The following is a 72089-nucleotide window of genomic DNA, read 5'->3' on the forward strand; positions in this document are numbered from 1 at the left end:
AGCATTACACCGATCAGCCACAACATTAAAACCACTGGACAGGAGAAGTAAATAACATCTTGCGACAATTCAATGTTCTGCTGGGATGTTACTTAGACATGTACCGCTCACCTAGACCAGACCAGGCACCCCCACCTCATAGCAATGACACTCCTTGAGCAACCCCCAGCAGGATGCAGCCTGACACAGACACACACAAAAACGGTTTAGGAACAACTAAAAAAAACACGAAGAACAGCACAGACCTGGCCTCCAAATTCACTAGATCCCAAATTGATCAAGTATCTGTGGGATGATCCACAGAGGACCCTCCCCTCAACCCATGGGACCCAAAGGCCACACTAACAACATCCTGTTACCAGACACCACAGGACACCCTCAGAGGGCCCATGTCCATTCTCTGATGAGTCACAACTGTTTTGGAGGGACAAGAGAGACCTAGACAATGGTAGGAAGATGGTCATAATGTTAATTTAAAATACAGAGAGAGATGTTGAATAAACTTCATTTCGGAGGCCGTGGTTTGTTCTACTATTGAATTGTATTGTGTTGTATTGTTATTGCACGTGTTTCTATTATTTTGACAACCCCATTTTAATCAGGGGGCTAGGCCAAATAAAATAAACACTTTAGTGTTCATTTAAATAGCCTACAGTTTAACAGCAGCATAAACTAGATCCTCTAAAATGACAATACAGTAAAATTACCACCTTTCTGACGCTGTTTCAACATAAACTGAACATTTAAACTGCAATGAAAGGTGGATTTATTGCGGGACTCTTACATTAAAATGCATTTACAATTTACATACAATCTGTTTGCACAGTACTATGTACCGAATATTGCACTAGTCTAGTAACTTAGATAGCCACTGCTATTATTTATTTTTGCACTGTAAGTTGCTCACGTCATCTGTTTTTGTATCGCCTAATTTATCATCTGCCATCTCCTCTATTGTAAATTATGTTATGCTAGTTCCTGTCTAGTCTACTCACACTTAACGAACAAATCCATCTGTATAATATGTTCATAGTACCTCACTCAATCGTTATGTATATCTTGCTCATTAACCTGTATATATGGTCTCACCTGTACATAGGTTCTGATCTGTAAATATTGTCCATATGCTGTAAAAAACAACCTGTACCATACTTATTTACCATAATATTTATGCCACGTGCACTTACTGCCTATTGCACTTCTGGTTAGATGCTAAACTGCATTTCGTTGCTCTGTACATGTACATGTGTAATGACAATAAAGTTGAATCTAATCTAATCTAATCTAATTTGTTCTCACTAGTGTACCTAATGAACTGGCAAGGGAGTGTAAATAAAACGTTGCAGAAAAATCCCTCTAGAATTAAAAAAAGAAAAGAAAAGTAGTAGAATAAATCAAGTGATTTGTTAGTGGAGCTAACTTTAAGTCTCCTACTGTAAGAGAGAGGACTGAGTGAACCTGCTGATATTTTTAAAGATGACACAAAGATGAACAAGAATAAGCGGACGGAAATCCGCCCACGGCTTTCGGATATTTTAAGTCTTTTGACTTAGTCGAGATTTATAAAACTGCTATAGGCTATCTTGTTGTAACTTTCTACTGTAGTTTTGTGATTAATGAGGCGAGTGTCGGTGTCGGTGGGAGCACTGCGCCTTTAAAAACAAACGGCTCCCTGTTCTCAGTCCCGACTGTCGACCGACCGGTGGCCACGTACGGCACCAACCCACGACGACTCTCCCACGGTCCGGTCAACAGCTCACGACTTTTATCAGGCAAACGTCGAGACGCTATCGACATAATTTCCACTTCGAAATACTCCCTTTTTTTTTTTTTCTTTCTTTGTCTCTCGTCAGAGGAGCCGAAGGACGAAGTTTTGAATGAAGGTTTCCCGCTGGGACTGTAAAGCGGGAGGAGGGGGCAGTTTGTGGGGTCGTCCAGTCCAGGGTGTCGGATCCGCTCACATTTATAACCAGACAGACGGAGGCTTGTCCGGACCAGAGCTGAGCTGAAGCGGACGACGGGCGGAGAGCGTCACCGACGAGGACTTTTTTTTTTTTTTTTTTAAAGTTTTGAATTCGCCACCGAAGAGGATTAAAGGGACGGAAAAGTTGGAGATAAAAGAGGAAAGTTGAATGCAGTGTTTGAAGAAATTGTTTTCTGTCCGGAGCTGCTGGACTTGAAGCTAAAACACTTCACCCTGGAAGTCTCACTCTTCTTGCTGACATTTGTCATTGAGCTGCTTTAGCCTTCAAACTTGACTTAAAACTTTTTTTTTTTTTTTTTTTTTTTATTCCACTGAAGCCACGTTTCAAAATGGATAAATACGAGGATTTGGGACTGGAGGCGAGTAAGTTCATCGAGGACCTGAACATGTATGAAGCATCCAGGGATGGTTTATTTCGCATGCGGAGGGACGCAGGAAATAACCCCGACTTTGAAGAGACCAGGAGGGTTTTTGCCTCTAAAATGTCTAAAATACACATGCAGAAACAGCAAGAGGAGATGGCCAAGAGCAGCCAGGCCATCAAAATGAATGGAGGTCACAACAGCGCGCATTACACCAAAGACAGACCGCCCATCAATAGTTACAGACAGTCGGGTGAAGCGGCAGCGAAGCCCCCGATACTCTCTGGCCCACTGCCGAGCACCGCGGCGGGGAACCAGTACGCTCAGTTTGACGGCCAAAAGCACCACATCCCGTCTGAACCTCCAGCAGCAGGCAGGGCATATGGCTACGGAAACAATTACGATAATAAGGAGCCACATCCATACCAGCACGCCACCCCTTCTCCGCCCAGCCCTGGAAACGCGTCTCTCAGCGCGCCCACACATGCTCGTCACCCAGTCAGCCCGCCTGGTGCTTGGGCCCCATCCAGAGAGAGCCAGCTTTCCCCATCTCTGTCTGGGTCAGGGGGCAGCAGTGCATCTCAGCAGCAACCCCAGCGCCTGCCGTCGCTTTCCTCAATCAGCAGTCTTCCATCTCAGCAGAATCAGACTGTCGCTTCTTCTGCCTGCCTGCCTTCCTCTGCTGGGCCAGCCAGGGCATGGGCTGGGGAGCACTGTGTCTCGGCAAACCCAGACTTGATCCCTGCACTGCCTCTGAGCGCCTTCACGGGGGGAGCTGACTTTCATGTGCAGCCGCCTTCCACCCAGCCTGCGACCCACTATGTGCCACAATCTCCAACTTCAAAATCACCTGCCAGCCATAATGGTCCCGTGGCAGCCTCGTCTGTCCTACCCGCTGCTTCTGAAACGCCTCAACCCAAAGCCCAGGTGACATCTGCTGCCTTGAGCCCCGGCAGTGTCTCCAAAAGCGTCAGCCACGGCCAAGGTCAGAGCCAAATACCTGTCTTCGGAAAGGCCGTCAGTGCCGAAGATGAAGGCCCGTGCTCCCCTAAGCCTGTTCAGCTACCCTCTCAGTGCGTCCTCATGCAGTCCCCTGAACAGGAGCCTTCACCAGCTGAAATAAAGCTTGAAGCTCTCACTAATCGGCTGGAAAAAGAGATGGATGCCCAACCAAAGACTGACTACTTTGGTAAGACTTCAGTTCATCAGCACAGAAGTTTCTGTCAGTTACACGGCTTGAGTGAAGCTTTTTAAACGACAGAACCACCCACAGTTCAGAACATAAATCCACTTCCTTATTTACACATGCACACATTGTCACCCTTTGTCATCCCGTTTCCCCCCACAACACAGACACATTGTGTTTGTGTTGTGTGCTCTGTGGCTTAAACAGGAGTGTGTCTTAGCTATCTTCCCTCCTTGATTGGCGTTCCTAATCTTTACTGATAAAATAGTTGAACTTATTGGGCAGACATTGCAGGAGGTCTCTCAACGTTTGCAGGCAGAATCATTTTCTAATTTGTGTTTTTTTTAAAAATGATTCAGTGTTTACCCACAACATTGCCAGAGGCCAAAAAGGAAGAATGTCGTCCTCTTATCTCCTCGCAGAGATTTAATTGTTAACTGTTGAGACAGCATTGATAGTTCATTAGTAAGAGCTTGATGTCTTGAGTCAGACCTACTGTGTGCAGCGTTAAGGTCATACTTGTTCATTTCTGTGTTTGAATGACAGCATCACTATTTCCGAATGATGTAATTACTACAGCGCCGGTCTTTCTAATTAAGCAATTTGCGAGTGATGATAAAAAGCACGAGACAAAGACATAAAAAAAAAAATAGACAACTCCTGTGACTGTCAGTGCTGGCATTTTTTTTCGCAACATGAGGAAAAAGCAACGACCGGTCTGTGTCCACAGAGGTGAGCAGCGGTGGAAGAAGAATTTCCATCATCAGCAGAATATTCTGGTTTCTATTCCCCATGTCATCGCTCGTGGCGCTTTGGCCGCCACTGCAGAAATGCTATCAGGAAATGAATGCAACTCTGAAACAGATGCTGGGCTTTGAGATCAGCTGACAGGCCGTTGCCATAGATGTAGTTAAAGTAAACACACGGCGTGAAAAGACAGTGGGACCGGAAAGAGTATGAGATAAGTGACGTTTTATTATATCTCTTCCCCCCAACACGTACACATGGCCTACCCTCGCTGAAGGACTTTCCTGCTGGTATGTCATGATTGTAATCTGTGCTTATATTGGTGTGTAAGGCAAGATGATCTGCCATACGTCACAGTCACGACAAGGCTCATAAATATAGCCTTGGCGACGGGAATATTACTACGCATGTGTAGGAGCAGTGTGCAGTCGGCGTGTAGATTTTAAAATAATGCAGTAGATGTCTTTTTAGCCCACACATAGTTCCTAAAAGGAGTTCCCCACCAGACCATGGCTCATCTTCTGAGTCATGCTTTCACACAAGGAAAAAGAACATGTGTAGGCCAGTTTCCTGCAGCTCAGTGTCTTCACAAAGCATCCTACTTTTTAGCCTTGGAGTACTGTCACATTTGTAGATCTGTTACTATTGTTATATTATTGAAAGATGATACTTCTTTGTGTGCATTAAGACTATATTAAGGCTGTAGTATTTACCCAATCCGCTGAGCTGAGTCCATATGCAGGGCTGGGCTAGGTCCATCAGTTTTGTGCTCTGCGCTGATTGGCATAAGTGCAATTCGGAGGTTCTGGGAAAACGAGTCCGGTGCCAAATGGCTGCACCAGGGGAACACTGAGGAATGTCTGAAGGAAGAGAGCGAGGAATTTTAGAAATTAGGGCTGAAGATACAGAGGGGAGGGGGTGTCCCAGACGAGTTTAGGGGTGCCTGCGGTGCAGCTGAATGCATGAGCAGACAAAACGCAGAGATTTAGGAACTAGTTCGTGGATGCTCCTTTGTCCTTGGCCTCGAGTGCCTGAGAGGATGTGAGATTTACAGACAAGTTCATCCAAGAAGGGAGAAGTGGCAGGACATCCCAGCGTCCTGCCTGCCCTCTTCCTCCGACTTTCACACACACAAATCCAGTGGAGCGTTTAGTGTTGTGTTAAGATGGAGGATTAATTTATCCCATCTGGCTGTTGAGTGGAAAGCTTCACATTAACTCTTCCCGGGGATTTTTGGCTTCTGGTCTGGCGGGCTTTTGGAGGCAGTTTTTTTTTTTTTGGATTTTTTTTTAATGTGTGTGAATGTGACTTCATCGCATGTCTCCGTTGTTTCGTCTATGAATATACAGCCTGTGGTGCCGGACGGGATTTAATAGGCTGTGGCATTTCTGGGTGTGGTGGCTGTCTGTGCACGCTGGTATTAAGTTTGAAAATTGTGCCATAATTGATACAGCTTACAGTAAAGTCTCAATGAATGAGAGTGTGCACATACTTTTGCTTCTTTTAAAGATGTATCATGTGGTGAATATGTTTATTGATGGATTTTTTTTTGTCAGATTTAAAGTTCTCCTTTATTGCTTTGCGCTTTAAAGTGATACTCGAACGTGAATACTTGGGGATTATGGCAAAGTGAGAACAATACGCCACTATTTCCACAATATGCAAGCTACAGTATAATTGACTATCTATTGTACAACTCCTACCAGCCTGAGCCACTTATAAGACTTTAAAGTCATTTTCCAATAGAGAATCGTTAGCAATCACGCATCTCTGTAATGGATAAGCACTTGAAATAACAAGGCTCAAGTAGTGGAAAAAGTGGAACCATTTCCTTAAAACTAATGGATAAACAGAAAAATCGTTAAAATAACGCTTAAAATAATAAAAATGTTAAGAACCATTGCGTTTAGGTGACAATTTCCCTATGCTTTACCTAGATTTCAGCACATTAGATACCTTTATAAGCTTTTACGTTTGATTATATGATAGATGAGTCTGTAATCTGAGTTACAACATGAGTCTGTGACACAAGTTTAGTTTTTCATCAGTAGCGTATCGGCCAGCTAGCAGCCGAATGCATAGAGTTTTGACAGCTGGGAAAGGTGAGGGTGGGCGACAGGAGGGGAGAAGTTGGGCTGCATGTTTTGCTTCCCCTTCCCCCACTTGAAGCCAGTCAGTCCCTGAATAATTGCACTGTTTTGGAATATGGGACTGTGGCCAATAGCAGGTTTGCAAGAGGCCCAACCGGCGAGGAGTAAACTACAAAAATACAGGTTATTTTTTTGGCCCCGTTCAGGAAAGTAAATTGATTTTATTTTTGCTAGCGCACCGTTTTCCTGAGAATCTCATCCTTTCTATGTTGTTTGGTATAAAACATTGCGAGGATGTGATTTGAAAGACCATAACTCATTAATTTTTAGTAGTTTGAGGGCATGGCTACATTATTATGTTTTCATGTAAACGAAACAGCTTACATAAGAACGGCATTCTTTAGCTTTCTAATAATATCCCCTTTATTATCTCTAAATCTTCTTTCCAGCCGTTGGGGGGGGGGCCCTCATGATGTGTTCTCTGCTGTGGCATTAGGAGAGGCGTAGCTGAATTATATATATACGGTCTGAATGTATATTGAAATACTAAAAGTCTGTGAGGAGAAACATTTGAAGAAGGTTATTAAATGGTAACGGTGTGTTTTTGGAGGAGGCAGCTGTGTGATGTGTGTGTTGGATACGGTGGAAACAGAAGTTTCTTTGTCAGTGTTGGAGGAGAAGCAGGGCTGGGCTGCTCTCTTCTGTTGAGCTCCAGTTCTTAGTCTCCGGGGAGTTTGTCTATAAAAACACACACAAATAACATCGTGCACACACAAACTCAGGGTTTCGCTTCCACCCTCCATCAGCGCCCTCCACCCCCTCTGTTTTTACCCCGTACTCCATGATTGTATCAAGCGTATCTGATTGATTTAGCAGCGAGCTGACTGCCCATTAGGATTAGCAGCGATGGGCAGTCTGCATGTCGGCTGTCATATCACACCATGTCATACTCAGAGGCAGAAATGGAGAATGACAGGGAAGTGATATGATGACAGATAAAACATTCATGTCAGGTCTCTGAAAGGTCGCTCAAGCTGCTTCAGATACGTAACAGTTACTCACCGGTCACACAGGAACCTTGTGTTGCTCAGGAGCCGTGTACAGTCAAAGGAGAGATTATGTAATTGGCCTGGCGTGCTCTCATGTGATTTGCTTTTTTAAAGGTCTAAACTAATAGTGTTCAGCCAACGCGCATGCGAGAGAAAGCTGTTGTGTTTTTTTCTGCTTTGTCCTCTTGACATTTTTCATTTCTCCGCACATTTCATCAAATCTTCCTTGGCTCGGATGAGTGGGCGGATTAATATTAAGTAGGCTCCAGTGATAACAAGACGCACTCACTGTGCGTGTGTTGTGAGCGCAGGAACACTTTGATTTTTATCTGCTTCTTTATTAACAGAACTCCCAGTCTGTGGGCCAAGTCAAATAAGCAAGTAGGGATATATTTCCCCCTTCAGTGATACAGCTTGCTAAAGAAGCTTCCTGACTTTTGTAAATATTTTTCTCTGTCTCTATAAACTAATTGTGTAAGATAGGGTGGGTATTGTGTTAAACCTGTTTGATTTGTTTTTATAAAATTAATTTTATGTGTGTCCGTGTGGTGATCAGATTACTTAAATTTATGTCTTTCTGATAAGCCTGACGTACTGTGTTGTGTTTCAGGAGCCTGCGTCAAGTGCAACAAGGCAGTTTATGGAGCCAACCAGGCCTGCCAAGCGATGGGTAGCCTCTACCACGACAGCTGCTTTACCTGTAGCGCCTGTAGTAAGTACACACACACACACAGCGTACCTACACCTGAAAGACTTTTGCTCCCGTTTGAAGCTAATGGGCTGCTTGCACTCTTGAATGAAAGTGGCACCGTCTCCTTCAGTCATTCGCGGCCACAAGCAAAAGCACACAATTATTTAGGGATTACTGTCCTGTACTGCTGGTGTTTGGTTTCTGGGTGTGCCAGTCATTCCTCTAGCCCACACAAAGGCACACAAAGCAAGCTTAATTTAGTCAATAAAATTACTTTTAGGTTAAAACTCAGTGTGTCCAAAAAGTCTTGAGCTGAACTTGAGAGAGAAGGATCACAAAATATTTCGACCGCCCTTGGGAAGGATGTTTCATTTCTTTCACTTGTGAAGTAGCTGGATTTGTTGGCTACATTTGTTAGAAAATACTTACCCTTACATGAACTTTGAAGACAATAGCTATTATTTCTTTGTTTTTATTATTTCTTTTTTGGTTTTAAACCTGCCTGCTGCAGACGCATTTGTAACATTTAAGACGGAATGAGTTCAAATAAATCACAAATGTGTTTGCATTAAAATGATATACAGTAAGTTACATAAAGTTTTCCCTTAGAAAGTTAACCCTCCTGATTTACGTATGTGTCTCAAATCTGTAGCCTGTGGGTCATTTTACAGGGACTCATTCATTCAAGGCTGCACCTTCTTTTAGATTCACGCCAGATAGCGCTTGCGGTTCACGGCCCTGACTGCAGTGTCCGATGTATGTATGACCTGCAGCTTCATTCCTGGACTACAGTTATTTTTCCTAGCTGAAGTACAGTCTGGGGTCTCCGCTCCAACCAATTAAAATCTCTGTCCCAATTATCAGATATGTGGAGTATTTGTGGCACTGTGTGGTGACCCCTACTACGGCTCATTATACTGAAGCACCTTTGACCTCGCTAGTTTCGCACTCAAATATGTGATTAGCATCTCTGTTTTCTTTTACCCTCCGTCCTGTGTGTGTGTGTGTGTGTGTGTGTGTGTGAGAACGGAGACAAAAAAAGAGGAGACATGTTGTTCCTCAGAGTGATGTCGCACCGCATACCTCTCATAGCTTGCCCCATGTGAGGGCATTGAGGGGTTGTGTTCGCTGTGAGCAGTCCCAGGGAGAAGCATCTCATCTGGGGAGGAATGCAGGCACAGGGGCCCTCTGTAGGTCGAGGTCCAGGAGGACAGTAGGTGCTGTTATGTCAGCTGGGCGTAAAGAAATGGGAGTACAGTGCCGGACAGGGAGACTATTCAGTGGGTTCCCAGCACCCACTGCACACGGCCAGATCCGTGCACATGCATATGTATGATAAATGTACCCACACAGTAAACAGCACAATGCACTCAATATTCCTCCATTCTCATGTTCATCCAACACGCGTTTGTCAAGGCAACTGTTGCGCATGTTGAGTTGAATAAAAAATCTTTACGACCACAAACTTCCTCCTCAGTCGAGCCAGCACCCCGCTCCCCAAGGTGCTGAGGCAGGATAACATTCCTGATGGATAAGAGAGCTCAGGCTGCATGTCTGGGATTCAGCACTTCACCTCAGGAGGGCTTCCCTCCTAGTTGATCATTTACTGTTCACAAACACTTAAAGGTACAACAAAGGTCCTGTTAGAAAGTGTTAGCACCGGCAACTCTGATAATCCGATGCAGAAGATACTAAAAACAGTCAAACACAGCAGCGATTAAAGAGAGCAGCGATACAGATTCTGCTTTCTTAACATTAGCCCGGTCCGTGTGTAGGGTTTGGAGACAACAAGTGATCATCTGAATGGTACTGAATCCACTGGAATGTTAACATCTGGTGGGTAGATTGTCGGGGCCTTGACCAAACATCCCAGGTGCTGTTAACAGTCCAGGAAATGCAGACTACCAGGGAGGAAGAAAAACTATTTTTGCCACTTAAATGTGCATCGCTTTAGCTCACACTAAACAATCTACAAAAATAAAATCAGCAGGTACTCTTTCGCCTTATTTGAGTAATTTACTCAAAGAAAATAACAGGGTTAACGCGTCATTAGGAAGTCATGGCAGGGTCACTGTGAATTGCTTATTTTTCCTGAATGGGATCACATAAAGGAATTCTTCAAATGGTTTAATTAGAAAATAGCCTTGTGTTTTGTTCTGTCCCTCAGGTATTTTACATTTTTATGAAATTGCAGTAGTTCTTTCTGGTGCTTTTCAAACCGTCACTCCTGACTTTAATTAAGCTCTTATCTTTTCGCAAAGCTTCCAGCCTTCCCTTTCTGACTCACTGGAAAAAAAGACAAGAATGTGAAGAAGAGGAATGGACCATAACTCACTTTTCATTCCCTTCATCCTTCCCTCCTTCCTTTAGGGACACAGTGCCAAGACGGTCTGTCGGTAATTACCCTGGGCCAGTTCCACACCACGGCCTGATCAGAATGACTGTCTAGTCTTTAAGGTAGCTTTTGTGAGAGCCTTGGTTCGACCTTCGCTTCAGCATAATCGTTATTATTCCATTAAAGTAAGATAATGTAATTGCGAAAAACTGGTTCAGACAATTTAGTGTGCCACGGTTACAGTTCTTCTTTGGTTAAATTAAAGTTAATGACTCTCAACAAACTGTGTGTATCTGTGATTTGAAAGATCGCAATAAAGATTACAGTAGAGAAAGGATGGATATGCATGGATATGTTGGTAACTTAAATTAAATATGATATTTGATGTTTCTCTCGCTCTCTCTTAAGATCTGCTAAAGTAGTAGCCTGGATGCAAATAATCTGATAAACAGAGTATGAGTTAGAGCCTGGGAGATAAACAAAGCTGCTGCTCGCTAAGGTTAACCCCTCCTCTCCCCTGCTGTCCCCTCCCTCACCTCCCCACTTAGAAAATGTGAGGAATGTTCCCTCTTCCTGTGGGACCTGGGTAAGAATAGCTATGTGAAGTGAGCACGAGGGGTTTTGGTGTGTGTTTGTGCTGCCATAAGAAGCCAGATCCAGACACACAGGAAGCATACCCAGCATGTGGAAAGACACTAGAAAGGAGCAAAGAAGAAGAATAGTAGGTCGTTGCAGGTCTTGGCTCATGGTTACCATAAAATCCAACAGAGAGGACTCTTTAATCTGTTGCACCTGTCTAGTAATTGGATTCAATCAGCATTTTCCCCACATGCCTTTGATCCAGATGTGTTCCCGTTTCTACTGCAGCCTGCTCTGCGCCTCGGCGATATTATATTAACACACCAGCGCACCACACATCCGTTTATTTGATTAATCTGCTTAGGATTCAGCAGGATATAATGAATATTGCAAGAGAGCCCATTACCTTGAAATGGCTGTAATGAATCACTACACGGTCTTCATGCATTAGCGCTGTAACTATTTTCTGAGATCAGGCTCATGGCTCATTTGAGAGTTTCCACTGTGACATTTCACCATTCTGTCATTGACTTACCTTTTCTAGGCTGCTTTCATCTGCTTGTACTCACGTTTCAGGGTTTTTCTTTCTGACCAAGATGTGAAATGATACTAACAGACTTTTCTGTGTGTGCCTGTGCAGGTCGACGGCTGAGAGGGAAGGCTTTCTACTATGTTGGAGGGAAGGTTTTCTGTGAGGAGGACTTTCTGGTGCGTGGTCAATATACAGTCAGTATTTAGTGATCCTCAGCTACGCTATATATATCGTCTTGTCACTTTTATTGCGACTAAAAAAAACATATATTGGATTGAGTCTACAGATACCGGACACTACGTTTATCACTCCTAGCTGCATTCACTTTCATCTGGTCATGTCTTCCGGGGTATTCCTTACACCAGCCTAGAGTATATAAGCAGCCGCATGTATACTCTTTCAACTGAAATACATAATATCAGTGGGAGACTTTGACCTTGTGACCCAGTTTCTAGCCTCTAAGGCAGCTGATTCTTGTCATTTTACTCCCTTAGGTGGGACCAGAAGGAGGTCAGTAACTCTAGAAGCTGCTTTGCTGTAGTTTATAGGGTGGAGGGCATATAGGCCATTTGCACTACTGGAGTATGGACTATGCAAAAAAAAAATGGGAAACTTTCAGTATGAACAATCATAGATGTGTATTAAACACAGCTGAAACCCTTGGGTAAAAACTGTCATTAATACCAAGCCTCCATTTTATAGCTACTGTTCATGATGTGTTTTATATGAAAATATTTTCACAGCTCATTCTTGTATTCGCACTCTCAGAAGCTCTGTGCGTGTTTACCCCACGGGCCATCTCTGTATGGAACCTCATGTAATTGCCCTTCCACCAAAAACTCTTAGCTGCTCAATTAAAACCAAAATTTATACTGAATTAAATTTGTTCTGGCTTTGCTCCCCGTATGTACTTCTGTTAATTACATGTGCTGCTCTGCCAGGCCTGTCACTGTGCCCTCCCCTTAGTGATTCAAATACTCGATATGTATTTAAACCCAAATCTCAGGAACCACACTGGATTGACTTTTAATGACTTTCTAAAAATGAGTTCACTGCCTTTTGTGGCGAACGCCACACATATAACATGCAAACTGTTTTTGTTGCTTTGTTATAAAGTAAATTTAGTTCGGATATACATCGTAAACCACACAAAAGACTTAAAGATCGTCTATGGCAGACTCTGTGGAGCTGCTGAGTGCCCAAACCAAAAGAGAGACAGAGATTTCAGTCATCCATTAAAGCACCGAATTCCAGTGACATCATCGGTTTTTCTCTGTTTTAGTACTCTGGTTTCCAGCAGTCTGCTGACAAGTGCAACGCATGTGGACATCTGATCATGGACATGGTGAGTGTCTGCTAGCTGACTGGTGCTGGCTGGCCCTTTTGTGTGATTTGTCTGTGCGTGTGTGTTTATGCGTGTTGGTCGGAGCCAGGTGATATCAGCACAAACTGTGGAGTTACTTCATCCTAAAGGAGCGTTCTGCGTGCACATCTGGATAAAGACTCAGGAGGAAGTGTTGGTCCTGCCTCTCTGGCTGTCTTCTGTCTCGCTCTCTCTATCGCTCTCTTTCACACACACACACACACATTTGTATGGCTGTCTGTGTAAGAACATACCTTGACATAATGCATTCCCTAGCCCATGACCCTAAACTTAACACTCACAACTAAGTGCCTAAGCCCAATTCTTACACTAATCTAAACCTAATTATGTCGTAACCCTTAAACAGCCCTTTGAAGGCGTTTGGGGATGAAATGTCCTCCCTTTGATGGTCTGAAAGTTAAAGTGGTACTCACAAAGATAGCTATACAAGTACAAACTCAGACTGGTGGGCAAAAACAAAGACAGACACCCATGATGTCATTGCGAGTCAGGAAGTGAAGGATTTCTCCTGACAATGAGGCTACATATATACTCTGTCCAGATGTCTCTGATTTCAGTCTTGCTCTTCATTCTCACATCATCACAGTGTTCTTGTCCTTAGCTTTGTTCTCATCTGCGCTGTGATTACAACTTAGTAAACCCACAGGGATCATGAAACAGTCATCAAATAGTCCTAAAATAGTAGGGTGTGTGAGAAAAAAATACTGTTTGTAATTCGTTTACATACAAACTGCGTAGGAATATATAATAATAGTGGCATGTGTAGACAGAAGAGTATTAATGTTTTGGTACTTTTGAATCATTTGTCTCTGTAGATCCTGCAGGCCCTTGGGAAGTCGTACCATCCTGGATGTTTCCGCTGCGTCATCTGTAATGAGAGCCTTGATGGAGTGCCCTTCACTGTGGACACTGAAAATAAGATCTACTGTGTCAAAGACTACCACAGGTGAGCGTCACTTGTTAAACAGCATGTTTTAAAGGAACACAAGTGCGTGACCTGGATTTATGTGTGATGAATTAGTTTAGGATGACAGCGGAAAACATATCTAGGTTTCATATTCTGAGTTAAATCGCAGCACAGTGTCCTGACTTCCCTCTGCTACTGTGGGATCAGGTTGTGAAGGCCTGTGCAGGTTGACTGACTTTCTCTCTGCCACGTGTGGCAGACACATGAGAAGTTTAATCTGGCATGAAAGAAGAGGGAGGGGGGAGGGTGAAAAGATCACTGTCCAGAGAGAGGTGTGAAGAGGGGCATGCAGCCATGGCTCCTCACGTCCAAATATGACAGCAGCTAACACTGTAAGGACAAATAAAGGACATTTCTGTTAAAAATCAAGGTTGTCTCTGAGCAGTGAAAATAGATTTTGTGTCACTTAAAGAAACCCCTCCAATGTTTGATTCATCAACAGTAGTACCTGTTGAACCTCAGCGGTAACTCTGAATACAGCTGTTCTTCGCTCTGCTGGGACAGCATGTACAGAACAACCCAGCACGTGGCCCATCACCGCCTGGCAGCCCCCACATGTTCTCCACACTGATTAGATCACACAAACCTTATTGTGTATACAGTATGTGTTTGACTTTAAGCCACAGTCATGCCCATCCACACTGAGAGGGCCTTTGTTATTTCCTGAGACATCCAGGTGCCAGCCATGTGTGGAAATGATCCAATTCAGTTTGTTTTTTAGTTTTATACTCATTCTTGAGTTTGGGGAAACACGTGTTTGAAGGAAAGAATTCACATCTGGAGTATCCTCAATTGAATCAGGTTATATGAACGTAGACCGGGAGAGGAGAGACGGGCAGGAGAGGGACACCACATATGGACCACAATCATTACAGTTTTTGGTTCATTAATAAATTGCTTCATTCAGTGTAGTTCAAACAAGCCTGTGAAAAAGTCTTTCCATCTCGCTCTTCTAGGGTCCTGGCACCGAAATGTGCGGCCTGTAACCAGCCCATCCTGCCCTCAGAGGTAAGATCACATGAGCCTATACATCAGCCTTTGTATCAACCTTGTTATTTAAGTTGTAAGGGGTTATAGCACAGTGTACCTGTATCCTAAGGTTATAAAGACAATCTGTAATATTTATCCATAGTATATTGGCACATTTCTGAGTGGATTAGGCTTTTTGCTCAAAGAAAACACTAAAACTTTTTTCAAACGTGAAGTTTTAATCATACGATTCTGAATAAATATGATTTATCCAGATGGTCTGTTCATACCTGACAGTCCAGGCCTGATTATCCATTGTCTGAACAGACAGATCAGCAGTGACATGCAGCACAGGATACTAGCAAGACTTGAGCCCATTCTGCTCCCAGTGCTTAGTGCGTGATATGTGTGTTTGTGCGGGCAAATGTGACATTGTGCCTGTAAAAGTACTATAAGTACCAACAGCATAGCAATAACAAATATAATTAAACATAATAGCAATCGAATACCACTGTATTAAGGTTTATATTCTCTAACAGCCTCAAATAATTTGCTTCTCAGCTGACTGCAATCATTTCAACAATTAACTGACCATTCTGGTCAACTAAACATTCTGTATTGAGTCACAGAGATAAATGCCAAGTTTCTTAATGTTTGGGCAAATGTGTGCAATAAATAACTGAAGCGTTGAAACCTACATTTACATAATAATGTCCAATTTTATTCTTATGTGACAGTCGTGGCTGTAGGGCTTTCCTGTTCTTGTGACTTCTCAGAAACACCTTGAGGCAATTTCTTCAAATTTCACACAAACATGGATGAAATATTTAGACTATGGTGCTCAAAGCGAAAGGCTACTGTGACCCCCTCAAACACGTTTTGGCCAGACTAATGCTCTAAATATGACATAATTTCACTTGACATCTAATAACTTAACACAATGAAGTGATGACATTTATTATACAAAGGGTCAAAGGTCAATTTCACTTCCAAATCTTCACTATGAATATTATATAAGTCTGCACGGGCAGATATAAACTGAGACATAACAGTTTGGCTGAGGTATATAACAACAAGGTGGTAGTTAGCCCTGACGCTAACTTACTCAAGTTCCCAGGAGGACAGAGGAAGCAAAGATTGTCAGTGGCGTTACATCATATGCTGTCAGGTGTGTTTTAGGACCAACCATTGTCAAACAAACTAAGATGGGTAACTAACTATAAAACAATTTCATTTAAGAAGGAGTGTAAAGTATGATCAGCTTTATGCCTTCATTATGTCTAGAGGTTGTATATGTGTGGACCCTCGGTCACAGTGAACTCAGCAGATTAGAAGTCCTAATCTGCTCATATGACCCAAACACAGAACTTCATATAGATATATTTCCCACTAGACAACAGGTCAGAACACTGTGAGGCCTAATATCTATGAGCTGTGGTTTATGTGGTGGATAGCAGGGAGAAATACAGTTCACAGACAGACAGGATGGGCAAATCCAAAGAGCATCGTATAGGAAATCCAGAGAATATGATGAATTCTCAGAGATAATGTTGTGACATAGACGGTCTACTCTCAAAGAGAAGACCGTGAAGCTCTTGATGTCCAAGGTTGTAATGCAGAGTAGTGTCTGTGAAGGTTCTCAGTCATTTTTGGTTAATGCAGAGTAGTACAAATACAGACAAATGCAGCTCTTTCATCAGTGTCCTTGTGCTTTTATCGATGATTTGAAGCTTTTGTAAGCCCTTTCAGCTGAACAGAAGAGGACAGTGGGGTGTTTCCTGGGGGGATTGGTTTCATTTTTTCCGTCTGAATTTCTTTCCAGGGGTCTGATGAAACCATTCGAGTTGTATCCATGGACAAAGACTATCATGTGGAGTGCTATCACTGCGAGGTGGGTAAAAACATGTCACCATGAAAGCATGTGTGTTTAGTGGCTTGCAGCCTCTGAATAGCTCATCAAGAGACGTTATAATGAGTAGATTCCTGATCTTAATTACTGTCTTAGTAATTATGCAGCGCTGAGTGGAGCAGGTATGCAACACCTCATCACCACTATCTCATTATTTCACTCAAGTGCATCTTCCTTATTTTGCTGTAAGTCTGATTGACAGCTGCTGTTCTTTCACTTCAAAATAAAATCACTGGGGTGTGTGAAGAGGCTCACAGTTTAAGTAGTGACTGTGGAGCCTTGTGTCCCTGGCAGGTGTCGCTTAGGTTGCCAGAATTGAAATAAAGTCTGTTCAAATTGTGGTGTTCAGGACTGTAAGATGGAGCTGAATGACGAGGAGGGTCACCGCTGCTACCCTCTGAACGGCCACCTTCTCTGCCACTCTTGCCACCTGAAGCACATCCAGCCTGGCAGCTCCTCTTCAGTCGCCTCCTCCTCCTTCTGACACTGCTGCAGGTTGTGGGAGACTCCTGGTGGATGTGAGGAGGAACTGCCAAACTGGGACGGCAGGAGTCAATATTTACAATTCTTGTTGTAGAGGATTGATTGATTGTTTGATTTAATGCAACACATACTACTATAGTTTGATGTGTATTTTGACCCTTTATGCAGAACACAACAAGGGTATGACTCAGTGGTGATGTATTGCGATATGCCAAAGCCCCACTTTGAAGGCAATCAACTGTTGCGTCACATGATCATTTCTATGTAAATATCAGTTGCGGTGGTTGTGTACATATCTTATCTCATTTTAGATACTGTGTGCCTTCAGCTTCACGTTCACACTTACAACTCAGCCGTGGAATGTGACACAAATCACAGGTACCTGATATTTAAGTCAGAGAGAAGAAGGGTAGTCTACTGACTCTCTGTTTTTATTGTTGAATTATTTTTTTTTTTTAAATCACACAATAATACTTCAGTTATTTTCTTCTCAAGCTGTTTATAAATGGTCACCTTGGTTAATTACACAGCACAGACATTCTGCCGGCATCTTCTATATGCAATAAACTATCAAATAACTACTTATGAAATCAACATCTTTATACATCTAAGAAGAAATTATTTGAAGAGCCTGGTTATACTGCTTTGTGGTGAATAAACACACGTTGTTTGTCACATGAAATCTGTTCAGAGCACTTATAGATCTGTGAGTTTTCTATGCACCTACGGAAAAATGTTGTGGTTAGGCCTGTAGATCTAAGAAATTAACATTTGCAATCATATTTTAAAAAGTCATATACATATATGCAACCCCCCTGAGTAATTAATTTGATTTGAGTTGTCCTTGGTCACATGCTTTTGCAATCCAATTGTTATTCATGCCTTGTCTCGGGTTTACTAACTTAATGCCTATGTTTTTTGTTTGTTTGTTTGTTTTTTTTTGGGTCTTTATTTCATACCCAACTGTAGATTAAGATGAACGTATGTGCTGTATGACTGTTGAAAAGGAAATATTTAATAAAGGCATTGAACTAGATTGTTTTAATTCAGGCATTTATTCAATACAGAACCATTCATGTTTATAGTCATAAACACTAAATCAACATTTTAGTAGTTCTTCAACAAACAAATACGTCTGTACAAAGTTTATCTACCTGAAGGCGTTCTTGATTTTCTATTGCAGTGATATGAGCACAGAGTTCACACTGTCCTCTCTGCTGATGCCTGGCAGACATCACCAAGCTGGAATTGATGGTTGCATGTTCATTAGATTGTTGATTATCCAGTTACCCACACAGGAACTGCTACTGCAGTTGGGAGAATGAGCTGTCGCTGTTTAAGGCACAGATCTTTTTCAATATACTAAGTAAAAACCAAGTAAAATTTGATAGAATGAAAACAAAAATTCGAGCCAGCCAGGAGTCGAACCTAGAATCTTCTGATCCGTAGTCAGACGCGTTATCCATTGCGCCACTGGCCCATGTGACCCACTCTGTTCATGTGACCCTCGAGGGGCGACGCTGATAGGCTGGATCGTTCAAACATGTGTTTCCCGGGTTAAGAAGGTTGATTGTGTTTTTATGACCACAAATAACACAACATCGACTTGCAGGTGACACAGGGCTATCGCTCGTTAGTCGAGGTTTGTTACCATTAAGTGTCCAAAAGCGCCCCCTGAATTGCCGGTTCGAATCCCGCCATGCACGTTCATATTTGCATTGATATTACGTTACAGATGTCTATCGGTGTATGGAATAATACTGACTTGTCACACATGCTACGGTATGACCGCTACTAAGAGAAATAAGGATGATACTCACGTTTATTTTTCACTTAATGTCACGTGTCATTTGCTCTGATAATCCCATTGCACATGCCTGACTCAATGAACTTGTTTTTAATTTAAATCAATTTAAATACAATCTGCTCGCTAGTTGGCTACTATGGAAAGATGAAGGCACTGAGAGGGACAGGACAGTTTAAAATTACTCTCTTCTTAACAGTTAGCTGTATTATGCATAATAATTTTATTTTGCTGTAATTAAAAGCCTGGAAATAGAAGTTTGTTCTATGTCTGCATAATTTCTTATTTATTTGGATATCCTAATTCTTATATGGGTAGGCAAATAGGCTATGCAGTGGTTAATGTTAAATTTCATATTTCCAATTGTTGCTGAGATGTCGAATTTTAATTAAAGGCCTGTCTGATAGACGCCTGTCCCACATACAACTAGGGTCAGTTAGATGATTTGTGGAAAATAAAAACCCTGGCTTTTTATGGCCTTTTGAAGTTTCATAAATACCTACATTTTCTACAGTAAATGGTTCACCAATGGCTCCAGACTTGTGATGAATTATGACAGAGAAGTCCTTATCAATTACTTAACTTAACCATACCCAAGTCCTTATCAATTACTTTACCATAACCATGTCAGAGAAAAATACAGTTGAACTACTTCACCATTGATTTCCACCTCAGGGAATGAGTTACAGATTATATGAAGTAGATCAAATATAAATGGAATCATACAGGGGGTGAAAAACAAGATTTTATTTACAAACTATTTACAGAAGTTGAATGATTTAAAAAAAAAGATTTTATATACACTATTTACAGTTTTATTAATTATTATTATTTTATTTACACTATTTACTCCACCTCCTTTCAATCTCCCCCCTTTCCCATCTCCTTTGCAGCTCCTCCTGCACCTGCTGCACCTCCTGCACATGCTGCACAGCTGGAACAGCTAAACAGGAAAATAATTCATATTAAAAAATAAATCATCTGTCATTACGTGTATTTAGAAAATATTTCCATTGTACACCTTATATTACATTATACACTTACAAGGCTGAAACCTGGGTGCTGAGACAAGTCTTTTCACAGACTTGTCCAGTGTCCTTTGACACATGGTCTTTCCCACCAACAAGGACCGCAGTGAGGACACTGGCATGTTGGGAGAAGGTTGTGTCCTGGTGGCGGAAGCTAGGGCACTGGTGGTGGTGGAGGGTGGGACCCTGGTGGCGGAGGGTGGGACCCTGGTAGCGGAGGCTGGGGCACTGGTGGTGGAGGAGGTGGACTGGGAGCTGGAGGAGGAAGCCTGGGACCGCTGGAGTTTGAAGGAGATAGCCTCCCGGCCCTCAGGAAACATCTCCATGTACTCCCTAAAAGCCTCCTTGTTGGCCCTGTTGCTCATGCAGTCTTTCACCTCACCGCTCTCCTGGATCATTGATGCCACGAGGTATCCTCCGTACCCCAGAGCATTCTCCACCACCCACCTAAAGGTTTTGCCTCTGAAGAAGCCAAACTGTAGCTGGTGCAGACCTAGCACAGGCATTCTATCTTTGGGATCAATGCCCATTGAAGATGCTGCTTTTCTGGCAGCCGCCAACACGTCATCAGGGGGAAGAGGACGAGACCACTGTCTGTCCTTGTTCTCCTTCTTCCATCTCGTGGCGTCATGTGAATCATTTAAAATGATGCTGCCATCAGCTCTCCGACGAAATTGTGGTTCCATCTCTGTCAGTGAAAAAAAAAGACAGATGTTGAAGTAAACTGACTTTATAAAAGAACAACAACACACCTAGCAGACCCTAGGCTATGTTTGAATGTATTCTTATATAACTGCCCAATAGACAATTAATAGGTGGTCAGAGAGACCATTTGTCATTAAGCGCTGCACTTCGGCTATATAGGCTCTGAGCATATCCAATATTGTCCATAACGCACATGACTGTGAATCTACTCATCTACTCAGTTATCCTCAAATAATATTAAATAAATAAATAGTTGAAAAGAAAACAGCAGTGTGTAGTCTTGTATTATTGTATTGCTGGACGCATACAGTTCTGCCCTGGCAAGTAGGCTACATTTCCCCTGTGTGGGATTAAATAAAGTCTTAACGTTATCTTATCATAGCCTATATTGTCTTATCGTTAAGGCTGACAACATGATAATAACGTGTGGTAGCCCAATACTGACATCAAATCCTGTCACCTCGACCTGACTACGTTGTGTTTTCATTGACAATTTAAAAGGTTGACAAACACGATAAAGTAACGTTAACGTTAGCCTACCTTTAACGCTACAATGTTAATCAACCCCAGTTACCTCAGGCAATCAAGTAACAAGTTTAACGTTTGGGGGGAGGGGGGGTATTGAACCATTTACAGTGTCAGACACTATGCTGAGACACAGACTCCCATAGAGAGCCGAAGTCCCGCCCCTCTACTTCCGGGTTATGGGACCTATCTTTCGAAAAAATATGAACGGCAGTCTATGGAGAGATCATAATTATTTTCTGGTCCCGATCGAATTATGGCATGAATTTCACATATGATGTGTGTGAATTTAAAAGATAATTTTTCACGTCAAGAGATAAATTATTTGACGTAAATAAGCTGAACAACATTAGGTTTTGTATGAGATCGCTTAGTGAACTACATCTCTCGTCTCGAACAATGTACGTAACGAGAGAACTATGGCTGTCTCCTTGTTGAGCTTTACCGTCTTCTTCCAGGACGAAGGCAGAAGCATCAAACGAGGTGAAAATCATTATAAATCGGGTCATGTCGAGAGCTGTAGTTACACGAAGGGAGTTTTGGTCGGTTCTGTATGCGCCAGCATGCGGGACTTGTAGTTCGTTTAATTACGTATTTTCCATAGCGTTTTACTGAACTTTCTTGCGACAAACTGTGACATTCTTGACATGTAAAATCATTTTTTATTCTGAAAAACAACATATGTATAATCCAAGGCACAAGTCGATCGGGACCAGAAAATAATTTATCTTTCGCCATAGACTGCCGTTCATATTTTTTCGAAAGATAGGTCCCATAACCCGGAAGTAGAGGGGGCGGGACTTCGGCTCTCTATACACATACCATAGCCTGGTGTTATAATAAAGTTATAAAGGTCCAACACAAAATTACATCGAATAAAAATAAAATATAGTCTACCGACAAGATAACAACGTTAACTTAGCCTAAGTTACGTCTTAGGATAACTACAAGCGAATGTAACAATCGTTCGTAGCTAACTTGCAGCCTATGTGGCTTTTAATGTTAACATGGTATTATTGGCAAAAACGTAATTTTCCATTCAGTAAAAGCTTTAGAAATACAGCAAATATCAAAAGCAGAAATGCCGGCAGGTAAATTCCCTTCGATGCGTTTACATTTACGTGAGATGCGCTGAATGAATTAAAAACCCCGCTACGAGGGCTGAGGGAATGACGTCGCCCATGGTAACGTCTCTCTGATTGGCTCATCGTTCGCCGGGCCCTCGGAAAGCGGTTGGAATCGGGATTGGCTGTTCTAGCGGCTTCGCGGTTGCACATCGTGGTTGCAAGCAGCTCTGTCATTGGCCAATTCGCGGTTGCTTTGCGGTTGCTACTCGTGCCGTGATTGGCTGGAACGGAGGAGCAGTTGCTGGTCACCTTGGTTAATTACACAGCACAGACATTCTGCCGGCATCTTCTATATGCAATAAACTGTATCAAATAACTACTTATGAAATCAACATCTTTATACATCTAAGAAGAAATTATTTGAAGAGCCTGGTTATACTGCTTTGTGGTGAATAAACACACGTTATTTGTCACATGAAGTCTGTTCAGAGCACTTATAGATCTGTGAGTTTTCTATGCACCTACGGAAAAATGTTGTGGTTAGGCCTGTAGATCTAAGAAATTAACATTTGCAATCATATTTTAAAAAGTCATATACATATATGCAACCCCCCTGAGTAATTAATTTGATTTGAGTTGTCCTTGGTCACATGCTTTTGCAATCCAAATGTTATTCATGCCTTGTCTCAGGTTTACTAACTTTTTGTTTGTTTTTTTGGGTCTTTATTTCATACCCAACTGTAGATTAAGATGAACGTATGTGCTGTATGACTGTTGAAAAGGAAATATTTAATAAAGGCATTGAACTAGATTGTTTTAATTCAGGCATTTATTCAATACAGAACCATTCATGTGTATAGTCATAAACACTAAATCGACATTTTAGTAGTTCTTCAACAAACAAGTGAAGGCATTCTTGATTTTCTATTGCAGTGATATGAGCACCGAGTTCACACTGTCCTCTCTGCTGACGCCTGCACTGCCATGTTAAATGCTGGCAGACTCACCAAGCAGGAATTGATGGTTGCATGTTCATTAGATTGTTGATTATCCGTTTACCCACACTTTTTAGGAACTGTCGCTGTTTAAGGCACAGATCTTTTTCAATATACTAAGTAAAAACTAAGTAAAATTTGATAGAATGAAAACAAAAATTCGAGCCAGCCAGGAGTCGAACCTAGAATCTTCTGATCCGTAGTCAGACGCGTTATCCATTGCGCCACTGGCCCGATGACGCTTCTCATTGGCTAGACAATTCAAATATCGCGCGTTAAGGCGAGAAGATGATTGGTTTTTGTGACCACGTAGTTAGTGCATCGATTTAAAGTTGACTGGAATGCGAAACTAAATCATCAGCTATACCAAGAATTAACCAATAAGTGAGCCAATCAGCAGTTTCAACTGCCTGCCTTTAAAACTAATGCGTATTCTCAGCGTCACTGCGGTTGATTGAACGACACAAGGACGTGAATATCTGGCAGAAAACTCACGTTCAATCTGTATGATTGACTCAAGAGAGCTACAAGTGAATATCAAGAGTTGCAGATGCAAACTAATTAAAACGCAAACGCAAAAATATCACATGTCAATTCAGACAACACATGTATGGAAAATATATGTATGGAAAACATATGTATCATAAAAATAAATGTGTCAACATTGTAAAAGCTTCGAGCCAGCCAGGAGTCGAACCTAGAATCTTCTGATCCGTAGTCAGACGCGTTATCCATTGCGCCACTGGCCCATGTGACCCGCTTTTGTTCATGTGACCCTCAAGCGGCGACGCTGATAGGCTGGATCGTTCAAACATGTGTTTCCCGGGTTAAGAAGGTTGAATGTGTTTTTATGACCACAAATAACACAATATCGACTTGCAGGTGACACAGGCGCGTAACTAAATCATGCATATTATACCAGCCAAGTGTGCTCCCTATATTTCAAGAATGTCCTGTCTAACTCAACTGCACTTATTTTACAGCATTAGCCATTTTATTACGCTTAATTAACTGAAAATCGTCAATATCCAAGATGCACCAAAATGAATATCATTATATTACATTTATTTTCTATTTTTATTCGATTCTATTTTTGGTAACAACAAAGATCACATATAGAAAAAAAAGTGAAAAGCTTCGAGCCAGCCAGGAGTCGAACCTAGAATCTTCTGATCCGTAGTCAGACGCGTTATCCATTGCGCCACTGGCCCATGAAGTCTCACGTGTCCACGTGACCCAAAAAGAGCACGTGATCAACCCAAGCGCAAGGCGTGTAAGTACCTAGGAAACAGTTTGGTTTCATTTTGCAATTTTAGTTCTGTCTGCTTTCTTCAGCTGATCATCTGAGACACTTTTTTTTGTAATATACACATAATAATAGTAATAATTACCTAATCGACCTCTTTTCGTTGTACGTAAATCCCCCATTATCCAGAAGATGTCGCTGTTGGATTATAATTGTCCAGCGGCCACAGCGAAAATAAATGAATGGCCTTATGCTTGACAGGGCGTCAACTGAAAGAACAAATACATAAATCCTCAATCTTGCAGGACGGGTCGGTGGAAAGTGGTAAAGTCAGCACTGAATCAGATGTAGCCCTTTGTATTTTAAGGTTGTACCATCAACAACTGCCTCGACTGTGGTGCTGGAGAATCAATGAGTATTATTTGTTATTGTATTACATGTGGGCCATCATCTTTTACAAATTTTCTTATATTCATATATATATATATATATATATAAACATATCTGTAAATGTGCAGATTTGTTGTTCCACTATTTAATTTTTGGGGTCACATGTATATGTAGGTTACTGTAGCTGTTCACAGAGAACGTTCACACACACACAAAAAGACTGCTTTGTGGGAAACACACACACTCACTCTTACCAGTGTAGCCAATGAAACACCAGATGACTTCATCTGTGCTGGGTGGAAGCGCTAGTTTTATGTCCCACTTACAGATCAGATATGTCCAGATTAAAGTGACATGGCAAATTCAGATTTGTCTTTAAAGATGAAAACCCGGCACAGGTTCATCTTTTGCATTGACTTCAGTAAAACTGTTTATTTAATTGTGTAGGCCTCTAAAACCAATTATGTTAGCATATATATAAAATAATTACCTTGATTATATGATATCCTTAACAGTTGTTTTGTCTCGCTCACCTTGTGCACACGTTTAGACATGTTTCACTTCATGCAACAAATGAAGGCAGATCTGCACGTCTTGAGGCTTTCCTGTGTTCTTGTTTTTGCACAACTGCAGCCTGCTCACATGTTGCAAGGTTATTTCAGAAAAACAGTGCTTGGTTTTTTTTTGCAATATGTTAGAGATGATGTAAAAAGTGTAGTTTTGGTGTATTTTGCTGCACAAACAACTGTCAGTATAGTGTTGTGTTTTGCAAACTCAAGAATTAAAATTTTCTATATTGTATTGATGCTTTTTCTTATTTAACTGTTTGGCATTGACCAGGATGTGACATTTTAATTAAAAGACTGGGTAGATTTTGAGAAGATGAGCCGATATCACAAAGGAAATCTCATTTTGTTGATGATCTCGGGAGTGAAAGTATTGTCTTTGGTGGATGGGAAAGAAAGTATTAGCACACACTAGGCTTCAGTCTTTTCAGAAAGCTGTGACTAAATTTAAAAAGCTAATTTTACTTTTTTTTTTGCTCCAGTTACATATTTATGCTGTTTTAACACACATATATGACAAAGCTGTACAAACCATCCTCGTTAAATAGTTTCTACATCCTGTGTCCAAATCATCCCACTCATTACTGCTTCCAGAATGCATAAATCGAGCGCACCGACATGTCTCTGTAACCCCGCCCCTCCGGTTAACTCCCCCACTGACGACGGCACAGTCCTCCCAATGCGGGGGCTTTGTGGATCGGCCCTGGCTCTGCGCCGTGGAGAAAACGTGCGCTCAGTCTGTGTGGCTTGTCAGTGGCAAACAAACCAACCAGCCCTGAGAGAGAGACACGGTAAGAGGGAGCAGGGTGGTTTTCACCACAAAACAACCCGAGATAAATTTAAGGATTTCTTTTTTTAAAAAACTGGGAAGTGCATGCATTCATGAGCGTGTGCGGATATTTGTCGACGCTGGAGGTTTTTGAGGAATTCAAACAGCTGCTGGTGGATCTGGAGGCACACTGAGGCGCTGCCTGGACTCCCCGTGTTGCTGCATGTGCTCCCCACAATGGACTGACTTACCTCCCCATTCATCAAAGGAATATCTGATAAACTCTTAAGTCTCAATGGTTCTTGAAAGGTAAGAAGCAAAACCCTGATGTGTCGGGTGCAATCATTTATTATCCGAAATCACCACCGCGTGGATGTCTGCACGCCTTTGTTTTGAAGTCGTCTTTTGCCGCACAGCAATTTCACTCATTTACAAAATGATGCGTTTGCAGAGTGATGTCTTTGTGTGCGGCTGTTTGGAAACAAACCCTGTGTGTTTGTGCCCTTGTTGCGTTAGGAGAGAGATGGACGGGATTGAGAACACCATGCAGAAGAAGGCTGCAGAGCTGGAGCGGCTCGCCGAGGTTCTCGTCACCGGGGAACAGCTAAGGTATGTCGGTCTTTCTTTGGCCCAGATCTCCGCTGAACGCGAGTGTGCTGTAGGTTAAACCTTCTCTGATGGAAGTTGCGTAATTTCATCAGGATCTTCTGCCAGCTGACACGCCTGCACTATAAATGAATACATGATGATTAATAAATCTAGTCTTATAATGAGAGTAATTGTTTCTTGCATGCTCAATCCTGCATGATATCCCTGCGTGGATCACAGAGGACATGCCGGGACATACTAAACGAGAGAAGTAGGTGGTTCTAAGGTCGTTTTGACAGTAGGTTAATGATCTTGCATGTTGCTCCACTCCCTGCAAACTGGCTCAACAGCCACTGTCAGGCTCACTGCATCATGCACAGCCAAACAAAGGCGTCCACACATGCACAACCCTCCTCGTGTACGTTACAGCCCGAGGCATTGTAATGTCTGGGTTCTGGAGGATTCTGTCTTTTCTCTTTTCAGGACTGAGCACACCAACAATTTTTTTTTTCTTTCTGATACAGTGCCCTTTGAGCTGCACAGAGAACGGTGAACCAACAGTGTCATTATCATGCCGTGCCCACTCATCCTGTCAAACCAATGGCCCTGCCAGTGCTGTTGACACGCTGTACCCTTTGACCTACAGTACTGTATGTGAAGAACGGCTCCATAACCCTGGTGGCGTTCACTGCCTCATGTCCCCATCGATGAATAGAGGCTCAGTGCGTAAAGCACGGCGCCGATGCCTGGAATTTCAACCCCCAGCTGAACTCTGTGGAAAATACGCGACTGAATTGTTATGATTTTTTTTTAAAGAAGTACAGTGCTGTAACATTGTTGTGTTCTGAAAACCAATAGGAAGTGAGACTAAAATCAACCTCAAGAGATTAACAGTTTGTTTGTTGAGAGTGTTTATCATTGTTTGCTGTGTGTGTCTGTGTGTGTGTCAGTGTTCTTGGCACAGCCGTACACTGAGACTGCCAGCTGGCTGCGTGGCTGGTGTCAGTGAACGCGGGGCTGGTTGGGGTGGCCGTCCCGGGGTCCTCTGAGACGCATCTGTTCTAGGCGAAAAGGACTTGTGGTTGTGACATGCAAGGCTTGCTCTCTGTCCCTATATCAGTTTCTTTCTGAATCCTCCGCGCACATTGTTCCGCCAGTCGATCCACCACTGACATGTCACAACAACTGTTTGATGGATTGACATAAAAATTTGGTAAACACATCCCCTGCTCCCACAGCATAGCTTTAGCCTATTGACTTCGGTGACTCCGCGTGTCACCAGTGGATGAATTGCCGTCATAAATTTTATCAACAATTGTCCAAACATATTAAGAGCTCTTCAACTTTATAGAGTCGCCAAAAAGTTTGATGCTTTGGTTTGTGATCAGTTATAGCCATAATCCTTAACTACTTTACTTTGTGGCTATTGCCAGTTAGCAAAAGCTTGCACTGAACATTATCCCCGCTTAGAACCAGCATTTCAGATTGCCATTGTGAGCATGAATGCTGATGTTAGTGTTCAAACTAACACTGCTGTATCCAGTTAGAGTGCCACTGCTGCTAGTCTTTCTGTAGAGGATGAAGACAATGTCTCCCCCACTGTTCACTATAACTCCCTGACTTGGCTTCGTCCTGAATGGATAACCCTGACCAAACCACGGTATAAAACGCTGAGAAAGACGCGGCTGATTTCACTTTGTGAACGGCAGAATTCAAGAGAATAAAATTAGACCTGATATGGAACACAGCTGGTATCAAAGCAAGGGGTGTACCGTATCCACACCTTTGTTTGCTCCTTTTATCGCAAGTCAAGCTCATGGGACGCGACCGACACAGTTCCTGATACTGATAACAGGCTGTTTTTAAATCTGTTATCAAACATTTGTGCTCCATCACGTCGGCTGCTCGTATCTCGGGACAGATCACTTTCAGGCACAGGGCTGCAAACCTGTCACAGAGGCACATGCAGCTGCTGTATTAAGTCTTGTGACCAGTTCGTACTTGTGAATAGATAGTTTGTTGCACCGGGACAAAATGTGATGCTTCACGAATGTTTAGGAGACAGAGAGTCTTTCTCCGACATTCCCGCCTGTCATTGTTTCATTCAGAACAAGCTGATCTGATTTAGCTTCCAACTTCTTTTGAAATGATTTTATTGGTAGATTATGAAGCTGTGCGCAGATAAAGATGCCTGTCAAACCTGGCTGGATGTAAAGCCTGAAAAAGCTGTTCATCTGAGTTCGCCCATCTTGACTCTTGGCAGAACAGTCGGCTTGGACTGAAGCCGTCATTGCTAATCCTTAGTGATTGTAGCCAGCTGTGCACAGACCCAGCATGGTGCAGCTAGCTAGCTGAAGGAAGCTTGGCTAACATTGTGACTGTGGTGGGCTGTTATACAATGTTCAGGTTCAGGGAGAGGTCACGTTGGTGATGTGAAACCAGCATATGGGACATATATAGGGGCATAACTGGTTTGTCATGTCATCTTGTAACACAGTCACATCATAAATCCATGCAGACGGTGTTCCGTTTGAACAATCAGGAGAGGACTGGTTTGCTTTAGTGAATGATCAGATTATTTCTTAAGTAAATCAAGTTTTCTTTTACAAGATTGTTTATCTTTGAGCCTGGTAAAAGAAGTATTATGTGCATATTGTATCCACTGCCTGTTTGTGAAGACTGACCAACGCTCTGCAACGGCACCCATAGGATTCCTCAAGAGCAGTTTTGAAGCTCAACGTGGGTGGCAGTGGCCACCGCCATCTTGACAGTACCTGACACCACCTAACTAATCAAAGTAATAACAATCAAATACTTGGTTGAGCATGGTTGAAGCTGAGGTGGGTGGGTGACGCCAATTTAGCACTCTGTGACGGCACCCTGAAAAGTAGACCATCCCTTATTTATGTATAACTTTAAGCCTTGATATAATTTAAATGATTATATAAAAGTTCCGCGCTTGTACTGTTGTCATGAATTGGGAAATTAGCTATAAAGAGTAAAATATCTGTTTATATCAGGCTGTAAGCAGAGGGCTGTTGATGTCTGCTGTAGACTTGGGCATTGGGATTGACTCACGTTTGGAGTCAGGCTCAAGTGGATGTCAGACGAACTGCGGTTTTCGCCACTTGGGCACTAGCTTCGTCTTTCAGCCGAGGAAGTCGCTGCTTGATTGTTTCTTCTTCCTCTGAACCACGAAGCTCCACTGTCACTTGGAAAATGTTATGAAACTCATTAACATGTTCCTTCACCATTAATTCTCAATTAGGCAGCAGTCGTGTGTAAATCAGAAGCTGAGAAAATGTTTGTCTGTCTTTGGCTTAAACCTATTTTTGGAATTTACGGAGCTATTTTCTTTTTTTCCTCTCATAATTTTAAAAAATGACATTTTTAGTAACATTATATGGCTTTGGGCTGAATGTCGGAGACAGGTCATACTGCCCTAACTCACATATTACATTTTCTCATTTTGTCATATGTCACCTGATTGTCATTAGAAGCAAACAAAATCAGAGAAATGTCTCTCATCTCATTTTTAAGTAAGTTGACGTTTCCTTTTCCTCTTCTGTCTGGTTTGTTGTTTTCCAGGCTGCGGCTCCATGAGGCGAAGGTGATCAAAGATCGGAGGCACCACCTTCGAACGTACCCAAACTGCTTTGTAGCCAAGGAGCTTATTGATTGGCTGATCGAACACAAGGAGGCCTCGGAGCGAGAGACGGCCATCAAGATCATGCAGAAACTTTTAGACCAGAGCATCATTCACCATGGTAAGGCCGAGCTGTGTGAGAGTATTTCCAGTTTTCTGTTACAGCGAGGGTCTCTCTCCTGTTCTTTTTCTTGTTTGACATTTTCTGGGAACAAGCAGCGCCTCTTAATGGATGCCTCTCTGTGCTTTACGGCCAATTTGGCTGCAACACAGTGTCTCACTACCTGCTTCACATCTGACCGGACAGAAGGAGAGCGGTATTTCTTTAGTTGCTGTTTAGACAGAGCCAACTTAATATTAACTCAAGATGCTTGCTTTAAGCAAACAATCAAAAATCCCATGGGACTATAATGGGACATTTTAGCTATGGTTACACTCTGCCATCATAAATTAGCAGAAGCACATGCAGAAGGTCTGAATGGCGTCTGCGGCAGACAGTTATGTGTGCTGACAGTAATTAAGGTGAATAATTTTAGCTGTAAATTAAATCTGCAATTTGTCAAAGTAACGGGTTTATGAGTCACAGCATGTGTGTTATCATACTAAAACATCACGATACAGTCTAAGAGAAAACATCAGGTCTGTGTCCGTCTCTGGGTTATGTTCTTCAGCGTTAAAGGTTTATTTTCCTGTCAGTCAGTCATTAACTACCTCTTCCTGTTCTGGTCCTTTTGTCTCCAATAATCCAGTTGTTTTTCATATTGGTGTGTAATTCCTGCACGATGTGTTTTCAGTGTGTGACGAGCACCGGGAGTTCAAAGACCTGAAGTTGTTTTACCGCTTCAGAAAGGACGACGGCACGTTCCCGTTGGACAGCGAAGCCAAGGTCTTCATGAGGGGGCAGAGGATCTATGAAAAGTATGGGCACGCACACACAAGAGCAAAATTAAGACACGAAAGCGCCGGCATACACACGTTCATGTTCACCGTAGTGTATCACCTAGAAAGACGAAAAAATAGAGGCAAGCTGTATTCTTATCAGTATATAGGAATAGTTTGACATTTGGGAACGTGCTTATTTTCTTTCTTGCCAAGTGTTAGATGAGAAGATCAACTCTTGTCTCTGTCTGGGAAGGTTCTCCGTCATCCAGGTCATGGTATATCCAAAAAAAAAGAGCAGAAGCTAGGACATCTGGACTTTTTTGAAGATGTTTTACCACTTATCCACGTTGCTTCTGTGGCTGTTGTCTACCTCAAACTCGCATGACACTTTGTATGACAAATATGGAGCTATAGGTTAGCTTAGCTTCATATAAAGACTAGAAATGGAGAGACTGCCCCTGATGAGAGGATAAATTTAAAAAGAAAAAGTTTAAATATTTGCCATTAAGGCAGGACTGGTTTGGGTTACCTGGCAACCTGCAGGGATTTTTATTTGACCACTAGGATAATCAGTGACCTTTATAGGTGTTATTATTAAGTTGAATATGTAGCAACTGGATCGAGCCTAGCTATTTCCTCTTTTGCAGGCTTTATAATAAACTAATATGCTGGCTCAATTTATACACCGATCAGGCTTATCATTATGACCACCTTCCAAATATTGTGTAGGTCTCCCTTGTACCTCCAAAACAGTTGTGACTCATCAGAGAATGGACATGGGTCTTGTGAGGGTGTCCTGTGGTGTCTGGCAACAGGTTGTTGTTAGTGGGGGCCTTTGGGTCCTATGGGTTGAGGGGAGGGGCCTCTGTGGATCAGGCTTGTTCGAGTGCATCCCACAGATACTAGATCAGTTGACAAATCAGTCCTTTGACACAATATCGTCACATAATGACGTAAAGAAATACATCTAAACATACAATTAAAATTATTAGGAGTGGATTAGGGGTGGATTCCACGCCTAATAATTAATGTCTTATTGTCAATGTTAATACTACAACATACGTACATTGCAGTGATTTTGTGTGGGACGTGAACTACCATGTTTATGGTACTCCCAGAGAGTTTTATTTTTACGACTCTCCTCAGAAATGTGTCACCGGTTTCTTCCCACACTTTTTCTAACTTCCTCACCTCCACCTGTGTTTTTATCACCTTCCTCATGCACGTTGACGACAACTGATCTGAAAAAAAATGTGAATGCTACCTGTTTGAATGAAAAAGCTATTGTTTTTATTATTATAGCACCAAAAATGTGAAGTCACACTTTACAGTTTATATAATAAAAGTCCGATACCATCACAATTTTACTATGTATAGATTCCTACATGTCATAGTGTTGCATTTAGGCTACAGTTACTCTTTCATTAAGTGTATTTTGGTATTTTTTAATTAATATACTCCACATTCCTGCATGTACAGTACACCCGTTCATTAGCCCAGTCTTGTTTTTGTTGTGATTCACTGTTATAAATGATTGGATGCAGGATGTAAAGCTCCTTAAAATGACCCTGGTGAATACCGCTGCTGTTGTGATAAACACTGAACTATTATCTGATGATGTTGAAAGTTTTGGAACTTCATGGTCACTTGGCAAGCGACAGCAGAGGCCATCCCTGTATTTCCTGCTTTCCTCTTTGTACCTCTTTGTTGTGAGTCTCTGCTGTTCTCCGCACCACGCTGATTGAATACACCAGAAATAGGACCACCATTCATTTTTTTGAAAATGAATTTTCATGGTAAATTGGATACCATTAGATTAGAGCGCATAGCGCTGAGCCTGCCCCGTTTAATTTTTTTTTAGGATGCAGGATGAGGAAAATCAAAGCACACTGCAAGGATCTTAACAATAGATGAGTCAGTATTTACCCAGAGAAGGAGGACACCACTAATGGGAGTGTTTTTGTTTTTACTCTTGATCTTTTTCCCAGTACTGGTGAGAATAATAATTTCTATAAAAACATTTAAATCTTCCTCGGTCTCCACCTATCTCTTGTTGTTGTTGTCGTCAGTGACCTCGCCCCAATTTAGGGTTTTTTCACTTGAGCCTGTCGACAACTAAACACAGGAGCCAGCCGTGTTCCTGTGCCTCTCTTGGCACACGTACACTGACACACTCTTCTAAACAGAGACCTATTTTTCATGTGTTTCTGAACACACACACTCACCCACCCACGCACACACACACACACACACACACGGTTGTTGCATAAGAGAAAGAAAATAGTCTAAGGGGAGACATCTGTCGTCTCAGCTCTGAAAGCTATGTGTTTATGTAATCACCATGGTGCATCCCAGGACTCACCAACACACACACACGGTTCCTCAAGCTCACTCTGATGGTAGCTTGAATTGCTTCACAGCTACGCTTAATGCACAAATAACCCTTCAGCAAAATAACCATCTCTTCTGAATCAGAGTGCAAAGTGCAAGCATGTCTCATGCAGGGAATTCCACTTCCTGTGTTGATAAAAGTCCGGCAGTGGATTATTTAGTTTGAGTTCTAAAACACTGTAAAACGAATGAGTCACTGTACACGGGACACATTAAAAACAGAAGGACTGAGATTGTCATAAGAATACAAGATGTTAGCCCATGGCACTCTCCCACAATGAATCATGATCATGTATCATTATTATTGTATAACTTATTTCATTCATGCGGAACAGAGCTTCAATCTTAGTAAGTTAGTCGATGCTCAAGCGCTGTCATGTGGCTCCGATTTATGGTTTTAAACCGTTTGAACAAAATAAATATCTGCAAAAACTAAATGACATCACCACCATGCTGACACTGATGCATAGTGTTTCTGCATAATATCAGAAGTTAAGCCTATAAATAAAATGAACCACATCATATACATTAGACTGCTCCTCACTGCATAAGCATACAGAGCAGCAAAAACGCCTGAAGTGCACGCTGTACAAACTCCATGATCATACAGTGTGTTACATAAAGTCCCTTCGGCCATTCTAGTTTTTCCATTGGAAAAATAAACATCCCGTCTCACACATGCAATGATCTGTGATACTGTCAATTGTGAAAACAACCTACACATAAAAGTCCAATAAACAAACCAGTGAAAGATGTTTTGACAGTAGTTCCTTAGCGACGGAGTTGGTCAGAGAGGTCAATTTAAAGCATTGTTCAGAGCTTTGTTCACCAAGCGGACTATTTATATGTCTCGTGTGTGTGAGCTGGTGATGGTGGCTGGATTTCAGATACATTATTTATATTTCAGATGCTGAAAGCTGAATTTCTAGCCCACTTAATGAATAAAACCTTTATCTGCAGTATGATTTTAATTATTTTATCTCCTAGTTCTCATTTAATGACTAGCACAAGACTTTCATCACTCTCTCCTCAGCATTTGATCTTTTGATTTCAGTACTCCACATGGCCTCATTCTCAGTATGGGCTTTGGTTTGTGTGTGAGACAGAGACAGACAATACTGTTAGTCAGTTCCACAGGACTTCTCAGAGCTAGAGTACACCTCAGTTTGAAACAACAGCTGCATTTTTTTTTTTTTTTTTTTTTCTCATTTCTCGGGCCGCCCTTTAGTCTGAGCCTTTGTCAGCTTCATGGAACCACAGTTGTTAAAGGACTGTTCTGGTGGTTTTGAATTCTTTCAGCTGCAACTGCTACTTTACATTTACTGGTTGTCATCCGTCATACTTGACGTGTATTCTTTTGTCAGACACAACCAGACAACGTACATGCAACTACACTGAAAAAGAAACGTTCATTCCTAAAGATACCAGTGCTAACTTTTAAATTATAATCGCTCCTGTTAATGCTTAAGTCTTTCATTTCCTCAGGACTGTTGTTTTTATTACAGCAATAAGTCATTCTTTTACTAATAATTACCCCAAGGTGACAAACAAAGGAAGTCTTACCATAAACACTGATGGTAAGCAATGCTATCATTTATTTATTCTTAGATGAGATATCAGCCATTGGAGGCTGTAATTGAGATTAAATACTGTGGAAATTAAAGTTAGATATGAGACGGTTGCGTCATTAAACGTGGTTTGTGTAATGGAAACGCATACAGTCATTTAGTCAAGAAGTATGGAGTCACAAGAGTGCCACAAAAATGTGTAAATAAATGTGGACATTAAAGAAAAATACACAAATAGAACTATTCATTTATCACAAATAAATAACTCTATTTTTACTGTATATCATATTTTTTATATTAACTTTTGCATTTTTTCTGAAGAACCGAGCTGTCAATCAGTTGACCTTGGGCGTGGCTTCCCGTCTAGACTGAGTTATCAATTCTTGCTTTCAGAAACAGTTGTACACTGTGATATAAACCACTGGCCTTTCCTCACATCATTCCTTTTCATGAAGAAAAATCTAGCTCGCTCATAAAAAGGGACAGTACAATATTAAACTGTCCTACCTAAAACTGAGCTTCTGTGATCACATTTAGCATTTTCAAGATTTTAGATTTTCCAAGTGTGTCACATTTGCATCGTAGTTAGCACTGACGCCTCACAGCAAGAAGGTCAGCTAGGGCCTTTCTGTTCTGAGTTTTTCCTGTGTGGGTTTTCTGTGGCTTCCTCCCACCATCCAAAGACATGCTCGTTAGGTTAAATGGTGGTTAAAAATTGGCTGTCAGCGTGCGTGTGAGCATGAATGCTTGTTTGTCGCTTTGTGTTAGCCCTGTGATAGACTGGAGACCTGTCCAGGGTGTACCCAACCTCTCGCCCAGTGTCAGCTGGGATAGGCTCCAGCAGACTCACGATCCACTCGAGGACAAGTGGTTACAGAAGATGAATGTGCATTTTCAGCCAATTCTTAAAGAATGTTAGAAGACAGACATTGTCCACACTCCAGCTCTACTTAGAATCTGCCTGTGTTTAGAAATCACTTGTCCCATATAAAAATATTTGTATCAGTCCTGATGTTATTTTCTAATAGCTTGATGTTTTATTACTTGTATACCTTTTGGCAACTCAAGCCATTGATGTAATTTATGACCTTTAAAGTCACATTGTCAGTCTTGATTTGTGTTGTTTGGCCATAGAGTCTTCCGAGCTCCACCCTACAGCAAAACCAAAGAGCTGGGCTATCCCACAGCCACATCTCAGTGTTTGCTGACTGAACAACTCACGCACTTTGAGCGCATATTCAGGTTGTAATAGCTCAACTCGTCCCATTTGAGCTAATATAACACGATCTTTCGGGTTAATGTTTAGATGGATTAAATGTCATTGTTTACACAGTCATGTTTCAGGGAACATGTTGTTTAGATCTTTCAACATTTGTATTATAATGCTGCCTGCTAATGTGAGTCATGGCAGCCAATCCATCAAAATTTGACATCCAAGCAAGCCACGTGTTGACTTTTCATGACTGAAAGTCTGAGAGTGCAGCCTTGGGTGTGCACTCTGACCACTTTCTTGTTCTAATTTTTACTCAGGTTGTGGAATACAGTGTGACCCTGAAAGCAAGTTTATATGAAATACAAAAATACATGGCTTTTCTCAGCAAGGTGGCTTTTTCCATGCTGCACCCGATTCCGCATTCATTTAGGTTAATTTTATGTATTAGATCCTCATTTAGATTAAACCACACTGATGCTGTTCTTTCTAGGCACTAAGGGTTTTCCCACTGACCTTCTGAATCCAATAAGACGGTCATTCATATCTGTTGTGGTGCATACACACTAGGTGTCTCATCTGCTATAAACATTTATTAATACTGTGGGGATTACTTATGTGCACCGGCCAGTTATTTAAAGACAATTATTCTTATTATTCTATATATATATCTCAACTGGTACCACTACTGCAACATGTACAGTAGTTTAGCCTAAAGACAGGAAATGCAGAAACTGCTAGCATGTCACTGATCTCCTGACTTGCAGCATTCACTAGGGTTCAACAAGTGGAGACTTTAAAAATGTTTCCAAGCCTGGCCAGCTGTTTCCCCGTTTCCAGTTCTTATGATAAGCTAACCTAGCAGTTCTCTTCTAGTAACATGATATTTACTCTAAAGACATGAGAAGGGGTATGCTCCTATCTCAAAAATGTAAATAGCTTCGGGTAGCTATAAAACACTTGCCTACGAAGTTGTGAATGAGAAGGGGCCTCTCGTCTTTCGCCTCCAATCCATCGTTAATCCACCTTTTCAGCAGAGAATCACATTTAATCTCTTGACTGACTCACTAGTCTGGTTTTGATCCATGAAAATGGCCTCCTCCATTGTTTGGTTAATACAGATTTATGAAGATGTGTTCACTGTCAGACTGGTTCTTTCAGGTCGGCCCATTACGTTGGTGGTTGTTGCTTAATTCTCTCAACTTTGGGATGTGTCTGGTGTCTGCATCAGGCTACTTTTTGATTCCTTCAAATCTCCTGCAAGCTATTACATGATGTTTGTTTGACACTGTGGGATTGGCATTTTACAGAATGATTGATAGCCGCTGAGATATAATGTGGGAATATAAGATGAGCACAGCCAGCGGGGAGGTGGAAAGTGTAGAATCTACATGTTACAGTTCATTACTAGTTCATGTTTAGACATACAGGTGATGTACAGGTGTTTAGCAGAAATCTTACTGTTTCTTGCATGGCTTGTGTGTCTCTTTTTGTATGATTTAAGCGTGTAGGTGACAGTGTTTGTGTGTGTGTGTGATGGGTCTAAATGGGATTTTAAGAGAGCGGCGTAGTGAAGAGTCAGCAGTTCTGTTCTTTACGAGTGTGTACTTGTCTGTTTTTTATTTGTTTTTAAACCATCACATGGGGGCACCCAGAAGAAAACCGCATTCCTCGGTTCATCTAATCCTCTGATTCAGATATGCATCAGTTCATTAAATGCACACTTAACTTTGAAGTTTTATATGTTTTGTGGAATCCTATCCACTGTTGTGAAAGAGATACTTGAGATGTGTTTGAGAGAACCTCCTCTTATTATCAGTCAACCAGAGCCAGTTGTTTTTCTTGATGTAACTACCGTGTGAGTTGAAACTCTAATCAGTAGTCCTGGTGTATGAAGCTCAAGAAATAACATGTATTTAGCTTTAGTAGTCGTTCTCAATCCTCCACATATGTGGCTGAAGTGTGAGTCTGGAGGCAGCTACAGTACTGTCTTCATGCATTTGGACTGTGCAGATTATAGAGTGGCGAAATGGGCAGAGCTGCTGGTTTGGAAGATTTTCTTTGCTGGAAACTCCCTCTGAAGAAAGTTCACTTTTCACAATAACTCAACTCTTGGATGCTAAAGCTGTTCTGTGGTTTGCCATTATGTTCCTCAGCTATAAAGATTGCAGATTTCTTATGAAATTTCCTAGTTTTTCTTTAGTTATGTGTACTAAAGTAAAAAATGTCCTGCCACTCGTTAGTATTCAAACATTAGCAAGAAGTTTAGATGCTTAATTGATTAAAAACCAAATTGATGCCAGTCGCTGAATTCATTCACAGTTTAGTAACGCAAGCTTTGTTTTGAGTTCAATGTATGGATCGAATTTGAATGAGACCTTTTTTCGGTAAGTAACAGTAGTTTGTTATTTTCTCTCCACAGGCTGATGAACACCGAGAACAACCTGTTACAGACCAGGGAGGAGGGGGCCGTGTCGTTTGAGAGGACGCTGGTGGCCTCAGAGTTCATCGACTGGCTGCTGCAGGAGGGAGAGATGGCGACCAGGGAGGAGGCTGAGCAGCTGGGACGGCGGCTCCTTGAACACGGCATCATCCAGCATGGTGAGGTGGAGGAAGAGGGCCTACCGTTAATGTTTGATCTTCAGTATTAGAAGGGGTCAAGTTAGCATGTCAAGTGATAATCAGTACTTTTTCTTATTATCAAGGAATGGGGTTTCTCATAATGACTAACCTGCAGAGGGTTGGCTTTTCATTAAACCGTTCCCCTCAAACGGGGATTATCCAGTAATGACATGGCAACTAAGCAACACAGCTTTGGATTTCTATACACACTGGGAGCATGGGTGTGTGTATGTAAGCTGTGGAGATACTAGTTTTATCTCGTTGTTTTGGCTGTCCAGCCCATAGCTTGAATATTTTGGTTCACTCTCTCTGCTCCTCTTTGCTTTACACGGGTTGTTGTTTTCAGTGGGTTAAAGACTAATGAATCCATTTTAAGTACCGGCCCCGCTGCACACAGCACGCAGACATAATGGGCCAGGCAGGGAACATATCGACGCTGGTGGAGACCAAAACAGAGCTAAAATAATAGTACAATATTAGACTTATATTCATTGGGTGGTGCTGTAACTACCTCGATTTGTAAAGAAGCTGTTTACTTAAAACGTTCGGCTCACCATAAGAGCTTCAATCATGCAGCACTGGTTGAATATATGCAAAATGGCGCCAAAACTGAACTTCATGTCGTAATTGACGTAGTTATAAGTATGATACAATTTTATTATCCCATGCCGCACCTACTTAGATCAGTTTCAGTCTGACTGATAATCTGTGAATGACCAGTAAAGCTACTAGCCCCCGTAGACTCATGTCTATCTAATCCTGCCCGAAGGCTCGGCTGGTAAATACAGTTCCACCTCAACCCAAAGACCTTCACATTTATATGTCACATGTACCTTAGCTGTGAAACATACAATCTGATAACTGTCGTAGATATATGATTACAGCCCTCTCAAACACACGTTTAGGTAACTAAACATACAAGTTTCACTCTGAGCTCGCTGCAGTTTTCAGCAAAACAGGGACCTAATTTACCTAATTTAATTTAATGTCTAGAGAGCTCTAACACGGGTTACAATTAGATCCCTCTATAAAAAGCACATAACATTTTTTTCTGTCATACCCAAAACAAAAAATAGGTCGATACAGTCTCTAATAAGTAACAGGAAGCTGCATTAGTTTCGCTACTTGAACTCATTACAGTTCATTTTGGGTTCATGGCTGTCCTGAACTGCTGACCCACATTAAATGCCACAGTGACCAAGATTGTGTTTCAGTGCTCATGAGTTTTGATTCTCTCCGTCCTCGACCTAGCTCGAGGCTGCACTTAAAGAGTGAGTAGAGTTACAAAATGTTAGAGTTATTAAAGGGAGGAAAATGTGACCTGAATGTCACAGGCTTCTAGAGGTCGGCTTGTTTTGACTTTATGGCTGAGATCCAAGGCTATCATGTTAACTGTGAATATGTGATACACTATATATAAGCTTGCCGTATGTGTTGGGTATCGTCTCAGTGGTGAAAGAGGTACTTGGATGTTTTACTTAGGTAAAAGTGACCACATCCCCCTCCAATGACACTAGAATCAGTTTGCTTTCATGTGAAATAAGCAGTCAACTCCATGGCTGTGTGGTTCCATCAAACCCTTGCAGACTGGGGCTCAGTTATGACGGAGAAGAAACTCCCTTTGGTCTTTTTCTTTTTCAGAGCCAGTCATAAAGTAGTGGTCACCATCCCTAGCGCTGTGTGTCCATGACAGTCCATGGTAAACGATGACCCATCGACCTGCATCTTGAATGGATTTCCATTCGGTCACCACATAAAACCTGATTTGGTGCTGATGTCTCTGGTTGACACCCATGTGTGATTAGATTAGACTGTGTTTTACTGTAGAGACGCCTTGGCCTTAGTTTAATGGCTGTATAATAGATATACAACCAAACAAGTCATAATAGCTTGAGGCGTACTAGATATAGAGTGGAGTCTTTCACGAGAGACACAAAAACACGTAGGAGCTAATTAAGAGCATATTAATATGACTTTTCGTGCTGTTCACGTGTGGAGCAGCCATCAAGCAGCAAAATCACAACATACCAGCTCAAATAGAGCACACATATAGCCATGAGGAGCAAAACATCTTAAAAAATGTCACTGCCGTACACAACCAACATTTGATTAAAGCAGAGAATAAATGTTTCCCCTGATGGAGTTATTTCCGCTATTTTTTTCCATCCCCCTTTGCTCCTCTTGCTCTTGCTTCTTCTTCTGCCCCAGTGCCCTCATCACACAGTAGGTCCATCTGCTCTCTCTAACCCTCTCACACTCACTCTCCCTCCCATTTCTCAAGAGCTGTAGTAGAGCTGAGCATCTCCAGGGCTGAGGAATTTGTTGCTACAGCACGCACACACACGCACACACACACACACGGTCCTGTGTGTTGTCACTTCACGTAGTTAATGTAATACAGAGCCTGATCCACTTCCTGCTGGTCTCATCCTCCCTGTGGAAATAATTGCTCTACTGTTACACGTTTCGCATGAATTGTGGACTTTACACTGTGTTTGTGGCACTACACCCCGGTGTTCGGAGGATCATTTAAAACAATTTGGCTTTAGGTGATGTTTTTACAGGCCCTAAGGTCCTATTAAAAACACATTATAAAGAGCTAGGCTGCTTTTCTGCTCTCTGTTTCCCCGGACAGAGGTCATGGTCACTCATTCATTCAAGCAGTGCGTGGGATAGTGGGTCTAGATGGATCCTCTTTGTGTGTGTGTGGTGTGTTTGTTTGCTGTGAGACAGTGTGGAATTTGTTGCATCTGAATCAGTCACAAATGGGTAATCATGTTAAAACCGCTGCAGGTAATGGAGAAATTAGATATATTGTCTTCCTGACACAAGATCATCTTTAATCAGTGGTGAAAAAAACACAAATCAGCATATGTATTTAAAACTGACACATACACCGATCAGGCATAACATTATGACCACCTTCCTAATATTGTGTAGGTCTCCCTTGTGCCTCCAAAACAGTTGTGACTCATCAGAGAATGGACATGGACCTTCTGAGGGTGTCCTGTGGTGTCTGGTAACAGGATGTTGTTAGTGGGGCCCTTTGGGTCCTATGGGTTGAGGATCAGGCTTGGATCAAACAAAATCCACTCTGTGTATCATGCTGCCACCAACAAGGAAGTAACAACCGTCGACTCTGTCTTGTCTCAGCAAAGGACCTTGGAAAAAGACAGTAAAATAAAATGTATCCTGGATAAACCCCTCACATTGTGTCTTTCTCACTGTGGAGATTGAAAAATGGTTTTAATGAAGGTTTGGCAGTAAAATGTATGTTTTTACTTATTGGTTTGACTCAACGAGAACTAACCATGACAGCAGGAAATGATGGGGTTTTTAGGTTCTTGTTTAATCTGGATTCCAAGATTAGATGCAGGGCTACAGCTGGTTCGGGTTGGGTAGTCTCAGAGGAACTGCTACTGTAAAAGCGAAACATTGAAGAAAATTTCATTAATCTTTCTGTATGAATGGGTCAGATGCATTATTCAGAGATTATATTACAGCCTGGCCTCTGATGAAAATAACCCAGTTTGAAGAGTTTAAGGAGAACGCAATTTAGTTACATAACCTGAGTCAGAAAACTGGGTTTCTAAGCAGGTTCCTGATGTGTGTAGCTGTTTGGTTGTTAAAAAAAGGCTTAACTACACAGGCGCATTATCAGAAACTTCAGAAATGCAGTAGAACAAGATGTGGTCTTAAAAATGGGCGGAATAGCTTCTCTAATCTGGAGGAGTGTTTGGGAGTTGTTATTGACTGTTTTTATCATCTTAAACTGAAACTGAAATAGCAGCGGATCCTGATTTTGTTTCCCTTTGACAGTCTTATTACTTTAAATAAAACAGTGCTCATAATTTGTCACAAAGTAGGAGTGGTCACTGCTTTCACGTAATTGTTAATGAAATAATTATGAGGCGTTAGAGGCTGACTAACAACCAGTATAGAAATACATTTCACAGAAAACGGTTATTCTTCATGTGCCTGCCCAGGCTTTAACAATGAAAATGTCAGATTCAACTAGATTTTAGAAAAAGGAGACGGGTTGATCAAGCTGGAATTCATTCTTTAGATTAGACATACTTAGTGAATATTTTAAATTGCAGAACTTCCTTCCCAGTAACAGAACTTTTATTTTCTCAAATGTTCTTTGTTATTAGTCACCAACAAGCATCACTTTGTGGACGGGCCCCTCCTCTATCAGTTCAGGATGAACTTCAGGCGACGGCGGCGACTGATGGAGCTTCTCCACGAGCGAAGCCGCAGCATCCCCGAGAGCCACGACAGCCCCTTCTGCCTCCGCAAACAGAACTCGGACGGAGGCAACACCAGCTTCCTCTCAGGTAAGTGCAGTTTTCAGACCTGACTGAAAACTGCAAAATAATTGTCTCTTCCTGTCGACCTTTTTTTTTTTTTCAGGCTTTTTTTGGCATTTAACAGTTTTAACAATCTCAACTGAGCAGCAGTCTGAATATGTCCTTCTGCTTAGTGGATGTCTTCCTTCCAAGAAAAACACAGTGACATATTTCCCCCCATGCCTTATCTTCTGTTGACACACATACCCGAGCACACGCACAGATGCAATAACTGGTGTCCTTGGTGGTGCCATATATAGATAACGGAACGGTCCAGCCTTTGTTGCCAGGCAGAAAAATGCAGGAAGAAGTGTTGAGATTTCTGCTTTCGTCACATCGCTGTAGAGATATGCTCAACTCTGCATCATATCAATACAAGTCTAATTTAAGTGTCGTGCGACAGGGGATGTTTCCTCGCTTTCATTTCCTTGTGATTGTTATACATGCCACTCAGTGTTTCCACAGACGTATTTACAGTACCTAAGAGACATAACCAGGGTTAATGTCAGTGTATTTGAGTAAAACTCGGAGTTAAATCACAAGACTTCCTGTGCAAATAGGGCTTAAGAGTGTAAATGGTTGCACAAAGGTTGCTTTTTAGATGCTCTGTTGTAATCTAAAAGTTTTTAGAGTAAAGAGTAAAATGCGCCACACAGAAACTACTGTCTTTTCTTGCTTTACCCAGCTTTGGCTTATATTATTACAAGAGGTATTAAACTTTTCCATTCTGTATTTGTGAACATCACTTTGTCCAAGATGGTTCCTGTGGGGAACATTCAAATAGTTTCGAGAAAGAAAAGTTAGTTTTCATCTTGAAGTGGCAAAACATTCAAATTTAATCTTTTTAACCTTTGTATCCTGCTCTTTCCCGTCTCCCCGTCTTTTAGTCTAACATGCCAGCTTTTTTTTTCTTTTTTTTTGTGTCTATGTCTCAGTGAGTCCCACGAAAGAAATAAAAGTGGTGGTCGGAGTTCGCCGGAGCAGCATGAGCAGCAGCTGTGGCAGCAGCGGTTACTACAGCAGCAGCCCGACGCTCAGCAGCAGTCCACCTGTCCTCTGCAACCCTAAATCTGGTAGGATGACATGGAAATAGAGACGATGTGGAAGGCCTCACTTTGCATCTGTTAACATAATTCTAGAGGTTTATTGTGTTTTTAGGAACCACGTCTCAGTTTAAATGTCAGCCTGTCTCAGAACTGCTTTCTGAAAAGTCTTAATTATCCGTGTTGGGAAAAGACAAAGGCATCTGATGCACACAGACTGGCTCCAGGCATCTCAGACTGGAAGTGGGTGAATGGTCAGCATTAGTGGACTTAAGGTTAAACGGGCAAACAGCCTCGTGTTTACTACAGAGGAGGACAAAGTTATAATCACACATACGATTTGGAGATGGACCGCTTTAAATTCTGAGCGCAGATTTGAACGAAGGAGCGACGCACATGAGCTGAGTGTGCGCTTTCCGCTGTCTGTGTGTTGCGTGTACCGCTGTGAGGTTTTCTTTGATGTGTCCAGTCCAGGACTTGACAGGAGTCTCTTTGTACCACAAGAGCCCCCTCAACAAGAGGACTCACACACACGATACACAATGAGCAGGAAAAGGAAGGCACATAGTTTGGGCACTTCCCCTCTGCCTCGCACTAGCCTTAGTAATTGCATATGTTACACGAAAGGAGGAGAAGGAGTCGAAACACAGAAAGCATTCCCAGCCGATGATACAGACTAATAGGATGAGCTTCGTGTCTTTTGTCATTTCTTTTAAACATTTTTGAAGTTAGACAGACGAAAAAAGTGGACGCAGAAACCACAAAAATGAGACACTTCTATATACAGTATCTGATCAGGTCAAGGTGCCGTAATGAGATAAAAATGTCCAGATGACGAAAAGTCGCACATCACTTCCTCTTTTTTCTTTTTTTTTTTTTATCAGATTAGAGCAAAGTGCTAAACAGACCTCAAGTAATTTGTCAAGCACACGTGCTTTGTAATACTCAAAGGATTTATAGGGAATGCGTCTCAGGTTCATTTTTAGCATTTGTTAGTTTATTTAAGATTTTATTTGTGTTCTAGGGAACCTATGTGGACACTAAGCTTGTTATTTATATTCATATGCTCGTTTCTTGTCTGTGATTCTCAATTATTGCTCAGTACTGCTTGTCTTCCAATCCACGATGTTCAACATGGTTTGTTTTAAGGAAGAATAATTTTACCAGATATCTGTGGTGCAAACATCACTCGTGCTTTAGAGAAGCTATGGCGTCACTCCGTCACTCAGTTCATGACACGTACCTGCAAATCGGAAGTAATAACGCGACAATGGTTGAACCTCAGAAAAGTAATCAGAAATGATTAAGTTAAAGTAACAAACACAACAGAAACATGTGGTAATAAATGAATGACTAAAAAAAGGAGTGACTAGAATAGAGGAAGAAATCAGCTTGAAAGCTAAAAAAATGTAACTTCAATTATTTCATTTCATACCATTAGCTAGTGTGGAAGTAACCTGCATACTCTCTGAGCACACTAGTTAGTGTGTGGGTGTAGCTGTATGCAGCTGTCTCTGTGTGTCTATCTTCAGTCATTCTTTATACAGTGTATACACTTAAAAATAATTTTTGAGAAGCAAGCGTCCAGTTCGTGTTAAAGTGAGCAATGTTTAAGGGGAAGTTGGAGGAGGGGAAGGAGAGCTATACTGTTTCAGGAAGCAGCGTGCCTCCAGGCCCTGTTAGCATGTGACTGGCATTTCCACGCACACATATACATTTTCTTAAGCAAAGACAGAAATAAAAACTATTAAAAAATGCCTGACTGCATATGTGAATATGAAGTTTGTCTAACAGTTTGTGTATCTACTGTTATCTCAACAGTTTTAAAGAGACAAGTGAGTCCAGAGGAGCTGCAGACACCAGGAGGACCTTTCATAAAGAAGACATTCACCGTAGGACAAACACACACACATACACTTATGGAGGCATTAAGAAGATCCTTCAAGTCATGTGCTTAGTCAATGCTTCTGCATTCCTGCATTTTTCTTAGATGTACCCACTACAGCCCAGTGCAAATCTTAGGCTCAGATTTAATTATTTTTTATACAAAGTTGATGCGTTTCTGTCGTTCCTCAGATCGTAGGTGACGCTGTGGGCTGGGGCTTTGTGGTGCGAGGCAGCAAACCCTGTCACATCCAGGCCGTGGACCCTGGTGGACCTGCAGCCGCTGCTGGCATGAAGGTAAGACTTAAAGAGCTGTGAACACCAGTGGGCTTCATCTGTCTATTAATGCATGGTGTAGAGAGACGAACAAAAGAAAGGTCATGTCACTATTTGCAGCATAAATGGACAGATTTATCTTGAAGGTTGATTTATCCATCTCCAGCTAGTAATTATCTACATTTGAAAAACAAGTCCATCTATTTCCAAGCAATGGAAAATGAAAACAGGAAGTACTGCAGGTTCACATGCATAAAGAGAGCATGTAATCTCTCTATTAATGTTGAATGAACTTTGATGCAGTCTGTTGAATAAAGAAAGGAGCCTTTAATATTTATTTTGAGACCGGAATGTGATGTTTGCTCCTCCGCGCATTGCTGGTGGTTATTTAAGCTTTTTTCTTTTTAAAGAAGGACATTCCCTTAAACATATAGACTCTCGGAGAAGAGTTTGACAAGAATGGAAGAGAAGAGCTGGAAAATAAAAAAGGCAGAGGCGTCCCTAAAAGATGTAGCCGTAAAGGCACATAAGTGTTGTGGGAGGAGGAAAACAGGGTAATAGTGGCTCTGCCGCCACAGCTGGCACGAAGGTATGTCAACAGAGTGGCAGCAAAAATGCTGGGAATGCAGAGCACAGCGACTTTAGCCACAACATGGGGAGCAACGGCTGAATGAAAAAAAGGCAGCAGAGGCCAGAAAAGGGAGAGGAAAACCCAAGGACACAATCTGAACTATTGGTCATAGTCATCATCAGCTGTTTGGAATTGCTTAAGACTTTAGAGGCTGACGAAGGAGGTAGAGCATGTTAAGGAGTAGCAGTGAAAGAGGAAACGGTCAGTGGAAATAATATCAGTTCTGCTTTGGTTACTGTTGGTTACCATTTATTATCATTGAAAAACATTTCAAGTCGGCCATAAAGGCGTCCACACTCGTGAGACGTGCATGTTTCATGTCTTTGAACTCGGTGATTGTGTGACTTACATGTGTTAAGACGCCATGTGATCATTCTCTTCAAATATTTTTAGTACAATTTTACGCTCTTCTGTTGTACCGAGTGAAGAATCTAACTACAGAGCCAAGCCAAAACCAGAATATTAGGTCAGCGTGCTAGATTCAATTCCCAGCATACCGCACTACTGTACTACAGCTTCATTTTTTTATTTTTTATTTTTTTTTGAGACGTCAACTGCACCCATTTCCTCGGAGGTTCCTCCCGTCCCACCTCACATGAGTAGTTTTATTGATGTGTAATTGCAGAGAGGGACTTCCATGCCGTAAGGTGTTGGCACTTTGCTCCAGGCAATATGTCAAGGGAGAACTGTACGCCCGCCGAACTCTGATAGCAGGTAGTAAAAGGCCTCATATACACGTGCTCTCAGACGCTGCATCTTTTTTTCCATCACACACAGACGCACATCCGGATAATGGATCTGAGCACCTCAACGTATAATGCATCACTCTTAGAGCCGCTTCTAATGCACTTTCAGCACGGCAGGTAGAGAGCAGGGGTGTCCGTTTGGCTCACTTTCAGTCCATTTGCGCTTCCTGTGTTGTGGTGCGCGTTTCCACACCATTGCACCTGTATACAGAACAGTGTGTTCTGTTATTGTGTTTGTATCGCACGGATAGAAAGAGAGCCTGCTTACCTCAATTTAAAATCTTTAAAGCTTGGATAGAACATGAACTGTAGCCTCCCGACATACTCTTTAGACCTCTAATATCTTTTATATGAAACATGAAATACTGATGTTTATTATGTTTAAGACACGCACTTATGACCAGCTCAGAAATATCTTTATCTTTTTCTTTACGTAATGGTTTAAATGTTGGGAAATTTGCTCTTATTCACTTTCACTCCCAGAGTCTTGTTTTTAACCGAGAGGTTGCCAAGCAACCAGTGCTCTCCTGGAAGTTTCTGCTCCCAGCCTTTGTCTGTAAAACAACTTAACATTTTTAGGGATCCATGCAACGACGTTGCAGGATCCCTGTTGATTTTGTTGTGATTTTTCTTCATCATCTTCTTCTTCCTATTCTTCTCCTCTGCTTGGCTAAAAGTGTCTGCCCAGGACAAACTGCAAGGGTGAAACGCATCAAACCTGGTAATTTGGTACAAGTCCTAGCATGTCACTTTGCCAAGGTGTCAATACACATGCTTGCAGCTAGGTGGCGCTATAATAGGCCAATTTACATTTTGGCTCATATCTCTAGAACCGTGTGCCCTAGAAAAAAAATTCTTTCTCCCTCTGATTCCTTACATAGCCCTGGTTCTGATGGTCTAGGCCACGCCCATTTCCACATGCCATTTTTGTCCGCCATTTTGAAAAGAATTGCACCTCAAACCAAAATCAACTCCTCCTAGCCTGTTCATCCAATTCACACCAAACTTGGCATGGATCATTTATGGACAAAGATAATGAAAAGTTCTCAGAAGACCTCGGGGACGACTTCGCCACGGCATGGACCCCTTTATGATCACTCGCGATCATCTAGTTACATTTTATTTTATGTGTAGATAAAAACAAACAAGATATTTGTTAATTAGTGAGTGGACATTATAACCCTGACTAATTTTTATAATCACATATTTTACTATCACTAGCTGGTTTGTCTTCTAGTTTGGTTTCTCACATGGCCAAAGCTTTGTTATGGGTTATATTTGATCATATTTTAAATTTTGCACCTTTCCAGCGTTAAGAATTGCACCAAATAACACTATTTTTGTCAACTCTTTGAGGACCTATTTCAGTAAACTTCATAGGAAGGGCCAGTGGTTAGACACAATTGTTAAAATCTTTGTGATTTGTCGAGCTTAAACATAGATTTTGTGGATTTTGGCCGAACAAAGAAGCGAAATCAACTCCATGATCTAGCCTCACATTTTGTAGAAGGACTCGAAAGTGGTCTTTCATTCTCAGCTGGGAACAACATAATTATTACTGTAAATTCAACATATAAGTTTACAGCATATAGTTAAGAGCATGCAGCCACAGTACACTCTACAGTCTATATATACTGTGATGTATTGTTTCTCTGGCTTTTTCATCCCTCAAGGGACATAAATCCAAAAATGGCCTCAGGTCATCCATCACCTGAGTAGTTTTTTTTTAAGGGATGGCTGACCTGTACACTGCACACAGCTGCAAGTTGAATGTCTTAGCGTGGCCTCTTTACACGTGTAGTTTATTTTCTCCCTACATCTCGTCTTTATGCTGCTGGTTTCTGTTCCTTTCCTTTCCTTAACCCTCTCGGCGCAAAAAGCCCTCCAGTCCAGCTGGGCCTCAGCCAAGACTAACAGCCCCACAGCCTGGAAGGAGAGAAGAATCAGTGGGAGAGAAAGAGGGGGAGGTGTTGGGAGAGTTTTATAGAGGCTTGAAATGAAAGGTGGAATGGAGAGAGAATGTAAGTGAAGAAAAAGAAGTGGAGCACTTTGACTGCGGTGTAATATAGGCTGCAGAGGTTTGGGCACGATTACAGTAAGAGTCTGAAATTCCTCTGCAGCACAGGATTAACAGTCTGGACAGCTCTCCCTCCTTCTATCACTCTAAATCTTTCTTTCGCCTCATTTTCTCTCCCTATTTTGAGCCTCCCTTCACTCAAAGTGCAGGAAAAACAGTTAGTAGAAATTGCTGTGTAAATAATCAAGAATGGTAACCTGTATCTGCACGGATTCACTTCTCTGTGTAACATCGGTTCATGTAAGGGAGGAGGATTAAATAGCTGCTGCCTGTAAAACGATTCCCGAGTCTGGGCTCCTTGAAACATCTGCAAAAGTTTTTCTTCCATCATCACTCAGCTCTCTACATCTGCACTTCATTAATATACAACCAATAAACTATATACAGTGTATAGTATCTGTTCAAGAACATTTGCTCTTACTGACACACAGTATTTTATACCTCTTTCAGCATCTTGCAGAGCTTTTGGAAAACCTTTGTGGAGCCAGTGAATCAGTGTGCTTGCATGCGCCTGCTTGCATAAAAACAATTCAGACCACAGCAGCTCAGAGGCAACTCGGAGAAGAAGTCTATTTTTTTTATCTGCAGCTGCAAAGTTGTAGTCCTAGTTAAGTAACGATAAGGGAGACAGGGTTCAGGCGTGATTGGAACGTGGTTGTCATCCTGCACCGGGTGTTGCTCAGCCTCAGTTATTGCTTTATGGGTACTGTCGCTCAAACAGATTGCGCTGTTGTGAGGAAATTAGAAATGAAGAATGCTTATTAAATATTATTGAGTATTTTATTTAAATGGATCTTTTAACCTAAAACCTTCATTTTACTCTTGGATATGACAAAGAAAAGCATCAAATGTTATCTAATCTGAGTAGCTCGGACCAAAAGTATTTTTTTTTTTTAGTATAGAAATGTCTGTAGATTGTATACTGTAGTTACAAGATGTGAGAGGAGATGCAAGGTACTGTAGCTTACTGTAGCTCCATGGTAGGTCTGTAGAGATTTATGGTGTTTTAAAAAGAACATCCAACATATAAATTACTGGGTGGCATGAAAGCACATGATCTCCTCTCTGTGTCCGTCTTTCTGCAGGTATGTCAGTTCGTGGTGTCGGTGAACGGGCTCAACGTCCTCTGTCACGACTACCGGACCGTCAGCAACCTGATCCTGACGGGACCCAGGACCATCGTGATGGAGGTCATGGAGGAGGCATAAATTTGAGCCACTGGAGTAAATCTCATAAAACAGCAGTGCAGTAACAATGCGGGGACTGGAAGGTTTGGTACTTGACCTCAAAACCACATCAACCGGGAAACACGACTTTGAACCTCATTCTTTCTCCGTTTCTAACGTTTGTTTGGACAAGGTGGACGACCGAGAGACGTGTGTGTGTTTAAGAATGCGGCTATTTGAGCCGAGCAAATGATTCAACCCGCAGAGAAAACATGCAGGATTTTAACTCCATGGAGCACATTTTTAAAAAAGAAAAGAAAAAAAAAGGAACGCATTAGAGCCACCACTTCTACAGATGATCTGCACCTGCAAAGACTTCATGGGAATCTGCATTTCCTGTTAGTTTGAACTGCATCATGACCACATTTCTGATCATGAAAGGGACTTTCTGGCTATACTAGTCCTCTGAAGTCGGAGGAATCAAAATAAAGTTTTCATATTAGAACCTGGAGAAGAACGAGATAAAGGAGAAACTAAAAATAAGGAAGAATATTTCGTGGATTCATTCTGTGACCCAGCAAGTCTCTGACTGTGGGCTAATGTTCCTGGTGGTTCAACACTGCCCTCTGCTGGGAAAGACAGGACAGGACAGGAAGAAACTTTTTATACTTAAGCAACACAAAATCATCGGTTTCAGGGTTTCATAGTTATTTTTCCTTCTTTGGGGAGCCATCATGCTAAATGGAAAGTAGACAAATTTTGCATGAAAATCTAAAATGACTAAATTGATGCAGAGGCAGATTTATGCTTCGCTCCTAATAGTTTGTTAATGAACGTAATGAAAATGCAGTGATAAACTGCATTAGCAGGCACAATGTAAATAGTTACTTAAAAAGTTACTTAAGACTTATAGAGTCTTATAGAGACTCATAGAGAGAGGAATCCCAGTTTTAGAAATATTGAGAAATATTGTGTTTATTGGAAGTCTACTCAAACTAAAACTGCTACAGCACTGAGAAGATCCCTAATGACGTTAGTTTTTTGTCATTTTTTCAAAGAGGATGCACAGATAGAGAACTTCCACAGTGACGCAAGACGTCATCAACTGGAAGAGTTTTGTTTAAAGATGTTACACTTGCTCTTGACATACAAAACGCATGCATTTAATCCTTAGAAGACAAACTATTTAAGATAAAATAAAACTGTAGATGTGTCCATAACATCCGTAACAGTGCCAAATACGTCTTAAACTATACCTAGACTGATGTTGCACCAATAAGCGTATTAAAAAACTATAATTTAAAACTAGCAAAAAGCAGACTTTTTAATTTTGACGTATATCCGACATTAGAAAAATATTAAAAAGACTTTAACGTGAGCACTTGGACTTTTAAATAGTAGGTTTTAACTGACAAAATCACTTATGTGACAATAGATTTGAATGGAATATGTAGATGTGCATACATATACTGTATATATATAACAATGTTAATGTGAGTTACAATCTGACATCCCTTATTTGAAACTGAGGAAGAATAACCTCCTGCTTGTCCCCTCACTGCCCCTCTCCTTCATTATCTGGGTTAGCTGAATATTGTGCAGTGAAACCTGAACTCAGACAGATGTCAGTGTACATCTGGTTTAAAATACCATGCCTGCCAGTTTTTTTTGCTTTTACAATGGCAGCGTATGTTGAATAATTAAAGGAATTCTCTCAAAATCCAGAGGAAAACCTGTTTCTAGCAGTGTCCAGACGCGGTGATATATTTTGGTTTTATTTGTTCGGGTTTTGTGACGTCCGTAGCTCCGATTTCAGCCTCAAAAATAAATAAATATAGAAATAGAAATAGAAATAAAGACAATATTCATTTCCAGCATCAGTTTTATGCAATTATTTTTATGCTGCAAATAGAGTTTAACTGCAACTTACTGGCTGCACAAAACAAGCTAAACATTTTAGATGTTTTGCCATTTGGTTGAAAGTGATCCCTCAGAGAAAAGTTATCTTGAATTAACGCAAATGGCTTAGCTTCTAATATATAAGAATTATTTGTATGCTTATAGACTGTGTCATCGTGTGCGTTGACATACTAGCATGAGCAGATCATAGGATAAGCTATAATTAAATAAAAAAAGAAGAGCATGGATTCTCATGTTGCTCATACAGTGTCGGCCTGTAAGTCTAAGTGTTTGTTTCAGATAAAGCTACACTGCCTGTGACCGTTTAGTCCTGAAGTGAAATTAAACACAGACGCAGTGAACTCATGTTTTCTAGTGCAGATGATCATGCAGTATATTCAGGAAGCCTTGACTGTAGAGTTAATCCGTCACAGTAAACTGCCTCCGGGTGTCTCCTGAGTGTAATCCAGTGGACATTTCAGTGATTTTTTTTTCTCAAGTGTGTGTAGATGTGGTAGGCAGTAAAACGCATGGGTGCTGTAAATATGTGCTTGTGTAGCTTCACCTTCTCATCCAAAGCACTTCTTTGGTCGATTGACTGGGCTATCTGACAAATCACTTCAGATGCATTCGACCCCGGAAAGATTCTGTGTTTCCACGCAGCTTTCTGCACAGCGGTCACGTTTCCTGGAGATACGAAACAAACAAAACTTCCTCAACTATGTGAAAATGTTAGAAAACATTATTTTCTAGATCTTCTAAGCCATAGATAACATCCTCAGTCTGTAACATTTTGTTTCAAGTTGCCAAACTCAGTGAACGAGTTGAGGCATGTTGTTGCATGGATGATATCATACGATACACTGCTTACACTTCACATAATTTTTTTTTTATATACTTGCAACCATTCAGCACATTTCTACAGTAAAACAAAAAATAAATAAATAACAGAAAGCAATTCTTACCGAACCACAGGGTTTTCATCAGTCTGCTGTAGAGAGTCATTAGCCTTTAATGGTTAATATCTACACTCAGCGTGGGTTCAGTTTTCCTCATTTTTTTCCTTTAATTAAAAACACTATTTGCAGTTTTCAACTCAATATTTGTTCTCTTCGCTGTTATCTGGTTGAAGGATTGTTCTTTGTCTCATGTCAGCTTTTATCTGGGACAGAATTAGACTTTGATGGTCACAGTTGGATTTAGGGAATTAAGCAGGAGCTTCATGTCTGTTAAAGTCTTGAAGGCTGTTTTTTTTTCTGGTGCTGGGTTGCCTTGAACGGGTCTGACTGAAAGTCTTTGCCTTAAGAACATATGTCGCTGCTAATCACAGTTGGTGGTCGCGTGTTTTCTGGTTCTGTTCCCAGCTCTGGTATCTCTGAGTTTGTTCCAGGTGATCGTGCTTCAGTTGAGTTTCGACAATCAGTGTTTTATGGGTGCCATCTTTAAGTAGCAGAGCAGTTGCTTCAGGGGCAGTGATCTGACCGAATGTACTCCACCGCCGTCTTCTCCGCTGTACTGCTGTCAGTGTTAATGGCTCACACTACTAAAGGGATTCTTTGTGTTCACCTCTCGAGGCTGAGGCTCTTTCTGCAGGTACAGCCATGTGTTTATTTTTTTCTCCGCTATCCGAGATTGAATGTTGGGTTTCAAGACAATATAAGCTCACAGACTGTTATGACGAAGCAGCTAAAGCTCATTATGATGATCTGTTGTATCAAAAAGTTGATTAAGTGTTTAATAAACAACCTGATTAGACTCTGTGCTCGTGGTTTCATCTTAACGACGACTACATCTCTACTGCTTTTTATTTTCAGACTCTGTAGTCTAGTCTGGGATGCACCTGTATTACTGTAATTTAAATTTTATCATTGTATAGCCTGTATTTATACGTAGAAGTCTATAATTATAATAATGAAAATTCTTATTCAGTTGGTACGGTGATATTAAAAGGCAGCTTCTCTCATACTTTATTTTCTCACAGTCTTGCATGTTTTTCCTTCCTTCTCAGATTTGTAAAGAAAAAACTAAAAACAATGTGCAACACATTTTCTCTGGACGCAGATTTCATAAATAATAAATCTGACATTTAAACACAAAAGGACTGTGAAGTACATACATTTTTTATGTCTTCAGGCCTTTTGTGAGATTCCATATGTGGTCGTTCACAAACGAGTCGCTGTCCTTACACATTGGAAGGTAATGTCAGCCTCATAGGTAATGAAATGGAACTGAAAGGAGAGGAAAGAAAACGTGCAAACTCTTCACCTGACCTGTGAACACACCTCCTTCTTCTCCACATCTATCTGACTGCGCCTCTTTCTTAGCTGCACTACCGCACAGCTACCACCAGGGGGCGACGTTACACCGTACACTGTGCAGCCATGTCTTTGACAGGTTTATGGATTTCAAGGGACAGTGTAGCAGTTTAGGTCAAACGTGAGGATGTGAATGCAGTCAGCTGGAATGAAGAATATTTTATTATATGTGATTATTATTATTTTTTTTTTTATAAAGACATGCACAGATGATGGGTGCTCCTATGAAGTGTCTGACCCTTCTTCAGATTTCCTCTGGTGTCTCGTTGCTGATATTCTCCCCTGCAAGGATACGACCTGAAGGTAAATCTGGGCACCTGAGTCTGCAGCATCATTTTTATAAATATTACTACAATAATGACATTTTCTTGATCTGATAAATCAGATAACATCATAATCCAAAACGTACTAGTTCTTACCTAAACAGTAGTTTTGTGGTTATATACTGATGGGCCCTCTTCTCTCACTTCCTTTTTTGACAGATACCTAATATTATAGGTTTTATCAGATGAGGCCTCCACATCCTCTCATCCGCTTATCCATTTATTCATATGTCCTTTCATCCACAAAGCCACTGATTAGCTCGTCGACTGGCCTTCATATTCCTGGTCAATAATAACCCCATACAGAGAAAAATAAACACCGGAAATTAACAGCAATGACAAAGAAACCTGTGAGTGTGCTGTGCTTGAAAGAAAAAAAGAAAACAAGTAATTCAACCGTTCATAAAATAACCTTAACAGAGTCAGTGTGAAGCAGTAAATCTGTACAGTTTGCAGTGTTTGTATACGTTTCTCTTTTAAATTTAATTACTGCGTCAGAACAAATGTGTGGCAAACGGTTAATGGTGTTTTTCTGGAGGAAATATGAATCTTTCTATTGGCAAATTTAGTTCTGTTCACGAGTCTTTGGGGACTAATGTGTTGATTCAACGTGACGTAGCTCGGTGCAGACAAACTCACAGTCGGGCTGCCAGAGCCAGGAGTCCAACAGTGTACTAAAAATGTATACGCTCCCAGAAGCCTGGGATGAAAGCTTTCAGAAAGTGGCATATATTTCTGTATAAGATCAAATTAAGGTTTGAAAAGCCCAGTTGGTCCAATTAAAGTAACACCAATGCAGACGGCGTGAGCCAAGATCAAGTAATTAATACGCCTAAAACAAAGTCTCTCTGGTCACAGTGACAGCAGCCAGAATAACAGAGTTATGTAGAAGTGAGATACAATGACTGAGAGCTGCTTGGTTTGTGTGGTTTTAGAGACAAAGAAGACACAGTTTCTATCCTGACTCTACTCTTCACATCAATGTGCCTGATTAAGGTTAAAAGTAATGAAGAGTTACTGTTAAACCGGGATTATTGCTGGGATTATTAGTATTATTTGTTGCAAAGTGCAAGAAAGCCCTCTCTTGTTTGTTCTGAGAAAGATTTTGACATAGACGTGTCATGCTCGTACTGATTGTGCCTATTTTACTGATGTGAAGAGTACTTTATGAAAGAATCCTTTGTCCATTCATTTCCCCTGCTCTCTGTCTACTATTGCATGCAGAGCACCTTAACGTTATTACTTGCATATTTCTCAGAGGATCAAAAAAGAATTCTTTTCTCTAAGGTTTCCGGCTCCTATTACATTTTTATCATTTATCATCACAGACCAAATAATGTAATACCAGGAAAACTCACTGGAACGGTTTAATTAGCTTTTTGACTCAGGGTGGCAATAAGTGCGACCACTGCCTTGATTATATTAAGGTTATTAGAGTCGTCACATCTGGGAAATGAGGAGCCTTTTCGAGCATTGCAAAGAAAAAAAAAGAAGAGACTTACACGGTCAAAGAACAGAAATGTGTTGTTCCTTATGCAGGTTGGTGGGGTGAATGCCTTTGAGGCATGATTACAGAGTTGTCAAGTGAATTGTCTCCTGTCCTCCACTTCCCTCCCCACGGGCAAGGAGCTCTGGACAAGTCACAGCAAGCAGAAATCTTAGCCGCCTGCCAAATGCTTCTTGGACTGTGGCTGCAAGCTCTGTGAATCTGGCTCCTTAGTCTGGCAGCAAGTCACCTTTTGCATAAGCAACATGTCCTTAGTTTAAAACTTAATCTAATAAGTAGAATGTGGAGTAGAAATAAATAAATATATATATTTTCTGGCCACGGACTATGATGCAGTGAGATAAATAAAATGGAAAAGAAAGATTTTTGAAAGATGCTAATCGTACCGCACGTTCGTTTTTCACTCAAAAAGCTGCTACAGTACTGCGTCCAATGATTTCCTTTGCTGTTATCCATATAGTTTTTGGTAAATGGTCACATGGTGTAGATTTGAGGACATTAAACAAGACGAGGAGTCTCTGTAAAGCTGCTTGGCAACTTCCTCACAGTGTCTTTTAGCTAGTTTAATATTCACTGTCTTTTTTGTTTTCGTCTCAAGTTTAAGCATGCTACCATTTGCTAATTAGCCCAAAACTCAAAGTTGCCGCTAATACCGCTAAGACTAGCCATTAAAACCCCCTCCGTGTGGGGAGAATGCACCGTGCATGTAAAAGACACCTTTGGTCATGAGTATTTAAACAGCTGCCTTCGTCCTTGAATGAGTTTTAAAATAAATAACAGTATTTTCTCGAATAAATCACCTCCATGCGCGCGTTTCCGCCTTAAAGAGTTGCATAATGCATCGTGTGACCTTAAGAGACGTCAGGTTAGCGGTGCTCTGAGAACGGCAGGCCTGGCTCCAGATGACATGCAGCCTAATAACTGAGACTAGCTGGACTAATCAGAAGGCTGTGGTCACTCCTGTCTGCTGCTGCCCTCATATTAACCTGCTGCTTGTTATTAACACAGAGCTCAAGAGCCGTGTGTGCGTGTGTGTGTCCAGAAGGAAAACAGCTCAAAATCAACTACATGAGTTTTTTTTTTTTTTTTTTTTTAAACTAGTGTGTGTCTGTCTGTGTCTGTGCACCGCTTTGCATTTGTCAGCTGTATTTGAACGTGGTCAAGTGCTTTGCAATGAGCTTAAAAGGCAAACAAACCATGTTTCTTCTGCTGGTTTAAATGAAGCTTATTGTGTGTCTGTGTGTGACACAGTGATCTGGGCTGTCTGTCACTGCGGTAGAGAGCCTTGGCCCACGCCTCAGGCTCTTAGAGTCTTAAAAATGTAGGGCAGTGGAGGGGGGGCTTCAGGAGTGTGTTTGTTTGAAATGGAAGAAGAAGAAGAAGTGGTGGAGTGTTTAAACATAAAGTTTGTTGATGTTTGTCAATGTGTTTTCATTAAATTAAAAGGATAATTTGCTGCTCTTTCATTGACTCCTCAATGATCCCATTCAAGTCATCTTTCGCCCACTTCAAGCTCAGACATGTGTTCCTGTAAACACAGATGAAGGAGTTCCTTCCTGCTTCCTGGGAGAAATCCTCTGCTGCACAGGAAACTACGCTTTCTCTGTTTGTCAAGGCAACAATGGAGCCTTGTTCCTACCAATTATGGTAAGACAGAGGAAACACAAAAGGCCGTGGTGTAGTCTGATCATTTTTATTATTACAATGTGTTGGTCCAGTGGAATAAGGGAGTGGGACGACTGCTTATTTACAAAGACCTCACCAAAATCAAGGTTTACGTGGATTATCAGTTCAAAGGCTACAAACTAAGGTGCAGAAAAGATGGCACATATGGAGATAAAATATGCGTGAAAAAAATATTTTTAAGAAACTATTTTATGCAACATTTCCCTAAACATTATCTGTGTCAGATTTTGTGCAACTGGCAGTACAGATGTTTTATAAAGGTGAGCTCTGTCATATTCTGGATCAATATAACGTACACACAATGAGACGGCTGAACTTAATTTATTTACATTACTTTTAAACAGTTCATGTGAAATGAATGCATACAGTTTTGTTTTTTTCAGATCTTTGTTGTAGTGCCGTGACTTTAAAAACTTTATGACGCATCACAGTTGGACCATATGGCGCTGAGCAAAAATGACCTGTGGATCAACTCTGATGCATTTATTCAACAGAGCCGCAGCTGGGATGGACAGCGACGGCGGACGTGCGGACAGAAGGAGGATGGACAGATTAGAAGTAGGCTGGAAAGGAGAGAAAGAGGGATAGAGCAAGGAGGAGGAGAAAGACGAAATACAGTAAAAGGGGTTAGACAACGGGGTGGATAAAGAGAGGACATTAAGAGAAATGATGATGATGGGGGGGGTGAAGAAGGGACACGCAGGGAGGGGAGCGGTGTGGTTCATCCATCGGGCAGGTCTTCAGGTCTGCTGGCTTCTGAGTCCCTAGAGAGGAGCTGTCAGTCAAACACCTCCATGGACTACTACAGAGACTCAGGATACGTTAAACCTAAAAACTGTTGCACTCTATTGTTGTTCACTCAACTCACAGTTGAGCTGGTTTGTCACATCTCTTAAACGCTAAATTATTCATGACAAACCTGCTCAGATAAAACCGTTGCCTTTTAATGTGGTGTATCAGGTGTAGTGCGACCTTCAGTTCTTGAGTGCGCAGTCGCTGTGGAGCTGAAATATGTTACACATATATTGCTCTGAGCTAAATGCTAACACCAGCAGGCTGTCGCGTTACAAGGATTTAAAGCATTTTCACGTTTAGCTTCTGTCTGCCCATCATGTCTACTATTACTGTGACTCTATCTTTGATTCATCTATCCAGAGCACTCTGTTCCAAATGGGCTGGTTTTTGTTCATATGCTGGTTGGCAAACCAATGTTTTTTTTTTTTTGTTTTTTTGTTTTGAATAGCAAAGACTGTTTTCTTGAAATTTGTAGAGTCTCTTTCTGGTTGTAGATTGCGTTTGGAGACCGACACGGCTACAATAGTTAGATGCAATATCTATGATCTGGGATCCTTAGAAACTAGTTTTTGTATCAAACAGTCTGCTCGATGGCCGAGATGACCAATCTTGAACAATTTCGCAGTCATTTGCACTTGGAGATAAATTTTCCTTACAGTGGAATAACTTTTTTCAAATTATGTGGAGATCTTTCTATAGCTGTTACTAGAGTAATACACCTCTGAAGTGTTCAGAAACACTGTATAAATGTCTTTATATCTTAGCATTGCATGGCAAATACAACGCCAGATCCTACAGTAGGCATCAGAGGTTTAACTAAGACACATATACGAGTCTGTCATTCTTTACAGAGTTTCCAATCACTGACACCTAAGCTGTGAACCCAGTTCTGATCTTTTGGATCTGAAAGTATGATTTTTTGGGGTGGTAGGCACTGCTCAGAGGATCTGTTGTTTTCTTGTTGAAAATGATGAAAAACAATTAATATCAAAGTTTATTGACCAGACTCAACAGGTTTTTTTCCATCACAAATGTCCGTGTAACATATTTCTTATATTTCTGTAGATGTGATCAGTTAGCTTGATATAGATTTTATGTCATAACTTCCAGGCATTAATCGCGTACAATCATTGCGGGCTAGTTGTGTGGTACTGGTTCTGCAAACGGGCAACAGATGAAGGGAAAAAGGCAACGGAAGGGACAGGAAGGGAGGAAGAGGTTGGAGGAAGGAGGGAGGAGGACAGAGAAGCCTTATCCACCTGATTATAGTGTTTATGGCATCTGGACAGTTGTTTGGCTAAGGCGTGCGTGTATGTGTGTGTGTGTGTGTGTGTGTGTGTGTGTGTGTTTGTGTTAAGAGCATTTGTGTGAGCGTGTCCCAGGGACACACCTGGAGTGAAGCTATTCAGTGTTTCAACTCCGGCAGCCACTGGCACATTTCACCAGTCTCTGTTTCCCATGACTCCCATTCTTCACCCCTCAGGGCAAGTTGCTAAGTGTCTTCAGCAGCAGAGGCGCTGAGAGTATAAACAGGATTACAAAGTGCACTCGAGTCTTTCTCAGCCGTTTGGAGGATTGTAGCAGTTTCACATTTGGAGAAATTCAACTTAAGTGTCAAAAGTATCAATGGTTTATAAGGATGGACAATCCCCCCCGGGGCATCTCCCATGGTTTCCCAAAAAGTGGATCTCAGAGTCGTGGCTGCAGCTGCCGCCATCATCTCACTCCTGCCTAATTCAAAAATGGTTAGAGAGGTGGAGCATACGTGGAGCTGAGGCGCACAGACCACACCTTTAATTATGCCTAAAATGTCACAAATGGAAGAATTAGCTACAGACAGCAAAACAGTTTTTGTACCAGGCTGGAAACACAAGTTTATTACTGCTGTAAAGTTGTTAGCACTGTTTTGGAGACGGCCTCAAGTGGTCATTTGTGGTCTGACGTTTTATGTGTTGGCTTCATTTATCCACCGCTGAGGTTGCAGGATGTTCCTGACACTATAAGATTAGCCTTTAGCTTAGCATAAAGTTAACAGCTAGCCTCATTCACAACCGACACAAACCCACAACTTGTCATTTGACTATGACTTCTGTGCAAATTCAACAAATGAGATCCAGTTTGTTAGGTGTAATAGTTTTTGTCTTTATGCTAAGCTAAGCAAATCCTGTAGGCTATGGCACCAATGTTTTGATCTCATGGAAAGAAAGCTGTGGTTTCACAACATCAAGCTATACATTAATTTAATTTTATAAGCTGATTTCATCATTGTATTTGTTTTGTAAATGTTACAGTATATCACATCACATGTTCAAACAGCATTTTCAGCTTTGTATCCTAAATATGTTTAGTTTTTATCATAGTATTTTAGACTAATGGAAATGTCTGGAGGAGAAACTGCACACCCAAAGGCTTGAGTCTCATCTTAAGAATAATTAGGAAGTTAATTTATGTCCACTTCAGACGCAATTCATTTCAAAATATTTAGCACTGAATACGTTTTTTGCGTCTAACACAATCATTTGCCTCGTCTCATGTAGAATCTTTTTTCAAACCGGGAAAATTATCACTTTGTGATGTTACCTGTCCTTCAACCCTTCCGGCAGGTAGCCTACAGGATTGTTGCTCTGACCTGGGGATCAGTAAAGAAGCCTGCAGCCTCGGTACAGGCGTTCACCGTTGTTTCATGGACAGAAGTTGCTCAGAAATTACAGGTATGGACGAGAGAGAGAGAAACTGTGAATCTGAAATGCTCCATGTGGCTTTGGTCAGATTTTTTCCGACTTTGAGTCGAGGTGAAAACCTGTCATTATTCCTTTAACATCAAAGCTGGCAGCGCAGCAGGGCATGGCCGTGGCACCTGCTCCGAGCGCACAGAGCCATTTTCAGACGGACTTTTTTTTCTTTTTTCTACAAGTCTTAACACACACATGCAGTTTGACCGTGTGGGTCATTTAAAGCCACAGATAATGGATGTGTCGTCCACTACAAGTCCCGTCGTGACCACGGAGGGACACGTGAAGGGCCCCGAGGGGCTGAATCCAGTTTGAAACCCCCAGGTTGGCAGCGGAGGATTTTGCGCATCGCCACTGGTTCGCGTCTCTCTCTCTCTCTCTCTCTCTCTCTCTCTCTCTCTCTCTCTCTCTCTCTCAATGAGATGAACCCTGGCGAAGGAAAGGGTTGGGGCTGGGAGGAATAGCTGGAGGGAGGGATGGCTGAATAACGAGGAGAGAAACACCCACTTCGGACTGACCGAATTGTATCCGGAGCGAAGGAGTGAGAGAAAGAAAGAGTGAGAAGAAAGAGGGACGCTTTGGGAGGCAGCAGCAGTAGCAGTCTTTGGTATTCAGAGGATTTCCTTTGGGGATAGAAGGACGCTTTGAATTGATGACAGGAGAGGTATGAACGCCGATTTCATTCATTGTGTGTGTGAGTCGGTCTCAGGTGCGCGGCGCAACCAGTTCATTTGAATAAATCTGATAGTTTGTCCCACATCTGGCTGAGAAACTTCAATTAAATCAGTCAACACCACTTTGAAAATGATCTGTTTGAGCTGCGGTCAGTGAATCCAACTCTCGGGCTCAAAGGCTGCTTTGAAAATTAAAAAAAATAAAAAAAGAAAATATGTTGATTTAATTAGGTTAAAGGCAGTTGACTCATACTACAGTTATAGCCTTGCCTTTTTCCCCTTAGCTTTTATTTTCTGTGGTCTTTTAATTGGTGCGTGTGCGTAAGGTCGCCATTCTCAGTCGCCCTCAATATGTGTGCAACAACACAGCATTAAAAATAGGCACATTCAGCAACACAAACTGCTTAATTTCAATGAGGCTGACGCCTTCACTCTGGTTTTCATTAACCGAATAACCAGTTGCAAAGTTGCCCTTTGGATTGCAAGAAAGAGGACAAGCAGTCTGGGGACAAAAGAAACATTTGGGTTCAGTGAGAGTTGTACTATCATACGATCACATGAGAAAATGTGTATTTCTCTCTGAGACTGCCTCATCTCCTTTTAGCTCATTCTTCTCTCATGCCTGTTATAGATACTTATTTCAGTTTGATCCTTTTCATTCCATTCATCTTGTCTCCATGCTGACCTATAGAGGAAAAAGAAAATCAATCCTATCTCCTGGAGTATTTTATGCTTATTAAAATGCATTGTCATTTTGCTCTTTTGTCTGAAAAGAAGGAGCTGGTCCTTCTTTTCAGTGCCACACGACTACCTCTATATCAGAGAGAAAAAAAAAAGTTATAGATATTGAAATAACTTTTGCTGCACATGCTGTTCTATTCGTGTGACTCTCTGAGTGAGGTGGGTTACCGGGAGAGAAATGATGAGGTGTCCGCGTGGGGCCATCCTCTGTTTGTGATAATGAGCGGCACACTGGAGAAAAGGTGGAGAAGGGTGAAGATCTGAACAGGGAGTGAAGGGTGAGAGGGGGAGATGAGACAGAAGGGGACAGGAGGGGTGTCGTGCTGGCACTTTTGGTTGGACAATGGCCGTCGTGAAATGTTCCCTTTCTTCACTGTCAGTCAAACTGCCCCGTCCATGTGTCACTCAATCTGTCTCCCATCCTTCTCCAATCGACACTTTTATCTTTTGTCCTTCTCTTCTCTTCTCTCAAACAAAGTCCTCCACTGTTTCACCCCCTCTGTGCTCTGTGTAGGCGGGAGGCTCAGCCGCTGCCCGGCGGTCAGTCTAGACAGTTAAGCTACTGCTCTGTAATTGCAAAAAAAAAGAAAAATAAGTGAATATTAGACGCAAATAACTGACTCCAGATCAGTGACTTGGAGCTGTGTGGGTAAGGTGGGTCTAGTTGACCCTCAGAGTCTGCACAATAGCAGTCAGAGTCCATAACTAGAACCCCCTCTTCCTTTTTGACTCAGTCAGACTTCCTTTTACTTATTTATTTTTATTTTACCTCAGTACTTTGATTTTGCCCTCACTTTCTTATCATGATTCATTTTTTTTTTTTATCTTTATGTCCAGGTCTAGACTGCTGGTTGTGAGGATGTTGTCAAAGGGGAAGATCAGGTGGTGTTTGTGGGCTCCACTGGTGCTGCTGTTCCTCATATCCTGTTACCCCAGCAATGCGCAGGGTCAAGGTGAGTAGATTTTCCTCGTTTTACATTTTTATTTTTCTCTTTCTGCTTGTCACCTAAGCCAAGCACAATTCCACTTCCTTCTCCCCCCCTCTCATGCAGCGCTGCTTTTCCAAGAAGCTCAGATCCTCCTCATTTATCCCACTCGAATCTAAACCATTTCAGGACAACAGGCCATTTGATCCCCCCTCACTCTTCTCTCCTTTCACCCCTCAAGCTACCCCTCACCCTCTCTGACCCCCGCTATCTATCTTCCCTCACCTGACCTCTCTGTCTTTCCTTCTCCTCCTCCTCCGCTGTCTCATTTCTCCATTTGTCATCGCTCTGTTGGATGTGCGGGAGTCAGTCCAATCAGATCATGCTCATGATCATATCACCCTCATATCAAGGTGCCATTTCACCCTATCAGCATGGCAACGCTTGCAACCCCGCTACGCTTCAGAGGAGTTTTAATAAAACTGTCGCAACCGTGCGCTTCACGCTGTGATCATTTGTTGCGCAATGTGCTGCGCAATATATAACTCTCCATGGTGTGCTATGCAATTAACCTCACCTCAGTAGGTCTGATTCAATCAAATCAAGTCTCATCAAGAAGGAGATTGTTGCCTGGTTTGTGCAATATATTTTATTTATAATGGATGTTAAAAATCTGTGTCTGATCTTAATCCAATTGAACATATGTTTTATTATGTCATTGTGTGGCTTTATATTGGTATATAGCGTTAAAATGAAACAGATGTGCTCCTCTCTAATATCTGATACCTTTTAAAACTTTATTGGTTTCAGAGATGCATCGCCCAGTACTCTCCTTTAACCACGTGATTAAGACCACGGGGTCAAATGACTGCGGGACAGAAGTTAATACTTCTTTTACAGCTGTAGTATGGTTTAACTCAGAAAATTTGGCTCATTGCTAAAAATCAGTCCAAGAGATGTGCTGAAGCTTATGCTTATGCAGTGTGTGTTTGTGTAAATTTGTAAATAGTTTTCTATTTTCTTCTGTCTTTAGTCCTTACTTATTCCTGTCCTCACGCTCTGTTTATCTTCAATTATTTTTCTCGTCAGGTCACCCTATTGTATAAGAACTTTTTTCCAGTCTTGATCAGCAGCTCCATAGGTCATGTTTTTCACTGTGAGCCAGTAGAAATGAGAGCCGATACAGTAGTGCCACGCCATAAATTAGGCTGGGATTTGATCCCACTGAATCGCAGCAGAACATGGACGCCCTCAGAGACACCATGGGAGAGTGCCCTGTTCAATCCCTTCATTAGGGAGCGCGTGATAGCCATTCATTTTTTGCCCGCCCGTCACTGTAAGCTGCAACATCTGGTCACAGGGGATTTGAGCTTGAGGATTAGTGTGCGTTCTACTCATGCTGGATGTTTGTATATACAACACAAATGTCTGGATATTGTCAGGAGCTCCCACCAAAGAGTGGGCCAGGCCAGGAGGGGTTTTCTCACCACAAATCATCTGAAAGTCAGACCTAACAAGCGATACGTTCAGCGCAAGAATACACAGATGCATAATTTTACCCTTTTCAAGGACAGCTGTTTCTAGTGTGGCACATGCGTTGCTTTTACCCTTAATTAAACTAGCTAGAGTAAAATCTGAAATTACCTTTTGTGAAATCCTAGCTTTGAGTTTCCATAGTTGGACTTTTTCAGTTTTCCAAAGTTTAAACAGATTTTTCGTTTTGCAGATACTTTAATTATAACCATTAATTATCACTTTAATCTCTGTGATACTTTCAGACAGCAGGAGCACATTTGATGTCTACTCAGCGCATAGTCGACCTTCTTTGGATTCACGCTGATAGAAATTTTGTTAATTGTCAGGTTCAGACATGTAAATCAAACCACACACTTTCAAAACATAATTTTTGTCTGTTATCTGCAAATGAAGAACATAGTGGTGACGGAGCTTATGGTTCATTGCGAAAAGTCTTGCAAACATTCATGTTTGCACTATTACAAACCTGGAAAAAATGCATTATTAAGTTACAGCTAAGCAATTTCTAATAATATAAACAGAAATCTGGATATGAAGGTAGAATGCTAGATCGTCTAATAGGTTCAGAGATTATTTCTAATGAAAACCAGTTTCACATTAAAAGCAATGATTTGGCAAAACCTGTATTGACTTTTATTATGAGGTAGTCACAGAAAGTGTGTTTCTTTTTTTTCTATAAGGTTAGCACTTATTATTACTATACAAAACAAGACAGTGGTCATGGCCAATCAATGATCAGTTTGAATTTTTGCAGAAAGGAACAGGAAGCAAGAAGCAGCTGCATTGAGCTGTTAGATGAAGAGCTGCAAGGAAATATTTGAACTTTTACTTAAAACCAAAAACATTAACCATACAGTAGTACTAGAAACCCAGACCGTGAATGCTCAGGTCATATTTTCTGACAAGTAGGAACTAAAAAGAATGAATCCTGTTGCTAAGGTACACCGATCAGCCACAACATTAAAACCACTGACTGGAGAACATTGACCATCTTGTCACAATTCAATGTTCTGCTGGGAAACTTTTGGACCTGGCATTCATGTGGATATTACTTAGACATGTACCACACACCTAGAACAGACCAGGCACCCCCACCCCATAGCAATGACACTCCTTGATGGCAGCAGCCATCCCCAGCAGGATGCAGCCTGACACAGGCACACACACAAAAACAATTTAGGAACAACTCAAAAAAACATGAAAAACTGCACAAGGTGTTGACCAGGCCTCCAAATTCACTAGATCCCAAACTGATCAAGTGTCTGTGGGATGCACTGATCCCCAGAGAACCCTCCCCTCAGCCCACAGGACCCAAAGGTCCCCACTAACAACATTCTGTTGCCAGACTCCACAGGACACCCTCAGAAGACCCATGTCCATTCTCTGATGAGTCACAACTGAAGAGACCTACACAATATTAGGAAAGTGGTCATAATGTTATGCCTGATCTGTGTAAATGTCATCAGAAAATTCCACGGCCTTACACTCAGTTGCATTTGAGTGGCCTGACAGTATATATTGCCATAAAGTATTGGGCTAAAATTGTCCACTTGGTAGCATTATGTGTTGTGTTGGAGTGTCCTGTCTCTGAATCAGTTTTAGGAAAAAAAGGAGCTGGACACAAAATATATTTTGTTCTTCCTCTGTCTGACCCGTGGGAGTGGCGGTGATACTGTTCTTACTCCAGAAATGCAACAGTGTGCAACAAAGTGAATTATTGTTGTTGTGTTTTCTCTGGCTGTTTCTTCGGCCTCGGAAAGCACTGAAAAGGGAAATGTAAATTTTGTTCTGTGCTCCAACTCAGAGTGTACAAGCAGTGACCCAGCACATGGTGCTGTTTCCAGTGCAGCAGTAACAAAAGCGGGACAGATGACGGTGAATGTCTGCCACCATTACATCTGAACTCTGACTTCATTTTCGGGAATAAGTAATGAGTAATTGCTAATCAGTATTTATTCATTTCATTCAGTCCTGGATGAGTCAGTGAGTCATTGTAAAGAAGCTAAATGTGTGCGTGAGTGTGTGCTTACCGTGTGCATAGTTAATTACGGTGATTGATTTTGTTGATTGGCTGACAGCCCGGGTCAATATCATGCTTCAGGACACATCACAACAGATTATGTGCTTGAGAGCGCGCTTGCAAAGATATTGCACTTTTTTGTATTCATGTGTTTGTGTGATAAGAGTGTGTGGTTAGAGGGCGGCCTGGTGAATTAATATGAGTGAAAGTGTCGGCCGATAATTCCAGCTGTAATGAAGAGGGAGAGAAGCCAATGATGAGAAATTATTTATTCATAAACAAAAGAGAGAATGGGATGGAACAACCTGTTTTGAATTTTAAAAGTGCTAAATTATCCAAACCCCGACTGCTGTCACCTCGCCACTCTGCTGCGGTTGATGGTAATCTGCCTTGTCATAATCATCAGCCACTTTAGACTAAATGGAGCATTGAATCGTCGGAGATGTGATGTGCAGGAGATGTGCTAATTTTGCCCTCTTGTTATTGTCAGAGCATGTAGATAGCGTTCTCTGATTGTAAATAAACAAAATGAACTTAATTGGAATATGAGCTGATGAGGATTTATGGGGATTATAAAGGTTTGGCAATAATTAGTATGGCAACAAAAGGACGGTACAACCAATGTAAAGGGTTTATAGACTATATCCTTCTGCATATCCTCTCTGCACATAGCGCATATGCAAAATAACAGTTCTACAGTGTAGGTACAAATAGTGTCAGGTGAAGTAGCGGCAGTGTGAATAGCGTGAAATGGATATCAAGCATTTTGAAACATAGACGTGCTTTCTAAAATCACAGAGTGGAAGAGTGTGCAGGGCCTGAAGTGACTAAGGTTTGAGCAGATAGATATTGTAGTAGTATACAAAGGTGTGAATTGGCTGCGGGCCCCTGGTTTTCTTAAAATAACTGAGAAAAACTGTCATAGCGGTGAGAAACTGTCACTTGGTTAAAATAGATTTTTACCCAATGTTGCAATTATGGTGAATCATCTAGAAGTACACGAGGCAATCTGCAGGTTTTTTTTATATATAGAAACAAGTTAAAGAGCTTATATTAGGCCAACTGCGCCACATTGTTGGTCAGCCACTTCGAGCACTAGGCAAACATTATAAAAGTGTGTCACACGGTGACACAGCAAAGTAGCAGGAGAAAAGGCCGGTCTGCAAACAAGATGTGTCTGTCTGTTCAGGGACAGCGATTTATGTGGGAGAGAGAGAGCAACTGGTTTGGACTTTGGGATTTTAAGTTTGCAGACCCTTTGCAAGCACAAAAATACTGTGTGACACACTAAAAATAAGGGAAACCCAAAAATAATAATATGGCCTCTGTAAAGAAAACAATACAAAAGTGCTTGAGCTTCTAGCTTTCCCTTTTCGCTTTCTTGAAGTGCAGTTTATAAAGGTTTTCTTGCAACTTGGGCCTAAATTTAGTTGTTTGGGGCGTTATATTTCCGAGTTGTGACACTACCCAAAAGATACTGCTACTATCTGGGAGCATGGAGGAACATCAGAACATTGATGTCCGATTGGTGATATGAGAGGAGGCAGGCCGATTAAAAAATTATTCCACATTATTTATAAGTAAAATAAACAGCAGATATTCCCCAAATGTTGGTAATAGCATACTCTAAGTAGTGCAAATTGTGAAGTATATTGGACATTTACAGTTGCTTGGGGAATAATGACATATTCGACTTTGTTCACTAAAAAGTTTGACTGTCTCTGCGTTTGCCGACCACCTCTTCGATCACCTGAATGCATGAGCTTCTTTAACTGTCTCACTTTGTTGGAGCAGTGTCAGCGTCAAATACGAGAATCAATCATTTGGAGAGCGCATTTCATTAGTTTAGCTTGGCGAGTGTAATGACAGTGGCCTGTTTATAATATGTTTTAAGACCCCATCATCTTCTAAAGATTCATTTAATATCTTATGTATGTTTCGCATCAGTGACCTAAATGGTTTATATTAGAGTAGCAGAATCTGGAATGTAATATTTCCATTTCAAGTTTAATGTCAGTCATTTCCTGCAGAATTAACCCAGCTAAGTATTTTCAGTAGATTTTTTTTTTCAAACCGTCAGTTGGCAGGCTTGCAGAATATTATAGCTTCTTTCATAAGACTGCACATAGGGACGAATCATGCAACAGACTCTTGATATTCATCCAGCCTTTAAAAGAGGTTTCACACACGCACGCACAATGCAGCTGAGAGATGAGCGTTGGGGGAAAAAGGCATCACTTATACAGGTAAGCAATCAAAGGGAGGGAAAAGGCGTCGACTCGCTAAAGCACTGGATTGGAGGGCAGGGGATGGGATAAAAGAGCAGAAGAGAAGTGAAGATGAGAGGCAGTTTAAAGTCAAAGATAAGAAGAGGCGATGTGATAAGAGAGAGGAGCGTTCCACGAGAGCAGCGGAGGACATAAGAAGAGAGAAGCGTTGGAAAGGAAAAGACAGAGTAGAATCAGGTTAAGTGCTATCTCGGTGAACAGAGTAGCTCGACGAACGGGATGCAGACCACATTGTACACACACACGTTCAGGCACACTTCCCCCATCTCCCTCGTGTAGAGTACAGTAGTTATCTTGTGGTGACAGCGTAAGCCAGCAGTTGTCATCCATAAATCCTGAGTATTAGTGAAGCTACTGTAGTCTGAATGCTCAGTGGAGTCAGGGCTTTTCAGGAGGAAGAGGAGGAGGAAACCAAGGAAATAAAAGAAAGAAGGGAAAGGAGAAGATAAAGGAAGAGACGGAAGCATAGCGGAGGAGTCGATGTATGGTTTACGTACTGTAGGTAGATAGAAAATGGGTGAGAAGAAGACAAAGGTGGAATAAGAAAGAAAGGCAGGGACCAGATGTGAAGAGGACATGGAGAGGGGAGGAATGAAACAACTGGCAATGAAAAGAGAGATTGAGAAACGACAGAAGGATCAAATAAGAGAAAGGAAATGCATGAGGCAAAACAGACCAAAGAAAGAGAGTTGATAGGAAGTTGAATAAAAGGATTGTTGAGCGATAAGCATGGAAGAAAACAGGAGAAGTCTCGATGAAGAAGAAAAACATGGTAGAGAAGCGGGATAAAAAGAAGCCAGCGTATAGAGGATGTCGAGCCAGATCAGGAGACGGGATTGGATAGTGAGCATTTACTCATCAACCAGGAATCTCTGCTCCCTTTTACTGCTTCTAATCCTTCGGAAGAGTCGTCTCCTCAAACTGGGGCATCAAACTGTGCTTGTGTCGCTGTAACCCAGATAATGCCAGTTCATACTGGGCCTCCGAGGCTTTTTTCTGGTTCACGCTCCCTACAGAGTCAAGAGATTACTTAAGTTTAGACCTGAAATTAGACCCTTTGATTGAAGGCTCAGCCGCACGACTAGAGAACATGTTAAATACCGTCTTTATAACAATTTGTACAATTTTCACTCCGGGTGGGGGGGTTCACGGAGGCTACGGTGACTCAGGTAATTTACTGGAGCTGAATTTTGTTGCTATGCAGTC

The 72089-nt window shown here is 41.6% G+C and overlaps 3 protein-coding genes and 1 long non-coding RNA gene across 6 annotated transcripts in view; 3 read left to right on the forward strand and 1 right to left on the reverse strand.

The window, feature by feature from the left end:
- The first annotated feature begins 1732 nt into the window (after positions 1–1732).
- On the forward strand, positions 1733–18537 carry limd1a (LIM domains containing 1a). The gene is made up of 8 exons (XM_084556793.1): positions 1733–3535; positions 8029–8130; positions 11664–11731; positions 12838–12900; positions 13755–13885; positions 14863–14914; positions 16698–16766; positions 17134–18537. Exons 1-8 carry the CDS (start codon positions 2314–2316, stop codon positions 17266–17268), a joined length of 1842 nt encoding a protein of 613 aa, XP_084412919.1. The 5' UTR covers positions 1733–2313; the 3' UTR covers positions 17269–18537.
- A 7631-nt stretch (positions 18538–26168) lies between these two features.
- deptor (DEP domain containing MTOR-interacting protein) lies at positions 26169–52101 on the forward strand. Its single transcript, XM_084556873.1, has 10 exons — positions 26169–26671; positions 26879–26971; positions 30539–30717; positions 31391–31514; positions 39070–39248; positions 43424–43606; positions 44554–44691; positions 46483–46553; positions 46738–46842; positions 51361–52101. Exons 1-10 carry the CDS (start codon positions 26658–26660, stop codon positions 51481–51483), a joined length of 1209 nt encoding a protein of 402 aa, XP_084412999.1. The 5' UTR covers positions 26169–26657; the 3' UTR covers positions 51484–52101.
- On the reverse strand, positions 42000–43543 carry LOC311496862. 3 transcript variants are annotated; one of them, XR_014699358.1, is made up of 3 exons: positions 43428–43543; positions 42580–42688; positions 42000–42430 (listed from the first exon to the last, which is right to left on the reverse strand). It is a non-coding gene; the product is annotated as an uncharacterized lncRNA (long non-coding RNA). The 3 variants fall into 3 exon arrangements; XR_014699359.1 differs by having other exon boundaries at positions 43432–43539; XR_014699360.1 differs by having other exon boundaries at positions 43347–43472.
- Positions 52102–63255: 11154 nt separating the features above from the next.
- The window catches only part of col14a1a (collagen, type XIV, alpha 1a), a 125901-nt gene continuing 117067 nt past the window's right edge, over positions 63256–72089 (forward strand). The window contains exons 1-2 of the mRNA XM_084556795.1: positions 63256–63362; positions 64951–65066. Of these exons, the coding sequence (XP_084412921.1) occupies positions 64973–65066 (94 nt within the window). The 5' untranslated portion in view covers positions 63256–63362; positions 64951–64972. The remainder of the gene's footprint in view (positions 63363–64950; positions 65067–72089) is intronic.

This window comes from Chelon labrosus (genome assembly GCF_963514085.1).
Source record: "Chelon labrosus genome assembly, chromosome: 12".
Taxonomy (NCBI): domain Eukaryota; kingdom Metazoa; phylum Chordata; class Actinopteri; order Mugiliformes; family Mugilidae; genus Chelon; species Chelon labrosus.

Excerpts from the sequence above, each read along its gene's own strand:
- deptor (XM_084556873.1), top strand. Across the intron at positions 39,249-43,423 it reads ACACGGCATCATCCAGCATG|TCACCAACAAGCATCACTTT; the intron begins GTGAGGTGGAGG and ends CTTTGTTATTAG. Across the intron at positions 43,607-44,553 it reads CAACACCAGCTTCCTCTCAG|TGAGTCCCACGAAAGAAATA; the intron begins GTAAGTGCAGTT and ends TCTATGTCTCAG.
- limd1a (XM_084556793.1), top strand. The coding sequence starts at position 2,314 with ATGGATAAATACGAGGATTTGGGACTGGAGGCGAGTAAGTTCATCGAG. Across the intron at positions 12,901-13,754 it reads GACATCTGATCATGGACATG|ATCCTGCAGGCCCTTGGGAA; the intron begins GTGAGTGTCTGC and ends TTGTCTCTGTAG. Across the intron at positions 13,886-14,862 it reads TGTGTCAAAGACTACCACAG|GGTCCTGGCACCGAAATGTG; the intron begins GTGAGCGTCACT and ends TCGCTCTTCTAG.